At 35.1% G+C, this 72,089-nt stretch overlaps 2 protein-coding genes across 3 annotated transcripts; one reads left to right on the forward strand and one right to left on the reverse strand.

The window, feature by feature from the left end:
* Window positions 1-2,267: 2,267 nt before the first annotated feature.
* On the forward strand, window positions 2,268-8,944 carry LOC132641334 (2-methylene-furan-3-one reductase). The gene is made up of 4 exons (XM_060358279.1): window positions 2,268-2,658; window positions 3,505-3,828; window positions 4,570-4,729; window positions 8,496-8,944. The coding sequence occupies exons 1-4, from the start codon at window positions 2,398-2,400 to the stop codon at window positions 8,759-8,761; spliced, it is 1,011 nt and encodes a 336-aa protein (XP_060214262.1). The 5' UTR covers window positions 2,268-2,397; the 3' UTR covers window positions 8,762-8,944.
* Window positions 8,945-23,271: 14,327 nt separating this feature from the next.
* LOC132641335 (carbonic anhydrase 2-like) lies at window positions 23,272-42,545 on the reverse strand. 2 transcript variants are annotated; one of them, XM_060358281.1, is made up of 10 exons: window positions 42,393-42,545; window positions 41,820-41,902; window positions 30,922-30,980; window positions 30,508-30,648; window positions 28,247-28,295; window positions 27,424-27,540; window positions 26,508-26,561; window positions 25,055-25,140; window positions 24,062-24,167; window positions 23,272-23,580 (listed from the first exon to the last, which is right to left on the reverse strand). In XM_060358281.1, exons 2-10 carry the CDS (start codon window positions 41,877-41,879, stop codon window positions 23,416-23,418), a joined length of 837 nt encoding a protein of 278 aa, XP_060214264.1. In that variant the 5' UTR covers window positions 41,880-41,902; window positions 42,393-42,545; the 3' UTR covers window positions 23,272-23,415. The 2 variants fall into 2 exon arrangements, with proteins under 2 accessions (XP_060214264.1, XP_060214265.1); XM_060358282.1 differs by lacking the exons at window positions 41,820-41,902; window positions 42,393-42,545 and adding an exon at window positions 31,506-31,659.
* Between the last annotated feature and the right edge of the window lie 29,544 nt (window positions 42,546-72,089).

Below are 72,089 nucleotides of genomic sequence, written 5' to 3' on the forward strand. Positions count from 1 at the left end.
TTCCCCTGAATGAGCCTTACGCAGCGCGAATGTGAATTTACTAGGGCTTCAATACGGATACCGAATTCTGAGTGGAAAACAAAAAAAAATAGATAAGGGGACAACTGTTGTTTTTTATGAAAAGGACAGAGGAAGAAATACACAATAGTGATTTTCTTAGTAAATACACGTATTTATTTAAAAGCTAATGGTGATGGTATGAGGTAAGACCAACTGGAAGGTACCATTTACATAGCTCATTGTACAAATCTTCACAGGCTAAGTTGTCTTTTTAAGATAACATCACGGCCTAAGCTTTAGGATATATTAGAAATTTCTCCTAGGAGGCCCCACCAAATATTTGTGAGGACGACAAAAAATATACATGTTTATTTAGAAGCTAATGGTGATGATATGAGGTAAGATCAAGTACAAGGTACCATTTACATACCTCATTGTACAAATCTTGATAGCCTAAGTTTTGGGATATATTAGGAATTTCTCCTAGGAGGCCCCACCAAAGGTTTGTGAGGACGAAAAAAAATACACAAGTTTATTTAGAAGCCAATGGTGATGGTATAAGATGAGACCAAGTACAAGGTATCATTTACATAGCTCATTGTATAAATCTTCATAGCCTAAGTTATCTTTTTAAGATAACATCACAGCCTAAGCTTTGGGATATATTAGGAATTTCTCCTTGGAGGCCCCACCAATGGTTTGTAAGGACGACAAAAAATATACGTGTTTATTTAGAAGATAATGGTGATGGTATAAGATAAGACCAAGTACAAGGTATTACATAGCTCATTGTACAAATCTTCACAGCCTAAGTTGTCTTTTTAAGATAACATCACAGCCTAAGATTTGGGATATATTAGGAATTTCTCCTAGGAGGCCCCACCAAATGTTTGTGAGGACGATAAAAATACACGTGTTTATTTAGAAGCTAATGGTGATGGTATGAGATAAGACCAAGTACAAGGTACCATTTACATAACTCATTGTACAAATCTTCAAAGCCTAAGTTGTCTTTTTAAGATAACATCACAACCTAAGCTTTGAGATATATTAGAAATTTCTCCTAGGAGGCCCTACCAAAGGTTTGTGAGGACGACAAAAAATATACGTGTTTATGTAGAAGCTAATGGTGATGATATGGGATAAGACCAAGTACAAGGTATCATTTACATAGCTCATCGTATAAATCTTCACAGCCTAAGTTGCCTTTTTAAGATAACATCACAGCCTAAGCTTTGGGATATATTAGGAACTTCTCCTAGGAGGCCCCACCAAAGGTTTGTGAGGACGACAAAAAATATACATGTTTATGTAGAAGCTAATGGTGATGATATGGGATAAGACCAAGTACAAGGTACCATTTACATAGCTCATCGTATAAATCTTCACAGCCTAAGTTGTCTTTTTAAGATAACATCACAGCCTAAGCTTTGGGATATATTAGGAACTTCTCCTAGGAGGCCCCACCAAAGGTTTGTGAGGACGACAAAAAATATACGTGTTTATGTAGAAGCTAATGGTGATGATATGGGATAAGACCAAGTGCAAGGTACCATTTACATAGCTCATTGTACAAATATTCACAGCCTAAGTTGTATTTTTAAGATAACATCATAGCCTAAGCTTTGGGATATATTAGGAATTTCTCCTAGGAGGCCCCACCAAAGGTTTGTGAGAACGATAAAAATACACGTGTTTATTTAGAAGCTAATGGTGATGGTATAAGATAACACCAAGTACAAGGTATTACATAGCTCATTGTACAAATCTTCACAGCTTAGGTTGTCTTTTTAAGATAACATCATAGCCTAAGTTTTAGGATATATTAGGAATTTCTCCTAGGAGGCCCCACCGAAGATTTGTGAGGACGACAAAAAAACACGTGTTTATTTTAAAGCTAATGATGGTGGTATGAAATAAGACCAAGTACAAGATATTACATAGCTCATTGTACAAATCTTCACAGCCTTAGTTGTCTTTTTAAGATAACATCACAACCTAAGTTTTAGGATATATTAGGAATTTTTCCTAGGAGGCCCACCGAAGGTTTGTGAGGACGATAAAAAATATACATTTTTATTTAGAAGCTAATAGTGATGGTATAAGATAAAATCAAGTACAAGATATTACATAACTCATTATACAAATCTTCACAACCTAAGTTGCCTTTTTAAGATAACATCACAGCCTAAGCTTTGGCATAGGAATTTCTCCTGGGAGCCCACCAAAGGTTTGTGACGACGAAAAAAAAAGTAAGAATTCACCCTTATATAATCTTCCAGTACTACACTTCAACTCATACCACTTCACCCACCTTCTTCTTTCTCTTCTCTTCACTCTCCATTTTCTTCAATTCTTAGAGCAAAGGGTTGTAAAAAAGCTGAAAATTTTATTCAAATGAGCCAATTTTCCACTGTTTTGCCACTTAGTGTATCTGCTAGTTCTCCAACTGCATCAAGTACTTCTATTCCTTCTGAAATGAAAGCTTGGAGTTATACTGATTATGGAAATGTTGATGTTTTAAAGTTTGAGTCTAATGTTTCAGTTCCAGATATTAAGGAAGATCAAGTGTTGATTAAGGTTGTTGCTGCTGCTCTTAACCCTGTTGATTTTAAACGACGGCTCGGAATAATCAAGGCCACTGATTCTCCACTTCCTGTAAGTTTCAAACATCCTTTTCTTGTTTCTTGAATTTGGTTTGAATTCCATGTTTGAATTGTAAATATTCATTTCTCATCACTTGTTTTATACTGTTAAAGCAATTTTTCTCCTTAGATTTCAGCGCAGAATGTTCAACTATTTGTCGTGCACATTTCACTTCTAACTATAGTGTTCACTTGAACTGCTAATGTTTAGATTCTGTGACAAAATCTTAAAGATTCCACCTTTGAAATCATTGGAGTCCAATATTAAATTAGAGATTATTGGTAATTGTAAATGTGAGACTTATCTGCATAACCTGCTACTGATGAAGATATAATTAATTAAATAAATAATGATATTCATAATAGTTTAAGCGTTTAGATGAAATTGTCACACAATTTAACATGATGTCAGAACAAGCACTAATTTTGGGTCCAAGTCTCTCCGGCATCGATTATAAAAAAGAATTTTAGATGAGATATAAATAATTAAATAAACTGTAACTGTTGAATATATATAAATAATTAAGTAAAAACATGTTTTCTGTAACTATTTAAGCTTTTAAATGAGATAGTCATACGATTTAACATGATAAGCATAAATCATGGGTTCAAGTCTCTCCGCCATCCATTTCAAAAAGAAAAGAATTTCCACGTATTTTGTCCGCAGAAAATAAATCAAGAGTCCCTTGTGAGGGGGCATGTTGACGTTAAAATTAAGTAAATAAAAGTATCTCTTCTGCATCAACTTAAGTATTTAGATGAGATGGCCATAAAATTCAACAGTAATATAGGATAAAACAGCACAAAAGTTCCTTTTGAGGTTTTAATTGTTTTAAAAAAAAAAAAAAATTTTGTGTAGACTGTGCCAGGTTATGATGTTGCTGGAGTGGTAGTCAAAGTTGGTAGTCAAATAAAGGGGCTAAAAGAAGGGGATGAAGTGTATGGAGATATAAATGAGAAAGCATTAGATGGACCAAAGCAATTTGGATCTTTAGCTGAGTACACTGCTGTTGAAGAGAAACTAGTTGCTTTGAAACCCAAGAACCTGAGTTTTGCAGAGGCTGCTGCTCTTCCTCTAGCTATTGAGACTGCTTATGAAGGTCTCGAGAAAGCGGAATTTTCTTCTGGAAAATCCATTCTTGTTTTGGGAGGTGCTGGTGGTGTTGGATCCCTTGTAATCCAGGTATGCACATTTCAATAAGTCTCATTTGAATGTATCATTTCAGTTTTAGAAAAGCATGATTTCTGGAGAAGTGTTTAGTTCACCGAATGATAACTATGAGTAACCGTTCATAAAGCATGGGTGGAGCTACATATGGCAAAGGGTGGTCAACTGAATATCCTTCGCCGGAAAAGTATACTATGTGTACATGTCATATTTTAGTTCTTATATATTTACATATTAAATCTCGAAATCCCTTAGCTAAATTTCTGGTTTCGCCACTGCTATAAAGAGTAGATTAGTAACCTAGAAAGATGTTAGCGTCATACGAAGGTAGCATAGTGACTTGGCTTTGGGAAGGATTCTCTGTGGACAATGCCACATTCAATCGTTTTTTTAGTCTTCATCATTTTCTCCCCTTAAATTGGGCAGTTGCCCGTTGTCTTCATTTGGCCACATTACATCATATGGATTCAATAATCCATTTGGTGTTTCAGAAATGGATAAAATAACTTCTTACCCTTATTTTTTGAGTAAAGGATCTAGTAGGTCGGTTAGCTTTTGCTATCTTTTTTCTGTTTGGCTTTTTTATGCTCCTAATTTTTGGGGCACCACGGCAATTATATACCTGCTGATCCAATGTTCACCCTCATATTGTGCCAGAATGGCATTTCTTGTGGATCCATGTTTCATCCTTTTTTATTTTCATGTGTCTCTGCCGCAATATATAAAGCTGAAGTGTCGCATTTTCCTATTATGCAGCTTGCTAAAAATGTATTTGGTGCTTCAAAAGTAGCAGCTACATCCAGCACAGGGAAGTTGGAATTCCTGAAAAGTTTAGGAGCTGATTTAGCTATTGACTACACCAAGGAGAATTTTGAAGATCTGCCTGACAAGTTTGATGTTGTTTATGATACAGTTGGTAAGAACTTAGATTCAACTTATACAATATCCATTCTGGTATACCCACAGGCAAGGCAAAATGCACATCTAAATCTAACAGACACAGGAAACCAAGACATGCTCGAAACCTCCCCCTTCTCACTCCAAAAGCTACTAATAGGGAGAGCTGGCTAGCCTATATTCAATGAGTTCAACTTAACTCAATATTATCAACATTGAACAACATATATATGTCAAACGCACTAAAGTTTATATTAATATGAAACGGGATAATCGCACTTTTGATCCTCCAATTATTGATAACTAGGGAAATGCCCGCGCGATTAATAGATCTCATTAAACTCGTGAAATAATATTTTCCTAATATTCAAATATTAAACCGCATACATTCAAAGTTTAACTTCTAGTGGTATATGTGCGCGTGTAAGGTTAAAAATTATTGGGCCTAAATTAAAAATTTAAGTTATTCGGCATTATTATGTGGAAATTTCAAGAAATCCCAATGAATGATTAGAGAAGACTATTACTTTCTATTTATTTTGTCTTTTCTATATTCTCCACTCATAACATTTGTTTTCAGATATAATTTCTTTCTCGCTATTAACTAACTTCTTTTTTGATAACCAAACATCGCTCTTCTACTTTTTATCCATTAAAAGTATAAAACCTTCAATTTCATGAATGACATATATCACAGTCATTCTCAAGAATAAAAATTTCAAATATACCAAATAGCACCGGACAGTAAAACAAAGAGAAGTGCAGTTTTCTAATTCTTTTTCTTCAAATAATTAGAAAAGGAACAATCATAATCCTAACAATGAAAAACTGAAAAGAAAAAAGACATCAAAACTATATAAAAAAAATTCAAATATACCAGATAGCACCGGACAGTAAAACAAAGAGAAGTGCAGTTTTCTAATTCTTTTTTCTTCAAATAATTAGAAAAGGAACAATCAGAATCCTAACAATGAAAAACTGAAAAGAAAAAAGACATCAAACTATATAAAAAAAAAATTACGTGTACATGTTTCTAAGTACTAATTATAATAAGTTATCGAGAGTTATTATAAATTGTTAACTTTAGTATAATCGTACAAGCAACTACTAAACGTATAGTGAGAGACTGAGAGTGATACTTAATAGAGGCTCAACTTTGAGACAAATAAATACCACCTCAATCGTTAAAAGAAATGATTTTTGAACTTCTTGAAACAAACCAAAATATAGTAAAAGAAAAAATATGAAAAAAAAAGATAAATGTGTTTTCTAGTCTTAGAAAGTGTCGCATCACCTCTTCTAAGACCTTTTTTTATACATATATAGTGTATATCTCTGAGCTTCGTGCGCTCATAAGAGATTAAAAAATTACACATTTCTGAAATATTTAATCTTGTTTGTAATTAAATTTAGACGAAATAGAAGAAATAAATTATCATGTTTATACATATGAATAAAAATAAGTGTTGTTCTTTGATGTAGTAAAATAACACTCATGATATGCATATACGTACCAACTTAAGACTTGGTTCTGAACCATTTGAGATGCAATTTATAGCACTCGCATATTATTGGCTCTTTCTCATGGTTGAGGAAGGAAAAATAAATAAATAAACCATTTTTGTACAAGACAAAAAAAGATAAACGAGAAGGTCCAAATTTAGAAATTAGATATTATAGTCTTCACCTAAAGGTAATTAATTAAACATATTTAGAAATCTTGGAGTTTTCATAAATACTGAGCGTTGAGTAACTTTTCTATTTTTCGTGAAAATTAATTTTGCAAGTATGTTATCTATTTTTTCTTTTTTGTTTTTATATACTTCCTCCATTACTTGAGCCGATGGTCTATGGGAAGCAGTCTCTCTATCTGTCAAGGTAGGGGTAAGGTCTGCGCAGTGGCGGAACCAGAATTTTAACAAAAGGATTCAAAAATATAAAGAAGCAGACAAACGAAGAAGCCAAGGGGATTCAACGTCTAATATATATAAATAAAAATAATTTTCACTTTGTATATACAGTGCCGAAAGGGGTTCGGAACCCCCTTGGCACTTACTGGTCCGCCCTTGAGTCTGCGTACACGCTATCCTCTCCAGACCCCACTTGTGAGATTACACTGAGTTGTTGTTGATTTGGCTTAGTACATTGTTAAAGAAAGATAGAAAGAAAAGAAGAAAGAAGGTTGATTTTAAAACTTATAGTCTAAAGATATCATTATAGTTGTATGACTATAAAAACTTCAGTTTTTTTTAGAAAAAAATATTATTTTTCGAAATAGATTATTATACTATTTCAATTTCTCATCATTCTCGCCTCTGAAATTCATGTCATCACAGTGGACGAGTATATTATTTTGAAGGCTAGAAGATGACAGATATAACAGCAGTTATAAAATACAAATATCTCTAATGAAAATCTTTGGTCACTGTTTTAAGTTTGATTTGAGTGATCTAGATATTAAACTACACTAAAAAAGAACTGTGTTCAATTTAAATGTCAAATGCCAACTTAAAAACAATTCACAGTAAATAAACTTTCAAAAAGAAAAATAACTAAGCAAAATATTAAAATCCAATACATGAATAAGCTTAGGTTCTTCTACAAGAGGAAATAGAGAAAGATCACTGCACCTTCAAAAGCGTACTGAAATAAGAAACACCGAAAGTCACAAAGCGTCCCCTGGCCTTCACCTCTTTGGGAAATCGAATCCTTTAAATATGTTCAGGAAAAAGTTCAAACAGAAACGGGAAACAGAAATCTAAGATAGGATGTTAGTGGAATAAATTAACATGAGAATATATGTAAATATTAATGATACGCTCTTGGCAGTTGGATATGTCGTTGACAAACAGAGTAGAGACATGAATTGTATATGGGGAAAATGAATCAGATGTAAAAATCACAACTGCTTGCACATGATCCTCTTCAGTGAATAAATGCTTCATGTAGAATATTCTATTGTAACTGCACACTGAATGCCTGAATGCTGTCATAGAAATTAGTAAGTATTATGTAATAGTAATTGAAAGAAAGTTTTATTGTTAAAAATAATGAGGTCTTAGGGACTGTAACAGCGTTTAAGTTCGTTCCTTTATTGGTTGCTTTCGCAATAGTTGTGACTTTTCGGGTTGAAGTAGTAGATATGTTCCTAAACGGTGGCTTTTGGAATTTTTAACATAAATTAAAGCAAAATAAAGGATTTAAAAAGCAAAAATTTGAGGAAAAAGATAAATACAGAATCTGGTTCCAGAGCTTCCACGTCACCGGGCCTTTGTCCTGCAATTATATAGATATATATAGATTATTATTTTGAACCTTGTGATATTTCACTAAGCATATTTAATCTTAAATTTATTAATATGTGTGTTTTTGTCCTCTTACATATGAAATATGTTATCTTTTAAATTATTTTTAAAACTATATTGCCCTAAAGTACGGAGTAACAACACAAATTTAACATAACACATAGAAACTTAAATGGTTTAACAGTTAATAATTCGTTAAATTTGTAAAGATTCACTAGCGTGAGGATCAAAAATGCATTTTTGAATTAGTTGAAGATTAAAGTGCTCAACTTGATATCATAATGTGAAATGAAAAATTGTTGATATTTCAGGGACTAAAAGTGCAAATTTCTATATTAAATTTTGAACTCATCATGTCAAAAGTACAATGTTTCCGGCTCTAAGAATCTTAAAGATTGAATCCATCGAGTTCAAATTCTGAATCCGACCCTATTAATTGTCATTTCTTCACTCGGTACTGACTTTGTTTGAAAACTACAGGTCAGAGCGAAAAGGCGGTGAAGGCAGTGAAAGAAGGTGGGAGTGTGGTACTGATAATAGGGGCAGTAACACCACCAGCTTTTATATTTGTAGTGACATCAAATGGAGAGATGCTGAAGAAACTTAACCCATACTTAGAGAGTGGGAAGGTGAAACCAGTGATAGATCCTAAAGGACCATTCCCATTTGATAAAGTTGTGGAAGCTTTTTCTTATCTTGAAACTGGAAGAGCCACTGGGAAAGTTGTCATTCATCCTATTCCTTGAAAGGTTGCTCTCATTTACTACAATTTCAATTTAGCCTGCCTTGGGAAAAAGAGAAGTTTTTGTTCCTATAAAGCTTGTACTAGCATGTAGTAGATAAAAATAACGTGTATTGTTGATCATGTTGGACATAGAGAATAAAATTCCTGAGGACTTTTATAAAATTCCTGAGGACTTTTGTGTTCACTCTTTCTGGAGCATGGTTTTACCTACCTTTGAATTCTTAACAAAGGCAATAAAAAAGAGTGATACTCATAAATTTATTTTACCAAACTTGGCGGATTGAAGGAATCATTTTTTTATGGACTTATTTTATCACCCCTACCTCTAGGATCGATCATTTGTTCATAATCATGGCATTGTCTACCATTAAATCTAGGAGTGGCAAAATTAGCGAATCAAAATATGACATGTTCATTTATTAACTCAGCCCATTTTAAGTTTGGGTTGATATGTATGAAATAATTGCACAGTTTTTCCTTCAAAAGGGCATATGTTCTTTAAGGGCACGGGACATAACTTACGGGATGTTATGATGCCAAAATATAAACTTATGCTTCACAAAAAAGTTGTTTGCTTTGAGGGATAAAAATTAAAGACCAGCACAAAATAGGCACAAAATTGCAAATTAACTCCAAGTAGTGTTCTTCGGGCAGGTTGAGCCATCATACTTTGTCTGAACAATGTCCGAGCTCTTCCCACAACAATAGAGTTATTTTTATAACGGCGATGTTCATATTAATTTGTACACCTCGACTAATTTATCGGATACATATTATTTTTCATCACATTAAGTATCAAGTAATCCTAACTATCAAATACGCAAATGATAAAAACTCACCTAATATCTCCTTGCTCCCCATATATATGTATCAACTAGTTTCACGAGGGTCGTGCTAAGTCCGGGTCCAATTCCAGATATAAAAAATAATATTTTAATTAAAGAAATATAATTTATGTTGGTAATAATTAAACTTCAAATAAGTATATTTTCAATATATAAAAGCAAAACTTTCATTTCACTCCTTTAATATCTTAACTTTCATTTCGATGAAATTATTTACTTCAAATTAAATGCGGAGCCATAATTTGAAATATATAAGTTTCAAATCCTAATTTTTTAAGTTATTTAGTTCTAAATTAAAAATTTATACATATTTAATGAACTTTTAAGACAAATACAGAATTTGAACCAAAATGCTACCGAATTCGATCAAATCGGTAGCTGACACTCTAATTCCACCTACTTCAAACTCATTTTGAGTTTAAAAGATTAATTTTAGTTAATCAAACAAGAGATTTTAAAGAAAACCCGATTTTGACTGATAATATTGTCTTCATTTTCAACATTATATGATATCATTTAATAATTTTTAAAACTATCTGAAAATTATTTTTGTACTAATCTTGGTAAACACATATGAGCTCATCAAAGTATTATAAGTATAAAGTAAAAGAAAAGCCTACATATGAGTAAAAGAATTTTCAGAAATTCTCAAATTTCATAATATAAATATAAAGTAAAAGAAATGCTTACATGTAAAAATATATAATAAGCAACAAATGAAAAAGAAGAAAACAAAGAGCGAGAAAAAGTAAGAATATCTAGCGAACAAATGTCTATTTTTTAGGTTAATAGATAGATAAGATCAAAAGAAGAAAGCAATAGGAAAATAAAGTGCAGCGGATGGGTTGTTCCTCTCTTAACCAAAGGTCTCGGGTTCGAGCCTAGGTATGAAAAAATCCTTGGTACGGAGCGCTTCCCCCGATTGGGCCCTATGCAATGCAAATCTGGATTAGGCGAGCTCCAATGCAGGTATCGGATACAAGATAGAAAACAGATAAATAAGGCAGAATGTTTGACAATTTTTAAAAAGTAGACCGTAAGAACGAAAAATAAATTTGAATTTTAAAAACAAGATCAAGACCTAGAAGTAATAAATTAAAAAATTTGACATTTTATGAGGACTACAAAAGCCCTTTTTATTGTCCCTTATATAAAGTAGTAGTAATTTTTTCCATATAAACTCATATATATGGTCCAAGCTAAATTAAGTGGATTCTGTCAAATCCGTTACATAAGTCCAGATCCGCCGCCCAGCGAAAGGGCAGGAGAAGTATTAAAGGAAGGTGCATTAGCAAAAAAAAGAGCTAGAAAGTTGAATACGGATTCAGCCGAATCAGGAGCTTTTGCTTAAATAATGTATTTATTTTTAGAAATTATTAAATATTTAAAAATATTACATTTAGAATTTAATTATTATCACTTTAAATCATTATTTTAAAATTTAAAATTTATAAAGTTAAAATTCTAATTCCGCCTCTTATATTAAACTGAACCCACATTTGGTGGGAAAGTGAAACCTGTAGATGTCCATCTCGGACCATTCCCATTGGAGAAGTTTGTGGAAGCTTTATCTCCTATCTTGAAACAGGCAGACCACTGGAAAAGTTGTCATTCATGATTCATCCCATTCTTTAAAGGCTTAATGTATATGCGGCCTCCTAAATTTATCTATTTATTTCTATTTTGATACTTTAATTAAGTGTTATTTCTATTGAATTTCTAAATCCGTCTTCAAGTGTGTCTATCAAACCCCCTAAATCTGATCTTTACTAGAAGCAGAAATTAAATTAAGAAAATGAAGGTGAAGTAATATTTTAGACATGTGGTATGCTATTCTTTAGATCATGGATGTGTCGATTTATGCTGGTTCTGCTCTCCACTGTCAGCTTAGTTTAGAGCTACCTTTTTTCCCTCTCAATTGTTGCTAATCTTAGCGAAAAGATGGCATAATTAAATTAGAATATATATTAGCATATTACTACATTGAAGATGGAAAACTATGTAAGTCAGACTGTATTTGATAGACACACTTTAGGACGAGTTCAGAAGTTTAATAAGAACACTTAGTTGAGGTGTCAAAATGAAAAAAAGGACAAGTTTAGGGGGCCGCGCATTAAGCTTCTTTAAAAGATGGGTCTCATTTTGAACAGTTTTCATCTATAATACCTTAAGGAAAAGGCAGTCTCTGTTCCTCAAAGATTATCTTGGCATATGTGAGGCAGCAATGTAATTTTAATCATATTGGCCATAGAGAGAACAAAATTAGGATTGTCTCTGTGGTCACAATTTATAAACCATGGTTTGCTTCATTTTGTGTTTACTAACATTTGGTTAGTGAGGAAAAGGGAAAGTTCTTTCCTGTATCTATTGTTATTAAACTGTATTGCAAAAACGTTGAAACAGTAAAAAATAATTTCTGAAAACAGAAAATAGAAACTGGACAAATTCTAGAAAAAAACCAGTAGAAAACGGAAAAACAGAAACTGAAAAAGTAAGAACAGTCTTTGAAAAATATTTAAGAATGAAAATCGAGTCCACTGAATGCACAGTGTGGCCTTAAGGAACCCTCAAGTACCTGAGGTTAATGGAATATATCCTCCCAGGATAGAACGATCTTACTCACCAGTGTATCGGTACCTAAAACAACGATGTCAGCGAACCACTCAACGGTAGTAAACTACACTGGAATTTATTTGTGCAGAAGAAGAAGAAGTTTTTAAAGTTCAGAAAATTCGTAAGGAAAATTCTAAGGAATCAAAAGAATTTATAGCCATGGAAGTACTGTTTCTGAAGGTTTGCAACCCTTCAGAACAGTCACTTTAAAAACGGTGAGAAATTTAAATAAAATCTGGGAAAGAACCGGGTCGCTGTTGACACCTAATTTTGTCCCGTCTTCCCCAAAATATTTATTTACGCTTATGATATTTTAGCAACTTCAAGATAATTATTTATATTTTACTATAATTACCAGCCTCTTATTAATACCGGCGTTTCATTATCATGTTGTAGTCACTACTGTTATTATCATTTATTTTATTACCGTTACTACTACCACTATTATCATTGCTATCATTATTACTGTTATCATTGTTGTTACTATTTCGTTATCAGTATTATTATAATTCGCATTTTTTTATCGTTTCAGCATTTTTACCAGCCTATGCACACGCATCGCATTTATTTCCGCACAACTAAATAACAACATTTTATTTACTATTGACTTTCAAAATATTGCACGGCTATTACTATGTCATATAATTTTATTTTTTATCTGATTACTAATAAATACGTACTTTTATATCAGATAATATTTTAACACACGTTAGCATATAATTAATTAAAATAGGTCTTTATTTAGAAGTAGAAGCCCATTGTCACCTAAAATAATAATACCCTACCCGTTAATAACCAGCCCAATATCATTAGCCCATATTTTAAATTCATCAGCCCACTTTTGAGTCATCTACCCAGCCCACACCTGGTTGAAGATCAGCCCATTATCCCTTAAGCCGACCCGGCCCAGTCCATTCTTTTCTTGATCCAGCCCTAATACCTAATCCCTCTCTTCATTCTTCAGCCGCTCCCTCCCCTGTTCTCTCTCTCTCCCTCTCTCTTCTTCAACAAATGGAAAAGCACAGAGAAGCTTTCATCTCTACCAGGCCATGCGTGGCCATTTCGGGGAAAGGCAATTAATGTGCGTCCTTTCCCCGTCCGTTTTTCAACGGTTGAAGGGGGTAAGATTTTTGTTTCTTCTTCCTCCCCCTCTGCTTAAATCTGAAATCCCTTAATGAGTTTCGTCCATTTGTGAGGTAACATTTGTTTTTTTATCAGCTACTTTTCATTTCTCGAGTACAGATTTTTAATGGCTTTTGTCTCTTCATCTTGGTTTTCTGATTGAGGACAGATTCTAACGTTTTGATTTGAAAATACCCCGCCCAATTTTTCAATTGTTCAAACCCTAGATTTTCCCCCTTATAAATATTCGTTTTCTGGGTTCGTAGAAGCAAGTTTTGGGAGCCGCCTCAAACCCCCTGAAAACAGTTCGCTTTAGCCGCAAAATTCCCTACAAAAAATATAAGTTTAGCCATCTTGAATACCCTGAAAATACAAATCTTAACCACTTAAATTACTCTTAAAAAACATTAGTTTTTAATTTGCTTTACATCGCCTCGAGACACTAAGTCCTTTTTCTTTGTTGCCTTTGGTATTTGTTCGGGTTCGGATCTATAAAAACTCGGAGTGTGGTGTTCGAGCGGATATCGAAACCTTCGCCTCACTTCGCTGCACTCGAAGAAGGTAATTCTCTTTTTTTTTTTAATTTTTTTTGTATTCCCTGTTCATTAGTTGTTCTATGTTAGTCTATTTGGTTTTTTTTTTTTTTTTTTTGTAGAACTTGTATGTTGTTTGTTTAAATTATGTAGTTTAATATGTCTATATATGTGGGATTAGCCCAGTTTATCTAGCTATGTGAGTTACATTTCTATTTAGTTTGATTTTAGTTGAAATAAGTGGGATTATGTGTGTTGGGTTTAAGGGTGCTAATCATATGAACAATGATCCTACCTTTAATAACTAAACCTACTTGATATGTTGAGATTAGTTTGGTTTAGTTAAAATATTCCTTGTATGTTAACTTTGGCTTTAACGTGATTAACCCTAATCAAACATATCTCATTTGCTAGTCCGATTCAACCTGCTTGCAGTAAGAGTATGATTCTATAGGTTAGTTCTAATGTAGCAAAAATAATGCTTACATATTGTTTCGATCAAAATTTGGATTAGTCAAGTCATGTAATGTGCTATTATGGCTTACCTCGACTTAGTTAAGCATAAACCCTTTTAATCTGATCTATGTGGTCAAATGTGCCACCCCCTAGGTTTATTTCAGTTTAGGTTTACGTATGTCAAACATGTACTATGTTAGTTAATCATGCGTGTATTGCTATCTTGTTAAGAGTTAAGTGCTTGCCAGATATTGTTGGTTTAAATATGTTTGTAAGATTAAGTGTTGGCTTGTTTCTTTTTCTATCATCTGCCTCGGTAGATTTGGTTCTGTTAGCCTGATGTCTCATGTTTGGTGGGTAACACTACAGAAATGTTAAATCTTATCTGAGCTATGTTGCTGATCCTATTAAGTTGAACCATGACCAAATCTGTCACCCCTACCCTGTGGCAGCCTCTATTTGGCCTAATGCTTTATCATGCTTGTTTCTTATGTAAAGCTAAATCACTGTAAATAATAACCTGATTGATCCTTGCATCTTGTCTGAAATTGGGAGTCTCTTGCTTAGTTAATAGTGATACTTGTCTATTGCTTGCATGGCCCGAAACTGCCTGCACATCATTCCTAATAAACCTTAAAGCTAAACTACATATAAGACTATTTGGGGTTTTCTTTAGACTAAAGCTGCACCTTTTAAGGCTAAAATTACACGTCTAATGGTGGCCAAGCTCTTTTACATGCTCCCCTTGGATAACTATGTTTATGCTATGAGGCTTAAGCCACTAGGTTGATTGATTGATTCCATATTAAAGATCTCCGGATGAGTTTTAATTATTAGAATCTATATTACTATTTTTTAAGACATGCATTCATAATACGTGAGGTATATCATCTGTGGGGTTTCAGAATCATTAGTCGAGTATCACAATTGACTTAAGTTGGGTCTCCTTTCTATTTTTCTCCTCTTTTTTGTTTGCCGCATTGGGCCCGCTTTATCCTCTTTATTGCTGTGGCATGTTTGGACCTGATTTCACCTTTATTACTGTTGCCATTTTTTTAACTGGGCGTGAACAGAAGACAATTTCATGCAGTCAATATACTATAGGAAATTTCATGAATAGCATGTTGATTCTGTGCTTTTTGAATCCTTCTATGATTGCAAACGTACTGTGTGAGTATGTATATCTTGTATATGACCAGTATATCTTATTTAATACGTTTATAGGGAGGTTAGTTGGGTCATTATGGATCAAGCTTGAACCCTCCCCGGTGTTAGCCATGCCTGGGATTCATGAGATCCCTTGGAACTTGCGCAACATCGGGAAGACGGGGGCAAAAGCTTTTCGATATTGACCTTCTATACATCCTTATGAACGTATATATATATGGAGTATACCCAAATATACATTGTATATATATAAGTCACTGATCCTTTTTTTCTTTTATTTTACATGTTTAACCTTATTGATCGCATACTAATCTTTTCCTTTCATTTTTGCATGGACCTCGCATACGAGTCCGAGGGACTCGTTCCTCTTCCGCATTTGGTGTTGGGCTAAAGCCCAACATGATAATCTTCTTGAGTCACCCCATCAATCCTATCCGCAGCAAGAAAAAAATGGAAACAAATTTCTGGGCCAAAGCCCTATAGATTGGATCAGTTTGCAGCAGTCCAAAATGGGCTGAGCCCATTCCCAGTAAGCATACAGCAGCAGTCCGAAAATGGGTTGAGCCCATTTAATTTCATGTGTTCCTCCATTTTATCTTGTGCTTTTAATTTGTATTATGCAACTAACCCTTCGCTTTGTTTTGTTTTTGTTAACTTAGATGAATTCTAGTAAATTAGTGGGTTAGTTTAGTGTAATGGGTAGTTAATTAAAAGGGAAACTGGTAGTTAATTCCATAGGCTTCTAAATTACTTACATTATCTATAATATTTATTTTAAAAAACTATTTACATCATTTATAATACTGCCTTGAACTGGAGAATTACTTTCCATTTCTTTATCGCCTTAGAGATTTAACGTACCATAGACATGAAATATATGAATTTAGGTATTGTAAGTTGATTTAATTACACATCATCTTAATTAAGCATAGTTAACAAAAGATAATAAAAGGGATAAAGAAAACTCATTAGCCATTTTGTATTTCATTTATACTTCTAACATGCAAAGTCAATTAATATCTCATCGTTTAGTTTGTTTCAAATATTTATTAAAACATTGCACAAACTCGCATTTCTTTTATCATATTTTGAATAACATTATTCTACTTTCATTTAAACTATTAGCAACATTTATAAACTTTATTTCAAATAGCATCTTAAAATCTTCCTTCATACAAATTTTTACGTTTTCTGTAGTCTTATTTTTAAATAGCATTACCATTTTCATTCAAAGTTTTAATAGCATTTATGAGTCTCATTTTAAAAACGTTTCTTCATGAAAGTTCCTATATTTTTCTACAAGTTAGTTTAAATGGTATTATTATATTCCCTTTGAAATCTTAGTAATGTGTACAAGTTATTTTCTTAAAATATAAGCATTATATTTACTCTTAATTAATTAATCTAAGTTTGGCCGGTAAACCGCAGTTAACGGATCCTAGAGGATGCCTAACCCATTCTCTTTAGGATAATTAGAACCCTTTTCTAGAATTGAAAATTAAGCCGACCATTAATGGAGGTTTAGCTAGGCTTTATCTTAGTTAATAAATTAGGTGTCCTAATTCACTATTAAATTAATTAGGTGGCGACTCCTTAAAATAAAGCAATTTAGGAATCTCCAATATGTTGTACTCCAATTTGGACCCGGTTTAAATGGGGTATAACAGTCGCGGGTTAGACACGCAGATCCGGGTCACTAACAGGTAGGATTGGATAAGTTAATTAATTAATTAAATAAATAATAATTAATTAAATAATTAAAATTAAAGAAAATTTGGTCTAAAAAGATTATCAATCAATCAGATCATTTGATCAAATCCATGACCAAATCCAAATCCAAATCCAAATCCGAAGCCGAAGCCGAAGCCGAGCGACGATGATGACGACGACGCGAGGGGAGACCCTCTTCTTAACCCTTTAGCAACAAGAAGGAGTACTTCTACTTTTAAGCAGGAGAATTTTTCTTTCCACTACCAATGAGGGACAAATGCTCATTTCATAAAGTAAGAGGAACAACTCATTTTCCCTCAACTTCTTTTCCCTCCATTTCGCATTCAATATATCAATTAAACTCAACAATCCCCCACATGAATGGGGAATGGCTATAAGATAAAGGAATGCACGGACAAGTGTGTAATTTACAAGCAAGGATTAATTGCATCTGGATAAGTAGGTTTCCATTTGAACTTTCCGTAGTGAACATATGTCGGATATACTCGGTCAATCGGTAGATTTGATATCTTTGAACCGTCGAGCTTTGGTGTATACCTAGACAACCACATGTCACACAATCAATCCTTTACCGTCTATGGTTCTTACGGTTGTGTTCGTTTCAGCCATGAACACCTCCTGGTTTCATGAGTGTATAGAGAATGGGCTATTTACAATCATCCTCTTTGAAGCGGCTTACACTTCACATTCGCATAGGAGATTCCTAAACGTGTTATCGCGTAGATACACTATTTGGTTAAACATGCCAAACATAGAAACCATTAAAAAACTTAAGCTTTATTAACTCTTTAAAAAGCCTTAACGTTTTATCCTTGTTCCTGAACATTGTCTTCATCACAAGAATGGATTGAGTTATTTGATAGTGCCGAACCGTCACAACTTTGTTTGATCTCCTTGAACCTAGCTCTTGGGATCTCTAGTGTGCTAGGTAGAGTTACCGCCATGATGACTTGTCCTTAGCCTTAAACTCATTCCCTTAGATGATCTTTCAACCGCCTCTCTTGTTAGGCTTTTTGTAAGTGGATTCGACACATTATCTCTAGACTTTACATAGTCAATAGTGATAATTCCACTAGAGAGTAGTTGTCTCACGGTATTATGTCTCCGTCGTATATGACGAGATTTTCCGTTGTACATAACGCTCCCTGCCCTACCTATTACTGCTTGACTATCACAATGTATGCATATAGGTCCCAGAGGCTTGGGCCAGAATGGAATATCTTTTAAGAAATTCCAGAGCCATTTTACTTCTTCACCGGCCTAGTCTAAAGCTATAAACTCAGATTCCATTGTAGAACGAGCGATGCACGTCAGTTTGGATGATTTCCAAGACACTGCTCCACCCCCAATTGTGAAAACATATCCACTCGTGGATTTAACTTCAGATGGTCCGGTGATCCAATTTGCATCACTATATCCCTCGATCACGGCGGGATATTTGTTATAATGCAAAGCATAGTCTTTGGTATGTTTCAGATACCCCAAAACTCGTTTCATTGTCATCCAGTGAGTTTGATTGGGATTACTTGTAAACCGACTCAATTTACTAATAGCACATGCTATATCTGGTCGCGTACAATTCATGATATACATCAAGCTTCCCAACACTCTTGCATAATCCAATTGTGAGTCACTTTCATCTTCATTCTTCTGAAATGTATAGCTCACGTCAATTGGAGTCTTGGTAACATTGAAATTCAAATACTTAAACTTGTCAAGTACTCTTTCAATATAATGAGACTGCGATAATGCTACACCTTGTGGAGTTTTATGAATTCCGATGCCTAAGATCAAATCAGCAACTCCTAAGTCCTTCATATCAAATTTGCTAGCCAACATGCGCTTAGTAGCATTTATATCGGCAATATCTTTACTCATTATCAACATGTCATCAACATATAAACAAACAATGACTTCATGATTTGGAGTGTTTTTAATGTAAACACATTGTCACACTCGTTGATCTTAAATCCATTTGCCAACATTGTTTGGTCAAATTTAGCATGTCATTGTTTGGGTGCTTGTTTTAGTCCATAAAGCAACTTAACAAGTTTGCACATTTTCCTTCTTTACCAGGAACCACAAATCCCTCAGGTTGTTCCATGTAAATTTCTTCCTCCAACTCTCCATTTAAGAAAGTTGTCTTAACATCCATTTGATGGATTTCAAGACCATGTACGGCCGCCAGTGCCACTAACACCCGAATAGATGTTATCCTTGTTACCGACGAGTATGTGTCAAAGTAATCAAGACCTTCTTTTTGTCTATAACCTTTGACCACAAGTCTTGCCATATACTTGTCAATAGTGCCATCAACTTTCATTTTTCTTTTGAAAATCCATTTTGATCCTAAAGGTTTATTTCCAGTAGGAAGATCAACCAATTCCCATGTATGGTTATTCAAAATTGATTCAACCTCACTATTGACTGCTTCTTTCCAAAATGCTGAATCAGAAGAAGACATCGCTGCTTTAAATGTTTGAGGCTCATTTTCAAGCAAGAATGTCACAAAATTTGGTCCAAAGGAAGTAGATGTCCTTTGACGTTTGTTACGCCTTGGATCCTCTTCATTTGGTATACTTGCCTTTGGTTCTTCCCGCGGTCGTTTAGATCTTTCATTTGACGACTCACATTCAATTTTATACGAATAAATATTTTCAAAGAATTCAGCATTATCTGATTCAATTACCGTATTAACATGAATTTTGGGATTGTCGGATTTGTGAACCAAAAACCAACAAGCTTTGCTGTTCGTAGCATATCCAATAAAAACACAAACCATATTTTTTGGTCTGATTTTTACCCTTTTGGGCAAAGGAACTTGGACCTTTGCTAAACACCCCCACACTTTGAAATATTTCAAGTTGGGTTTTCTTCCTTTCCATAGTTCATATGGAATAGATTGTGTTTTGCTGTGGGGCACCCTGTTGAGTATTTGATTAGCTGTGAGGATAGCTTCCCCCCCACAAGCTCTGCAGTAAACCGGAACTTATTAATAAAGCATTCTTCATTTCCTTTAATGTTCGGTTTTTGCTTTCCGCAATTCCATTTGATTGTGGTGTGTAGGGGACAGTAGTTTGATGAATAATTCCATAATCTAAGCATATCTCTGCAAAAAGGAGATTCGTATTCTCCACCCCTATCACTTCTAATCATTTTTATCTTTTTATTTAATTGATTTTCCACTTCGTTCTTGTATTGCTTAAATGCGTCAATTGCTTCATCCTTACTATTAAGCAAATACATATAACAATATCGAGTGCAATCGTCAATAAAAGTTATAAAATATTTTTTCCCACCGCGAGATGGTATTGACTTCATATCACATATATCTGTGTGGATTAAGTCTAAAGGATCTGAATTCCTATCAATAGACTTAATGGATGTTTAACAAACTTAGATTCAACACATATTTCACATTTTGATTTATTACACTCGAATTAGGCAATACTTCTAAATTAATCAATTTTCGCAAGGTTTTGTAGTTGACATGTCCTAAACGAACATGCCATAAATCATTTGACTCCAATAAGTAAGACGAAGCTGAATTCTTATTAATACTGTCAACAACCATTACATTGAGTTTGAAAAGTCCCTCGGTGAGTTAGCCCTTTCCTATGAACATATCATTCTTACTTATTACAATTTTCTCACTAACCAGCACGCACTTAAACCCGTTTTTGACGAGTAGTCCGGCTGAAACTAAATTCTTCCTAATTGTTGGAACGTACAGAACGTTGTTGAGAGTCAGCACCTTGCCAGAAGTCATCGTCAGAAGTATCTTCCCATATCCTTCAACCCTGGCTATTGCAGTATTTCCCATAAACAGTTCCTTTTCGGGTCTAGCAGGAGCGTAGGTTGCAAATGCTTCTTTTACAGCGCAAACATGTCGAGTGGCACCAGAAACAAGCCACCACTCCTTTGGGTTTCCAACCAAATTGCACTCCGATAGCATTGCACACAAATCATCCATGTCATCATTCTTTTCCACCATATTGGCTTGTCCCTTTCCCTTGTCCTTTTTCGGGAGACAACAATCTGGGGCTTTATGGCCAGCTTTCCCACAATTATAGCAGTTGGCCTTGAACTTTTTCTTGGCTTGCTCCTTCTTTTGTCCGGTGGACTTCTTTCTTTTCTTACTTTTTGGGGCAACCTCTTCAACGATATTCACTCCCATAACCATTGAATTCCCATGCGACTTCTTCTCGGTTGTTTTGTTATCTTCTCAATCTTGAGACAAATCATAAGATCTTCCAACTTCATTTCCTTGCGCTTGTGCTTTAGATAATTTTTGAAATCTCTCCACGAAGGAGGCAACTTTTCAATCATTGCAGCCACTTGAAAATGCTTCGTTAACTACCATGCCTTCAGCAATAAGGTCATGAAAAATAAGTTGAAGCTCTTGAACTTGGGTTCCAACGGTTCTGCTGTCTATCATTTTATAGTCTAGAAACTTGGCAACTACAAATTTTTTCAAGCATGCGTCTTCAGTCTTATACTTCTTCTCAAGTGCATCCCACAATTCTTTAGAAGTTTTCATAGCACTGTAGACATTGTACAAATCATCCTCCAAAGCACTTAGGATGTAGCCCTTGCATAGAAAATCTGCCTGTTTCCACGCCTCAACAATCATAAATTTTTCATTGGCCGGCATATCAGCAACAGGCACAGGAGTGTCTTCGTTGGTGAACTTCTGCATACCAAGAGTGGTAAGTCAAAAGAACACCCTTTGCTGCCATCCTTTGAAGTTGGATCCAGAAAATTTCCCCGGTTTTTCTGTGGGTGGCACAACAGTTCGGCTTGTTGCCGCAACAGTCGCAGAAGTAGTAGCGCTTTCAATTGCCATTTCTTTTCACTGTCAAAATTGACAAACTGTTTTAATAATCATAATAGCAAACTTTTCACAACAACAACGATGAAGTTTTTATATTCTTCAAATCGTTATACAAGTATGAACTTTAATATTCCAACGAAGTTTTTATATCTTCAAGTCAGAATATGAAATTTCATACGGAGTAGAAAACCACACAGGTTTAAATCTCCAAAACAGAATACAGATTAATATATAAAATATAATTCCTTAAGATTGTTATTAAACTGTATTGCAAAAACGTTGAAACAGTAAAAAATAATTTCTGAAAACAGAAAATAGAAACTGGACAGATTCTGGAAAAACCAGTAGAAAACGGAAAAACAGAAACTGGAAAAGTAAGAACAGTCTCTGAAAAATATATAAGAATGAAAATCGAGCCCACTGACGACGCGAGGGGAGACCTCTTCTTAACCCTTTAGCAACAAGAAGGAGTACTTCTACTTTTAAGTAGGAGAACTTTTCTTTCCACTACCAATGAGGGACAAATGCTCATTTCATAAAGCAAGAAGAACAACTCATTTTCCCTCCACTTCTTTTCCCTCCATTTCCCATTCAGTCTATCAATTAAACTCAACATCTATGAACAAAGGGCTAAATCTTGGTGAATTCTGACACTTATAATATCCCGATTAGAAAATGAAGTTAATAATAGAAAAGGTTTTACGTTGCACCCAATTGGGTTCAATTGGTTATCCAAGATCATGAGCTAGGAATTAATTAAAATAGAGCAGTGAAATGATAACTCCAAAATAAAATGGTAAACAATTTACGCCTATCTTGAATAGACAGCAACAGTTGTTTGGTGGCCTGATTCTTTTTTACGGGTCAAGCAAGTTAATTTAAAAAAAAAAAAAAAAACATGAATGGCGGTGTAACTCGATCTCAAGACCTCTACCTATTCTAAATTTTAATACCATGTTGAAGTGTGTGATCATCTCATCTAAAAGCTTAAATAATTACAGAGAGGACACTTCTATTATTTAATTATGTCTTTCATCCCTAAATACAAGAAGTAAAAATGACCTGATATTGTAAAAAAAAATTACACTAACGGTGTATATAACTTAAAACTCTATTGTAAAATATTGTAACTGGTTAGTGAGCCTTTGGCTCATCGAAAAGAAAGGTTGTGAAAAAACAAAAGTAGATAATATTAAGCACAAAGCTCACAAAGCTCAAACAGCCAGCTAACATTATTTCTTTGACACACATTGTTGTTCAGCATTACTTTTACATCAAAGTGCAAAGTAAAGAGAAAAAAAAACTTGAAACACAATTACATTGGTTACATGAAAATTTGTAATTTTGCAATAGTTTAGAGTGAAACAGAAGGGGTAAGTTTGAAGTCTATATTCCATAGCTCAAAGGATCCATTCACAAAATCATAGTGTCCACCTTTTAGTGCAATGCTTTTATTCACCACAGCTTCTCTCACAAATGGATATGTCAATAAGTTGCCTAATGATACATTCACAGCCTCCTGCTCAACGTCATACAAAAATTTAACATTACATTTTTATATAAGTATCTCAAATGTTAAAGTTTTATTAGTGATCTAAAGGAATAACAACACTTTTGGTCCCTCGGTTATTAGTAAATTCTGATTTTAGTTCTCTTGATACTTGACTAGCACATTTAAGTTCAATTAATAGAAATGTGCGTTTTTTGGTCCCTTTATGTAGGAAATATGCTATATTTGAAGTATTTAGAATTATATTAGTGTCAAATATGAAGTTAAAAACTTAAAATACAAGCTCTACATAATATATAGATAACTAAGTGGTGGAACAATTGATAATCGTGGTAAATTTATGAATTTTCACAAGCAAAGAGATCAAAAGTACACGTTTTACGTTTTACTTAGTAAAATATCGTAAGGATTAAAATCATAATTCATAACCAAAACTGTTATTGACCCTTATCTAAAACATATCATAGGTAACAAAAGAGTAATTAATTACCTTCTCCAATTTTGTACATTGTTCAGTGGGATCCATATCGCAACATTCTGCCTTTACCTTTGCCTTAGCTGTTAAACAGATTTTCACCCATTCTTCAATGAAATCGCTGCATTTTGATGTAGTCAAAGTATAAGACCATGGATAATAATATTTTTCCCCCGTTTATACCAATTTACTCAACAAGCTTTGATCACTAATAGACACCCGTTGGGAATAATTATTTCATAGATATTTGACTAAATTGCTCATATATTTTACTTAAATGAGTAAAGAACAGCCTGGTGCACTAAGCTCATGTTATGTGCGGGGTCTTTACTTAAATGAGTAATTAATACTAACTATTTGCCTTCTTCAAATATCAGGATGAAATTGAAAAAAAAATACAATTAATACTTTCTTCATATTTAAATAAGAAATATATTAGAGTAATTATCTTAACTTAAAAAGCCACAGATAAAAAGGACGGAAGAAAGTAAAAGTTATACTCTATCCGTCCTAATCATGTGATACAGTGTGGACTTCGAGAGACAAATTTCTTTATTTTGATTGTGAATTCAGACATACAATCTTGATTTTTTTTAAAAAAAAAATTATATATTTAGAAACTCATAAAAAGTATTATAAATCACAATAATTAACAATTTAAAATATTAAAGGGTATACGAATAAATTGCGGTAAAAATATTTCTTGTTTGACTCTCGGAATATCACATAAATTGGGAAGAGGGAGTAATAATTCTTTGGCCTTTTAATTTTTTTTTTCTTGGACCGATCTGAAGAGTACCCGTGAATTACTCCGTTATAGTAATTATTTGGTTTCCCTAATTACTATTATGTTATCTTGATGAAGTAGACGTGCCTTTTAAAAGTCAATGGACTGATCATATTTTATTTATCAGCTGCTTTATAAGAGTGACTATTCGCTTATTGATAAGCCGAGTGCCATTCTCAATCATGATCTTATCGGGCATCTAATTAAGGGAAGAAAACAACCTGTTGGTGGACCCATCATCAGGAATAGACATTAGCCCTTTAATACCTCCACAACAGCTGTGTCCAATCACCAAAATATTCTCCACCTATAATAGTACAAAAATTTATTGTTAAATTCACAACTCCAAATAAATAGGAGAAAAAGGAAAAGTACAGTCAATTAATTAGTACTAAAAAACTTTAAGTAAGTAGTGATTAAATGATTGTACTAATCCCTACTTTCTTAAGGCTGAAGTTAAGATGTGCGTAATATATGCATAATTTGATTTCCACCTGCTGTACATGCTTTTTAGAAAAATTAATTCACAACTCCAAATAGATAGGAAACAAGACAAGTGTAGGCAATTAAAAATTAGGCTGAACATATATGTAGCGTCCAAAACTTGTCAATATTTTTTATTTAGATATCTGAACTAAATGATTGTATTTATCCCTACTTACTTAAGGCTGAAGTTATGAGCTGATCATGATATAATACAGTATAATGTATATTTTGATTTCTACCACACACATGGGACGTACAGTTTGAGGCAAAGTTAAAAAGAGGTTTAAGACCAAATCAGACAAGTACTCACGGACTTCATATATCAACTCTTAAAAGTCACACAAAACAATGTAGGAGAGTTGAAAATGTTGCTCAATTAGGAGAAATTTAGGCTCCTGAAAGTAGTTCTGGCTCTACTAAAATCAAAAGAACTACTTGCGTTAGAAATAAAGTCAAATATAAATATATATTTTTATGACGAAAAGTCTGTCTGGGGCCAATCTTTGGACTAATCACAACCTTTGAAACTTTGAAATGATGAGCTAACCTAAAAAGCAGCAATTGACGAGTAGTAGCCTGTTTGGATGGGCTTATGCCTTTAAGCTGAAAACAGCTTATAAGTAAAAAAAAAAATAAGTTGGAGTAGTCCAACTTATTTTTTTTTGGCTTATAAGTTGTTTTCAGCTTATAAGCTGCTTTAGATAAGCTAAGTCAAATGGACTCAATTATTTTTTTGAGCTTATTTTAAATACAAAAATACTTTAAGCTGGTCAGTCAAACACTCAAAAAAGCTAAAAACAGCTTATAAGCCAACTTATAAGCCAATCCAAACGGGTTCTAGGTGTCCTTTCTTTAAAAGAAAAACTAAACTAAAACAACTCAACAGTTGAAATTGTTTTCTATTCGTATTGCAAATAATCTTCTTAACCTTCTTAAATCTGAATAATAAAGTCAATGTCACACAAGTTGACATTTTCAATTACATAATATGGGGAGAAAGTAAGAAAGACATCTCTATAATTAGGTAGGCTTTGGACCAATGGACCATAAATGGCAGGCTAAAAGATACTTTGTTCTTGCCCTCATTAATTAAGGATAAATTAAATAACTTTATCCTTTATTAATTAAGCAGAATACGTGTAAAAACAAATTTCAATTGTCATCTAATAGGTGTTAAAAATGACTGACCTTCAAGTGGACAACTGCATATTCGACTGCTGCACCCACTCCAGAATATTTTGTCTGTATAACAAAATTAGAGTTACTTAAGTCTAAATACTGTTCTCAATTAGGATAAAGTGCAAAAAAGTACAGGATAAATTATGAGTTAAGATGCGCCCCACTGTAACATACATGTCTCAGAATCTGCAATTCAACTACGAATAATGTAAAGTTCAAAACTTTATGCCATATCCACATCATTAATTTCTTTAACTTTTGCTTTTCCTTTCCTTTTTTTGTTCTGATTCTTGTTAGTTAAGTCTCTAGCATGGTACTGCATACACTTACATAATATGATGAATTTCTTTTCTTGACTTTTTTCAGAGGCAAATTCAGACAACTACACTTAACTGTTTGTACTTCCTATTGTGGCAAAGATTACAAACCTAAGAGTCAACTTGTGTATCTAAACTTGTCAACCGTAAATTATATAGTTCGAATTGAAAGTAATAAATTGGGTGACACATGCGTTCCCATTTTTCAAGATATTGTCTATTATGATTTAACCTTTCGGGTCCTCACAATTTTGTTCTGTTGGACTTAAATTGAAAAGACGCCTCAAAAGTTGACTTTTTAATCCTAACTTGTATGACCGCTAACTTTTTCCCCATTTTTATTGTGGGATTTGCCTCAAGCAAGATTCACATCAACATAGCAATTTGTTGGCTAGCTGTTACTGTGGGGGGACTTTTACTTCTCCTAGAATCAACTTGACAATTTCTATGAGCAAATGGACTGTCTGTAAGAAATGTCATGTTGGAATAACAATTGAAAGAAATTACACATGACAAATAATACAAGTGCATGTTCCTTTGTTAGTGAGTATAATTTTTACTTTTTCTTTGTAATTTCAATAGAAACATAAATTTAGTATAAAATTTACCTGGTCATAAGGAGGGACCATGTTGGCAATATTACGGACCACAAAAGCTTCCCCTGGTTCGAAATTGAGAATGTGGGATGGACATACTCGAGAATCAGAACAGGCAAATACCAAGAACTGCACGTAATTCAGTGACAAATTAAACAAGGTCTTTGTTGTATATACCGTTAATGTAAAAAGAAATTATACTATCAAGTCATCTTAAGGATATTCTAAGGCAAGCTTCATTAAACTGTGGATTAGTAATCTTAAAAATAAGACATGTTACATGTAACAACATATAAAAATAACTTAATGTTATAAAATTTCTTTATACCGATTGTATATGTAGCTTAAGTTCAATTATATATGGGCATTGGTCAATGCTAATGTGCCTTAAACGCCATGAACATTGTTGTGCAGTCCAAAAAAATTTAAAAAGCACAACATTCAGGAACAATTCACATTGTGGACGGCAAGTATATTGGGATTGATAGAGATTGTTTACCTCAAGATTGGTGAATTGTCATTGGTTCAAAACATAAATAAATATTTTGGAAAAAATGGGGGTCATGATTCTCGTCGAACAGTTTGCGAGAGAGAATAATTTGAGAGCTTAGTACTTACTAACTTCTGTTACCAGTGGGAGTGGGGGTTGGGGGGGGGGGGGGGGTGGCGGTGGCGGAGACTGGTGGTTTAGAATAATTATATTTTTATTTAGAGGGTAGTAATCTTTTCAATAAAATTTGATCATATATGGGAAATAACTACATTAACTATTGAGAACATGATTAATAATTTATAATTATCTGCTGATGCGTGAAGTGACCCTAATATGAATTACCTTAGGGCTTTGACCTTTGGCAAGCTGTCCATACAATTCCGGGTTTTTCCTACAAATAAAGTGCAAAACCCAAGGTTAAGAATTCTGAATTATTTAACATGATTATTTTTTGGCATAAATATATACCAAACTATGAAGAATCTTTCAAATTAGAAAAATTCTTTCACTTCCTGTAGATAAATAATTTAACTCTACAAATAAGAGAAGATGATCTTGAATTCTTAAAACAACTACATACATCTGCCATTTCCTTTCAGTTGCATCAAGTTTTCTTTTAATTTCTTTCACATTGCTATCCAGAAATAGTTAAAGGGCACGTTGATCATTTCAGAGTAGGATTCTTACATTTTTTTAATGAAATTTAAATCTGCTTTACTTTCAATAATTAGTTGGAAATAAACTAAATTTATCTATAAAGACAACTTTTTTCTTATCTTTTTAGCTGAACTTTTGTGTACAAGACGTGCCATACTCTACTCCATTTAATTTGGATGTCTTTTTCTCAATTTAGGACCATGATTTTATACAAGAAGAAATAGTGGGCAGAATGGCTAGACTTCAATGATCAAGATTCCACTCTTTCCCACAAGTTGGACACCTAGCAACCCACTTATCCTTTTTTTAGGGGTATATCAACCCACTTATCCACTCATATGAAGAGTTATTTTCTTTGACTTTCAGTAGCTAATATTATATCCATTTCACCTTATATGATACTTTCTTATTTTGAATTTATTCCCAAAAAAATAAAGTTGTTTGATTTTATTTTACTTTATCTGTAATTACATGTATTTATTGTCATAAAATTGTTATGATGTATCTAAGATTATAAATTCTAACGGTACTTTTGATATGTATTAGAAATCCTTTCTTAAAACTCAGTGTCCAACTGAACACTATCGTATAAAATAAATAGTTCCATATAAAATGAAGCACCGAAAGTACTATTAATTGTCAGGAATTTAACTCTATTCTACTATTTAATGTTTAGACTTTTTTTTGGTGAGGGGGTTTTTTTCTTTGACACACCTATTAAGAAAAGTATTTAATAACATTAGTTATAAGGGAAGTTCGGCTAAATTACTTTTAGTTCTTTCTTAGAATTGAGTAATTAGTAGTTATCTGACTTTGTAAAATAGTAAGAATTGAAATTAGAAAAACTAACTCAACTGACTAGTGCTTCTTAGCATTTTATAATAAAAAGTGACAAATAAAAAAAGATGGAGTAATATTTTCAACCACTAGTAATACGATGGAGTGTCATTTTCACACGATGAGTCTTGAACTTTCAACCTTCAACAGTGGAAAAAGAACAATCAACATAAATTACGTTACTTTACCACTTTTGTATATGCATTAAATAAATAAATTCAGGAAAAAGACAATTAAGATTTTCTGGCAGCACATCCGAGAATCATGCAATTTTTATGCAACAAAGGTTCTGACACCACTACTTTTAATAGCAAAGGACACTATTCTTCTACGGCAAAGTACTTGCTAATTTTACTCCCTCCCACCCTTTTTATTGATCCGTTCTACGTAAAAATGCAGGTTCACTTTTGCTTTTCTCATTCAGCAAATCAGAATAACTTCGTCCGTTCACTTTTACTTATCTAATATTTTAAAAATACAGTTTTATTTTACTTATCATTTTTAACATATAAAAAAAGTATTTTTTTTATTTTACTATAGTATTAATTAGTCACTTCAAATCATTTTTTAAATTCAATAAAAATATGCATCAATTAATATGGATACATTGGTAAATTATCTTCTTCATTTATTATTTTTTAAACAGCGTAAAAAGTTTAAAGTGAACAAGTAAAAGTGAACGGAGGGAGTAGTTCCTAATTCATTTTTATTATTAACTATAATCATTTTTCAGTGCATTTCTCAAATTATTGGTTTATTATATTCCAAGAGTGATAAAATAAACTTATCATTTTATTAATTACTCTTTCCGTTCCAATTTAAGTATTTTATTTTTCTTTTTGATATGTTCCTAAAAGAGTGTCTCTTTTTATATTTAGTAAGTTTTTCAATTCCAACATTTTACATGGCAAGTTTAAGACCACAAAATTTTAAAAACTACACATCTTTAATTTAAGATCACAAAATTCAAAAATACCTCTTTATTTCTTAAATTTCGTGCCGAACCAAACTAAGACACTTAAATTGAGACGGATTTTTCACTGTGAAAACAAAACTTGCTTTTTTCAAATTTCACATTTTATTATAACCAAATAGGCAATTTAACTTACTCATATTTCTCTGCCTTGAAATGTGCAAAACCGGTTCGGATCTTCTCATCCGGGTCAGACTTTTTCCCGCCGGCGCCTTCGAGCTCCGCCGTCAACTGCCGTATCTTCGCCGCAGCTGAGTCTTCCAGCTCATTCTTCTCACTACCAACCACACAAAACCAAATAAAAGGAAATTAATCACCCACTCCGTGTGGGACCCAGTGACCAATGTGGGTCCTATGTGTAATGCAAACAGACAAAACAGTTAGGATAGCTCAAATATGAGATGATGATATCACACGTCTGTCCGTTACAATCGGAAATTGTGAAATGACGGATCAGGACTGAATTCAGTACACTAATTACGTTATAGAACTAACGAAATTCCTCAAGGAAAAGGACAAAAAATGGAAAGGAAATTATATGGTACTTTACCTGAGAAGCTTTTTCAATCCTGAAATGGCATCTTCATATGAATCTGCCATTTTTGTAACCTGAAACTCACAGCAAAAATCACACAAAAAACTTGTGTTAATCACCAAAACATCATATAATGATATAATCCCTCTCCTGTTGTTTGATCTTTACTTAGATAGCGTTTGGCCATAGATTTTGGTTTTGAATATTTATCTTCAAATATGAAATTTGATCTGATTTTAAAAGTTGGAGAAATTTCATTTCCATTCACAAAACTTCAATATTTTTTCCAAATAAAATGCATATCCAAATACAACTTCAACTTACAAAAATTCAAATTTTCAAGTTTCTAAGTTTCAAAATATAATCTAGGGCCAAACGGGAGCTTAATTTCTATAATTCTATAAAACGAGATTCAATTAAATGGATTAAATTACATTTTAAAAATCTTTAAAGCACTTATGTGGAAGATCATGATAATTCAACAGAAATTGGAATTTAAGGCAATTAAATCAGAAAAAAAAAGAGATGAAAGTTGAAAATATGAGAATTATGGAGGAGAAAGATAAAATTATATGAGAAATATGGAGATTTGAATGTACCTCACGTTGACTTGTAGAGAATAAAGTCATTTTTGAAGGTGATGAAGGAGAAAGATGATGGCTTTCTTTTCGAGGAAAAAAATGCTCAACAGTAAACAAACTGACGTTCTTTGTGTCGTAAAGGACGATGTGGTGCAGGGAGTATTTATAGAAAGGGATTTAACCATGGTTAGTTGAGAAGCTGATACGTGGTTAATTTTGATATTGTTTATGGACAGAAATTTTGGATAATTATATTTAATTAGGATTGAAATTTGTGAAATTATATTTATTTAGATTGAAAATGAATATTCAACGCCTTAATGGAAGGAACATGTGTACATACATGTAAAAGCGTCAGCCATTTGCAGTGCGGTTATGGGGGAATGGGCCACTGGATTCACTTTCTCAAATTTCATTGATTAAATATTTTGCATTTCAATTGGAGTATGACTTTTTATAAATTACTAACAAGTTCCTTCAACTAAATTATACTTCCTCTGTCCCAATTTATGTTATATAATTTTCTTTTTAGTCTGTCAAAAAAAATGATATATTTCTATATTTAGAAATAATTCAACTTAAAACTTCCACTTTTAGCTTTATTGAAATGATTTACAGTCATACAAATATTATGGCTTATTTTAGACCACACGTTTCAAAAGTCTTCTTTTATTTCTTAAACTCAGTGTCTAATCAAACTATATCACATAAATTGAGATGAAAGAAGTAACATGTAGTGTTATTGTATCGCTCATTAGTGATTCGCTTTGGACCTAGACACGCATGATTTTAAAACACGTTATTAAAGTTATTTTCATGTACAACCAACATCTTCTCATGTTTTGTCGATGAACCCTCACCCTTTAATTACCCAACATCTTCGGCTAAGGTTTGTCTCACCATCATTTAAAAGATGCGGGTTTATGTGGGATTTTCCTAAACTAAATTGAATGATGAGTTGCCTAAATTTGCAAACGAAGTGGCTTTGACACTACTTGTATCATCACCGCCTACCTGTAATATTATCTGCTTTGAGTCTAGGCTCGCAAAGTTTTAAAATGCGTCACTAGATTTTAAGACTTGTTTTTTGCATATCTAGCATTTCTCCCGTATTTTGTTGATGTGGTATTTGCCGAAGGAGTCACAATTATAATTCGAATTGTGACATACTTTTTTTTTATTAGTGTGTGTACTAAGAGCATTTCACAGCTTCCTTTCTACACATATATATTCTGAGAAGAATTTGTCTATCAAAAAGTTTAAGCTATATGCATTGGTGTAATTTTAATACAGAACTATGTTAAAATAGGTTGCTTATTATTTATTAGATTACCAATAAGTGGTATTAAGTAGAATATTTGAAATTATCTTTTAAGTGATCTGATTACATAAATATTTTTAACCCTATCAATACTTAAATCTTTACTGATCATATCATAACAGTAGGTCTTCATTTCACTATCATTGAAATTTATCTACCCCTTCAACTTGAAACACTGTTGTTTAGTCTCTAACAAGTACGAATTCAACTCAAACACCTAAAAACATACTACTATTTGTTTAGGAAGTACTTCTGTTTTGTTATCTTTATTAAATGAAAGAAATGTGTAGGATTGGTTATTTACTCATAGTAGCATCTTCTTTTGACATATAATTAATAAGAAATAAAAACTCATCTGGATAATATAACAGTTAGTATGTACCTTCGAGTTAAAACTATGCCCTCTGATCACTGAGTTGTAAAAATCAAATCCTTAAAAAGGTGTTAACTGGATCAGGGGCACACAGGCACAATACATTAGTCCGACATAATAGATCCCCTCTGTCTCCTAATTATATGACTAAGTAAAAAAGGATTATGGTTATTAATTGATCAGGATGATGATTATTAATTATTAATTTATACGGTTTCAGGTAAAGGGCTAGTACGTGTAATGTGGCCTTCCTGGCTAGCCGGTGGCTGTTTTATTTCCCATGGGCAAGTCAACCATGGAGTGCCACCACATATACACCTTCTATTTTTGGCTTTTGGAGTTAACATTGATTCATTTCTTCAATATTTTGTCTTCTTTAATAATTTTGGGTTGCTAGCTACAAGCCTACAACCTTGTCTAAAATAATTAATCATATTTTGTGGGAACTATACAGTTAAATTTAACATCAAACGGACTTTTCGTCTTCATATAAGCGGTCTTTTTCGAAGTTCAGATTTTGTAAGAAAAAGTCCATATTTTCTAGATTGATTCACCTTTTGGCTTATTGAAGGTCTTCTTCAACGATAACTAAGGTAGGCTTTATTTGTCTTTTGAATACAGGGAGATGGCACTAATTGGGGACAAATCTATCTTTGTTGTTGAAAAATTGGCTAGAGTTACATAAACTTTTCAACCACTACTTTAAAAATAGAAATTAGCGACGGACAACTTTTGTATTAACGATGGATTATCAAAAAAATCCGTTAACACGAGCAATTTAGCGAGGGATTAACAATGAAGTTAGTAGCTAATTCCAACTTCTTCTTTTTTGTAGCGAACACGTGAGCCTTTTTTGTAAGGAAAAAGTGTTAACTCTACCCTTGAATTACGCAAAATGATCCATATTTGCACCTAAAGTTTGAATAACTAGGTCATTGTTTCGGCAACAACACCATTGTCTTTTTCAACACTCAGAACCTCTGATGGTCAAGTCTCTATTCCTCAAGCTCAAAATTAACCACCATCAGACTCAAATAAGCCCAAATAGAATTCAAACAACGGTCAATTGCACCATCAAGTTGAATTTCCACCTCTGTCCGAACTCCATCGGCACAACTTTATCATCAATTTCTTAGATCGCTATTCACATTGACCTCCTAATGCTAAAACAATCTCAGGTACACATAATTCATCTCCTAAATCATTTTGCAACAGTACTATTGTGGCGATCAAGATGAGGTTATAATGGTTGAAGGTCCATGGTCTGCTGAAGGAAGTAGAATGGTGTATGTCTGGGAAAAGTGGTAAAGATGAAGGTGCATGTGAAGTAGATCGTCTCAATGGGGTAGTTCTTGTGTAGATCTTTGTATAGTTTCCTTTAATATGTTAGTGTCATGTGAGTGAGAAGTTGTGGTTAAGTGACAATGATTTTAAGTAGTGTTTTAGTAGGAGGATTAATTAGTATAGTGGTGATTGATTTAGCCGAGGAGAAATTTCTTCAAAAAGTTGTTTTAAAATCTAAATTATTTCACAAAGTTTAGATCTAATTTTGGACCATTCACATAAGCTAAGGACAAATTTGGACATTTATTTCTAAATGAGGAAAAAGGACGGAAATTTCAGTTACTGAATATCTGTTTGTACCAAAACATGAAAGGACTTTGAAATAGAAAGACTAAAACTTGTACGTAATCCTTATCCTATCAATCTGTATATGTCCAAACTCAACCGCAAAAATAAAAGCAATACCCAAAATATGAGAAAGTCTGCCTTAATGAGGTTGTTTGTAACTTTGTATGTGAAACTTTGTATGTTCGCTTTGCAAGTGTCGTTAGAGTGAAAAGTGATGATAAAGTATGGTGGTCTTAAAATGCTGTTTTTTTAATTTTATGGTGGTAATCAATTTAGAGGATGAATGATGTTGTTTGAGAAAAATAATGGTTTAATTTAAATATCTGTTTGAACATTTTTCCATCTGTTCGTAATCCCCCGTCCTATATTACTTGTCTACTTTCTCCTTTACACGTCTTTTAAGAAATCATAAATAAAAGTGTATTTTTAATATATTATCCTTATCTCTCTCATATAAATTGCACTCTAATCAATATTGATTACTTTAAAAAACAATTAATGTTAAGGATAAAATAGAAAAAAATTACTAATTAATTCTATCTTGATTTTTTAAATGGACAAATATTTTGAAATGAATTTTTATAATAATGTGGACAACTAATATGAGAATGAGGGAATAGCAAAAAATGAATTGATTTGGAAAGAGAAAGACTAATACTTTTACGTAATGCGTATCCTATCAATCTATGTCCAAACTAAATTTCGAAAACAAAAGCAATACCCAAAATATTCTTTTGGAGTTGGAAAGGGTATGTGGAGTTCATGAACCACAAAAGGTTAAGAGGATTATTAGTCACATTAATGTTAAATGAAGGAGGAGGAAAATGCACTTCTTCGCAAAATACAGAAGTAGAAGAAATAATAATGGGTCATTTGCACTTTACCTCTATTTTGTGTTGGTATTTAATTTTTGCCCCTTGAGACCAAATAACTTTTTCGCGGTGCATAAATTTATATTTTCACATCATAATATTTCACAAGTTATGCCCTGCACCCTTAAAGAACTTATCACTAGCTAATCATAAGTTCGATTATGAAGGGGGCAATTCGTAGGAATGCCCTTATTTTGGGGTGGTCTTTAATTTTTGCCCATTAAATTGGTGGTTTTTGATTTTTTCCCTTCGTTAAAACCCCTTGGTTTCGGGACCCCCGCTCAGTCAAAATATAAAAAACAATTCGCAAGACAGAGTTTGGATTCGCAAAAACTCTGCCTTAAGGCAGAATTTTGCATGATTCAGGCATAATTTCAAACTCTACCTTAAAATTCTGGCTTAAGACAGTGTTTTGAAGGCAAAATTCTGCCTTGCGACTCCAAACCTCTGCCTTGTAAAATTTCCTTTTTTTTTTTACTGAGCCGGGGTTCGAACTTTCAGGCAAAACTTTACCTTAAAGTTCTGCCTTGTGAATCCAAACCTCTGCCTTACTAAATTCTTTTTTTTTTTTTTACTGAGCTGGGGTTCGAACCCAGAACCTCAAAGTATTAGGCGAAGGGCAAAAATTAAAGACCACCAATTTGAGGGGCAAACTTAAAGACCAAAAATATGAAAATTAAAGTCCAGCCCATTTGAAGGGAAAACCGTGCAATTTTTTAAAGGGCAATTCGCAGGATTGCCCTTCTTTTGGGGTGGTCTTTAATTGTTTCCCCTCAAATTGTTGGTCTTTAATTTTTACCTTTCACGTAGAAATTCTGAGGTTCTGGGTTCGAACTCCCGCTTTGGCATAAAAATAAAAAATTATTTCGCAAGGCAAGACTTGGGGAAAGTTATGCCAGAGCCGGCATACGAGCGCTTAAGGCATAACTAAAGTCTGTCGGAGGGGGCAGACTTTTCCTTAAGGCATATATTTTATTTTTTTACTTTGCAAGGCAAAGTTTTAGTTATGCCTTAAGGAAAAGTTCCGTCTTATAGGGTATACTTTTAGTTATGCCTTACCTAAGAGTCTGCCCCATAAGGCATAACTAAACTATGCTTTAAGGAAAAGTCATAAGGCAGAACTTTTCCTTAAGACAAAGTCTATGCCTTAAGGAAAGATTCCGTCTTATGGGGCATACTTTTAGTTATATCTTAACTAAAATTCTGTCTCATAAGGCACAACTAAACTATGCAAAAAGTTCTGCCGGATCCGGCATGACTTTAGTCATGCCTTAAGCGCGCGTATGCTGGCTTCGACATAACTTTCCCAATTCTTGTCTTGCGAAATTATTTTTTATTTTTATGCCTGAGCGGAAGTTCGAACTTAGAACCTCAGGATTTCTACGCGAAGGACAAAACTTAGAGCCCGTTTGGATTGGCTTATAAGTTGTTTTCAGCTTTTTTGAGTGTTTGGCTGACCAGCTTAAAGTCATTTTGTGCTTAAAATAAGCTCAAAAAAATAATTGGGCCCATTTGACTTAGCTTATCTAAAGCAGCTTATAAGCTGTTACAACTTATAAGCAAAAAAAAAAAAATTAGACTACCTTAACTTATTTTTTTTTAGTTTATAAGCTGCAAACAGCTTATAGGCATAAGCCCATCCAAACAGGCTCTTAAAGATCACAAATATGAGGGGCAAAATCTCAAGACGACCTAAAAGAAAGGCAATCCACGCAAAAAAATGCTTTTTAAATGATAAGTGTTCTTAAGGAAGTCCAAAAGGCGGTTTCCCAATTTCAACCTTCCACTATATAAATTTGATCAGCAAAATGGCCCGTGATGGCGTGATGACGTGACACCCTCCTTTATTCTTATTTCAACCTTCCACTATATAAATTTGACCAGCAAAATGTCCCGTGAAGGCGTGACTTGACACCCTCTTTTATTCTTTCTTTTTTCAGTGAGCTGCTCTCAGCATACTTTTTTTAATAGCAGAATTTTGTGGAAGTTTTTATATAGTTCAATAATTACCAGCTTCATGTAGCAAACAAATGTTTTAAAAGAATTATATAGTTCAATAATTACCAGCTTCATGTAGCAAACAAATGTTTTAAAAGAAAATTCAATGATCCATAATTCTACTTTCCTTAACCCGTTTTAAGTGATACACTTTCTTTGTTAGTCCGTTTCAAATAAATGACATGTTTGTATTGTTTAAATCACAAATTTCAAAAATCTCTATTTCTTTCGTAAATTCTATTTTCAATTAAATACGTTCACGTAGATTTTAAACGGAGGGAGTATTTCTCAAATTGAAGTATTACGAGCTTTAGTCTCTGTAATCACTTCAACAACTGTTATCCAGTTTAACAGTCCTAAAGTCCTGTAAGAAAGAGGGAAAATTATAGCCATCTAAAAAAAATTTGGACTTCTTGGTCTAAATCCTTCTGTATAATGGAGCAGGCCTTTGGACCTATAATAGTTCATATGATTAAAACGAGGTCGAGTCAACAAACATACTGAAATTTGCACGAGTAATTTTGAACCTCATTGATTAAAGTTGTATAAATATATACTTTCTCCAGAATTCTAGTCCTCATTTTCCTTCTTCAACTCCATTTTTTTCATACGCACGTTGTTTATTTGTCAGTATTTTGGTTGAAGAAATTTGAAGAACAAGATAGTTGAATTTTATTGAGTTTGTTTATTGGAGAAAATAAAGTGCGTCTATTTGATTTTTGAGGATTTGGATGAATCTAACAATTAAAAATTATGGGGATATATTGGCATTACAAGCAAGCCGGCTAGAGGGCCAAGCCACTAAAGCGGGGGCTTTAGGCCTCAAAAATTTGGGGAGTCCATTTTTTTTATTCGGTGTTCGGTACCTGTATTGAATTTTTCCATTAATTCGATTTCGAGTCGCGCAAGATCGATTAAAGAGGGAAGCACTCCTTAGCAAGATTTTTTGATTCTGAGGATCGAACCCAAGACCTCTAGTTAAGGGAGAATGAGGCCTAATTTTTACCTACAATAGATTTATAGGTTAATTTTTTTTATAAAAATATTGAGCAGAAAAAATAAGGCCTCCCATTCCGGTTAAAGTTGGCTTTAAGCCACCGATCTTATTGAGCTGCCCCTATACAAGGTTGGATATCAAATTTAGTTACGTTGATATTGATCAATTTCGAAGCAAAAGTATGTTGTGAATTTCCACACAACACATTATGGTGATTGACAAAATTTAAGATCAAAATTCTCACAATCAACATAACTATCTTGTTGAGGCAAGTCTTATGATTGAAATCCTGGCCATTCATCAGGATTTGTGACCAAAGTCCTAATGATCACCATTTTTTTCAACACAAATTACACATGATAGCATGATATTTTCTCCACACTAATGATCACCATTATATTCCGTTAAAAAGTCTTGCCCAATTTCAAACAAAAAGTTCATGGCGCCCTGCCAGAATTTTTCTCCTGCTTCTGGAGAAACTATTATTTTTACTCTGTTTTTTCTTAATGAGATTAAATTTTAAATAGTGACATCAACATATCTTATTTGTGCAAATTACCTCTAAACATTTGAGTTTAAGATGTTTGGGTTTGTCGGTCTGATTGAAGTAGAACTTAGAAGTAATTGCACGGTTTGGACTTCAAATGAACTGGTCTTTAATTTTTGTCCTTCAAAATCAAATTTATGCCTAATGGGGCATAAATTCTTTCAAGGAACTAGCATGAATTGTGGATATTATAATGCGTAATTTATGCCCCTCTAGGCATAAGTTCGATTTTAAAGGGCAAAAATTAAAGACCAGCCCATTTGAAGGGTAAAACTTAAAGACCAGCACAAAATAGGGACAGAAGTGCAAATGACCCTAGAAATTAAAGATATGTTGAATACATTGATAGTCCCTTGAATTTGTTAGTAAATTTCATTTATGCACTCAAATTTTGGTCTTTTCTAATTGAGAACCTCAATACATGATAAAATGTTAATATGAGACACTTTCGGCTCATATTTTGAAAAACAATTATGCGCGTGTTCACAAGCGATCATTATGTATCTATGTTAATCACATTAAATATGTCTCCTCCTTTAATTAAACACGTTAGCAGTAACGAAACATGTATGAGGTTTTATGACTTAGTAGGGTTAATGCGTAATAACTAAAGGAGGTGACATATATTAAGTGGTTAACTTATTTACGTAATGACTCTGGAGAACACGCACAAAAGCTCTCTTAAAATTTTGAGCTAGAAGTGTCTAATATGAATACTTTACCATATGTTCAGGTATTTAATAAAAAGATAGCATAGTTCAAGTATGTAAATGAAATATAGAGATAATGATAAAAAACACACTTCAAGTATCATCTTTTTTTGAGTTTCCTACCTAAATTATCAGGTGTGAGAGTTTCTTATCTAAACTATCACCAATTAGTTTGCAAAACACACCTCAACTATCAGTTGTTCACTTTTCCTACATGAACTATAACCAACTAGTTTGCAAAACACACCTCAACTATCAGTTGTTCACTTTTAATGAGGTGTGTTTTGCAAACTAATTGATGATAGTTTAGATAAGAAACTCTCACACCTGATAGTTTAAGTAGAAAATAAATAAAAAAAATCATACTTGATGTGTGTTTTTGACCTAACCCTGAAATATACTTACAATTTTAAGGGGCTGTCAAATACTCTGCCTACCTTTCCCCTGGATTTTTCTTAATTAAATTTAGTGCTTTATGGGGTAACTCAACAGAACCAAGAATTAAAACGAGAATGTCCTCAAGGTATTGATGCAACTTTTTGTCTGCATATCCTTATTTGGGAAAAAAATGAACAGTAGAAAAAGTAAAACTTTATTCATCAACACCCCTTTTCATGTCATTGTGTGTATATTTCTATTTGTTTTGTGCTATATAAGGGATTTAACCACTCGCTGTTACTGCATTTTCTCCTTAAGTGAAGACAGTGATATGGAAAAGGAAAGAAACCAGTTGAACCCTTTATAGCTTGTTTGGTCAAACTTTTAAAATCAGGTTATTTTGAAGAGTGTTTTTTCACATAAGTGCTTTTCAGAAAAGTACTTTAGGTGAGAAGCAGTTTGTGTATGACTAATTTATTTAAAAAACACTTTTAAGCAGCAATTAGTTTTTGATCAAGCTTTTAAAAAGTGCTTCAAAATGTTTTATCTCAAAAGTGTTTTTGGAGAAAAACTATTTTTTTAGCTTCTGAAAAACAGTTTCTGCTATTCCTTAGAAGCATTTATTTTCTCACAAAAGATTGGTCAAACACCTCACCTTTTAAAAATAAGCATTTTTGAAAGAAAAAAAAACACTTTTTGCCGTTCAAAAACTTGGCCAAACAAGCTATTAATAAGTGCAAAGACGAGGGGGTATTACCAAAGACTTCATAACCATAAGTAGCTCCAAAGGTTTGGGCCTGTTGGTCTAATTGGAGTATATTTAATTAGTAGGCTTTTTGACCCATAATACTTCAAAAATCATCAAAAGTTTTGTGTAAAATTCACAAATAACCACTTTTCAACTTTCTAAAAATAGTCATTAAATTTCAAATTAAACAGGTGAAATTCAGGACATTGTCATGAAATTCACTTGTGGAATTTGAAACTCCATAACAATATCTACATTTCAATTACAGGGCCAAAAATGGTTGGTGGACGCTATTTCTACAAAAGCTTTCGTGGGCCAATTTAACTTCAATTCTTTGTCATTTGACTTTTGTTGTATGGTTATTAAACAGAATCGAAAAGAAATTGCAATGTGGGTATCCAAACAATAGAGGGCCCAAAAGATTTTGTGTGGAGAGAGATCCTTTTTCTTGTACGATAAAAGAAATTTAGGGTACACTTTAATCTGTTTGATAATTTTCACTTATTCTAGAGTTAATTTGGCAAGTTTTTCGATTTTAAGTTAGACTAAACTTATTCAGTGTAAGTAGTATGCTTCCTATTGAAATAGAGAATGATGCGTTTTAAAATGTTAGTTAAAGTTTACATAGGTTGGACCTAGAGATAGCGAAAGTATACTTTGGTCATAAGGATGTTATATTAGAGTATCACATTACCATCATTCGACTACAAAAATAAAGGCTATCAAATATAAAAAGGGCAGAGGTCTAGAGTTAACCTGATTGAGAGACTTTCTTGAACAACATAGTAGCATGCATTTCCTAAATTTTCCAGCCATAATGAGAATCCTCAAAATATATCCTGTAATTCAGCCAGTTGTCATACGTTAGTTAACCAAAACTCCTAATTCTATTCAATTATTATATACCTTTCACCTAAGAATATGCAAATTGCTATCCAAGTGCGAGAAAGCTAAGAGAGAACAAACGACACAACATATTACTGTTAGTTTTGCAGGTTATTAATTACCAAATCATGTCTTCTGATAATATAATATAATTAGTAAATACATGCTCTATGTCACAGTTTAAGGTTTTAGATTAGATGGTCCACAATTCAACAATATATATCTGCTATAAATGTTGAAAGTGACCTAATTGTGTGATTTCGACATACTTTCAGCGTATGTTAGTTTAACTTAACATGAAATTTTTTTTTGCCCCCTAGTTCATTGCATTTATGTGTGTGCGTGAGTGAGAGAGAGAGAGAGAGAGAGAGAGAGAGAGAGAGAGAGAGAGAGAGAGAGAGAGAGAGAGAGAGAGAGAGAGAGAGAGAGAGAGAGAGAGAGTACCTAAGTAGAATTCAAGAATTGAGAACTAGCATCAAAAGAGAAGTGGGGGATGTTTGCCGTAATAGCATGCAATATTTGTCATTGAAAAGCTCTCTATAAATCAAAGGGAAAAGGGACCTAAAGATCATAGTGTGGGATAAGAGTAAACCACAAAATAAAAAAGAGTTCTCCTCACGGAAATTGCATCAATGAAAACCACAAAAAGGGATAAGATCAACAGAGACAAAAACAAAGAATGAAGAGAGTTGGGCTTTGGATAACTTCTACGTTTGGCACACCTTTAAAATTATAGATAGCAAACTTACATAACATTTTTGGGCCACATTTTCATTCTTAGTCAGCATCTGTCAATCCTACTTATCAAATTCTGACCAGGGGTTGTGGCTTGACCACACTCTAACAAGAATAAAATAAACAACACAAGTTATTTATTTTCTTTTAATAAAGTTGTTACTGTTGTTTGAGATTGAGGTGTGATTATTATTACATTCAAAAATCTTTATAACAAGTTCATTTGTGTAGATATTTTTTAACTCTTCTAGCGAAATAAATTCTTATGGAGAATATATATATATATATATAGATGGTTCTGAAAAACTTTAGTCATTATCGTGAATTATGTTATAAAGGATGATTGTTATTGTATGACCTTATAAGCATTTCCTCTTATTAGAGTTGTAATTGAATGGTTGCAATTCACCTTACATCACTTAGATTAAGTATATGCTTCAAATTCATGACCAGACGTCCTCTTTGCTTTTATTTGCCGGTGGTGGAACTAAGGTTTTCAAGAAGCGTGTTGAATATTTAATGAAATGAACATCCGAAGAAGTCAAGGGCTTCAACATCGATCTACTATTATATATATACATAAAAAATAATTTTTAACCTTATATATACAGTATAATTTTTCGGCGATAAGGATTTGGAAGAACTCCTACCCTCTTCTATTCACGAACTCGACTCTCAACTCCAACAAAAATGAAAAAGAAAAAGAAGTGTACCGTTTATCTTTTAGGACTTCAGATAAACTGTGACAACTCTTAGCCAGGTGGAGGATTGGTCTTTTAAAGTATTCCCAAAAATTGGGAAATAGTTTGAGATAAGACTCGTTGACAAAGATAGACGATGACCGTAAAGATGCTATTCTTAATTTCTTATATTATGAAACATGAAATTGATAATTCACGTAGATTGTTGCAAATATTACAATTTACTATATAAGTAGTGATTTAGCTTGCTTAGTTGTAGTCCTAAAAATCATTTTATCAGTTCAAATAATGATCAGTTCCCAACTTGTAATATAGACAATATTAATCATTTACTATAATCATATCGTACTAATTAAAACTGAACTTACACATGCCTTGCTTAATTCATTGAATTTGGTTAATCCTTGTCTTGTATCTTTAGGCTAGCTATCTATTAATTTTATATGTATCTTTGACTTCTATTATTGTACTTTGAATTATTGACTTTTATATTCTACTACTTGCTATTTTCCCAACTCTAATACCCCCCTCAGACTTATATATGCAAGTGTAGTACTCTTTGGGTGTGTTTAGTATGAGGAAAAATATTTTCTGAAAGATATTTTTCAATTTGGATGATTAATTGGTCTTGAAATAATCCCCAAAAAATGAAAAATTATTTGAGATAAGACTCGTGGAAAATAAATGATGGACTATAAATATGCCACTACTCCATCATTTTATAACGAAAAGCACATGCAATTGACAATTCCACGTTGATTATTGCAAGAGTGATTATACTTATTTAGCTTGCATAGCTTTACTTGTAAAAATTATAGGAGGAGTATTTATTTATCTAAATAGTGATGAATTCATAACTTTGTAATATAAACAATATTATGATGAAAATACTACAAAAACAAAATTCTAATCATTTATCGCGAAACATATATTATAGTTAATGAAACTGTTCGAAAGTAGGGATAACAATGCGACCTACTCCCACCAAAATATGCTAATTAAAAACGTGAAATCACCCCCACAAGACTTGCTTTCTTTGAATTTGGTTTTCTTTAGGTCCCATGTGTTAGTAATTAATTGCGTACATATCTATATACCTTATATCCTTAACTTTTATAATTATATACTTTGAAGATAGAGATTTGCAGCGTTTACATGTCATACGACTTTGTTTTCCGCAGGCAGAGGCAGATTTTGAATTTTTGTGATCTTAAACTAAAGATATGTAAAATTTACCAAAATGTTGTTTGATCTTGTAGTCTTGAGCATGTTATGTGAAAAGTTACTATTAAAAGAGTTGCCAAAAAGGGGAAAAACATTCTTTTTTGAACGGACTAATGAAAGTAAGACAAACAAATTGAAACGAAGGGAGAATATAATACTCATTTTGTAGGGGTAGATTCAGAATTTTTAAAAATGGGTGCACTGCTATGTACTATTAGGTAAAATGTTTAAATTAGGACAATATATTACTCCACTTGTCCCAATTTATGTGACACCTTTCTTTTTTAGTCTGTCCCAAATGAATGTCAGAAACAATACTTTAAAATTCTTCTTCTACTCTTAATGAAATGATTTATAGCACATAATGTCTAAGGTTTATTTTAGATCACAAATTTTAAAAGCCTTATTTTCTTTCTTAAACTTTGGTTCAAATCCAATGGTGCCACATAAATTGAGATGAGAATCTTTCCCTTCATAGCTAGCTAAATGGAAAATTACTTCTTTTCTCATTCGTCACTCAATCATCAAATTATGGTACATGATTACTTAGTGTAACACTAATTATACACTGAATTTCATGTATAAATGGCGTAACATTGATTATACACTAAACTTACAGTGTATATCCAAGGTAAAACTCAATTGTATATTTTGAATAGTCAATGTATAAACAGTGCATAAATATTATACACCGATATATATTAATTATACATTAAGTATAATAGTGATTATATACTGACACTGAGTAATTAATGTCTGCCCATATTGCTATCACTAGCTCATAAGATATCACCAAAATCCACAAATTCTCACAAAATTTAAAGAATATTAAACTATCTAAACAAAACTCACACAAACCTACACAAATCTGAGATATTTTTGTATTACTGCATCAACGGACTACATAGTTCAAATGTCCCCTTAGCATCACATACAATCCTGTGAAAGCGTTCTCCCAAGACATCTCCTTTAACAAAGAAATGGAAAATCTAGCTAAACTATGAGCTACTTTGTTCAAACATATAGGAATATATATAAAATCGACATGATCAAACATGTTTCAGAGCTTCCAAATGTCTTCGCACGTCACTTCTATCTCCCATGAAGTAGCCACTCGTTTCTGGATCACATCAACAATATTTTTAGCGACAGATAAAATCTTCACATTCTTGCATCCATTACTGATCATAGCACGTTCAAGAGTCTCCCTAGTAACAATTGCTTCATCACTCATGGTTTTCCCAATATACTGGATCAGAGGCGGAGCCAGGATTCGAAGCTTGTGGGTTCGGGGTTCTAATTCTTTAAAGTTACTGGGTTCTTAATTAATAATTTGTACATATTTGACAAAATTTTTAATACAAATATATGGTTCGGACAAAAGCTACTGGGTTCGGCCGAACCCCCACCCGAAGGGCTGGCTCCGCCCCTGTACTGGATTGGGGATCCATGGGCATGAAGCAGTTTCCCAAGGTTATTTAATGCCGCAAAATCAATATTTGCACTCTGATCATTAGTCTGCAATCCTGCTTATGTAAATAATAAAAACTATCTTGTAGATTTGTTAGTTTAAGCACATAATAATTTCCAGCTGATGAACAAAAAGATAGGCGTTTAGTAAATAAATCTTTATATTCTTCATAATTTGAGATGTATTTGCATAAATCTAAAAGGAATACAAACAGATCTCCACAAATTTTAGTGATTAATATGGATAGAAGATGATGTTGCTGATAGTCATGATGGTAGCTAGAGTTGTCAAAATGGGTTGGCCTAACCTAACCCAGTCCAGCCCAACGGGCCATAGAGTTAAAAGGGTTGGGAAGGGCTAGCCTTTTTATTGAAGGGCCTTTAGAATGGCAGCCTAACCCAGCCCTAAGCGGGCCACGGGTTAGGACGGGTTGGCCCTTCAATATATTTTGGAAGCAAATTGAAACGGAAAAAAATCGTGACAATGGTCTATCATTCGCAGCCACAACACGAATTGCACAACAAATGCATCAATTCAAAAACTTTCAGTAATCTCACTGATGTGCCGTGAATTTCGGCACAATTGATGTCTTTTTACTAGAAGTTTACTTGTTTTTGAGTGTTTTTATATTGTTTCTTATGTTATTTTGATGTTTTGTAGGGTTGGTTAATGAAGGAACGAAAATGACGAAAATTGCTAAAAAAGGACAAGTTGGAGCTAAAGGACGGTCCATAACTCGGGTTACGGATCGTAACGTGATCCGTAACCTGAGAAGAAATTCCAGAAACATGCTGATTGATTATCAACGTGACGGCTCAAAAGGACGATCCGTTACTCATGTTACGGGCCGTAACATGGATCGTAATCTGAAGAGAAATTCCAGTGATATGCCTAAGTATTGTCAATTTTACGACCAAAAGGACGGCCCGTAACCCAAATTACGAGGCGTATCGTGGGGCGTAATGCACTGTCCACTGAAGACTGAAGCAGAGATCCGCTGGAAGATATAGATCGTAACCTGTGTTACGGTCTGTCGAAAGATGCCGTAACGGCTGACCTACACAGCAAGCTGACAAGGGACGGAACAAAAGGACGGACCGTAACACATGTTACGGTTCGTAACGATGCTGCGAAGGGTGTGTTTGTCCAAAACATTGGCGCGATTTTTGGTCCTATAAATAGTTAAGTTTAGGTTTTTCAGCCATTATTCATTAACTTTAGAGCATTAACTCTTAGCCTTGGATATTTGTGAAGTTGTTGGAGCATTTAAGGCCTCATCTTCCTCCTTAGTCCACATTGTATTACCATTGTAAGTACATTATGTCAACTTTTAAGCTTTCTTTGTTGAACAAAAGCATGAGTAGCTAACTTTAATTCTAAGGTTGTGGACCCCATGATGGGTATTATGTGAATGGGTTTCTACAATTGATATATGCATAATGGTTGTTGGTATTTATTCAATCTTTGTGTTTTAGTGTTGGGTAATGGTTGCAAGCATTAGCTTAAGCCATTATTCTAACTTTTCTTGGGAAAGTGAGTTAGCATTGGTAAGATTGAATAACAATGACCCGGAGCGTTAACCCTCGTTTAATAGACTAACTTAGGAATAAGAACAAGTCTAGTTGGAATTATTAATCGTCCTTCAATATCAACTCTTTTGTATTTGGGAAAATCATAAAGAGGAAATATGGCCTAACTGTTGGGAAACATTAGGAAGTCTTTAAGAGATCAAGTGCAATTCCTTAGAACAACCATTAGAAGTATATCACATTGAAACCTGAAGCATAGTATCTAATCAAAACAGGGAACACAACCTTAGTCTCTCTCTCGCATTAATTACAATTCAAGTCAAAGTATTAGTTTATATTACAAAACAAATATTCCAAACTATTCGGAATAGGATTAAATTCTTTAAAGACCAGTGCCACATACAATTAGTACCCTTTTCTATCCATATTCCCCGTGGAATTCGACCCCAACCTTATTTGGGTTATTATATTTGACACCGTCCGTTTTACGCCACTAATAGGTGTAATTTGAGCGTATCAAATTTTGGCGCCGTTGCCGGGGAATACGATTTTGAAATTACTGATTGCTGTGTACTTTTCTTTAAAACCTTTTCTATTCCATCACACCTTGTTAGATGTTTTTAGTGAACTAGGTGAAAATGGCAGGAAGACACAATCGAAATTAAGGAAACCAATATAGGCTCCAAGTGAACCCACCGGTACCAGAAGAGGAGGACGATGAGAATATATTTGCGGAATTCATTAATGAAGCTGATTATGCTTCTGCTATGGTCCCTCCTAGGACTGGAAATGCTACTTTCAAAATTGATAGCTCTATCTATCAACTGTTGAAACTTGAAGGTTATTTCCGAAATTCTTCGAAAAATTGTCCACTCTGAAATTTGAAAAACTTCCTGCACGTATGTGCTCAACAATCCCAAGGTGTTGTTTTTGCTGATGCACTTCGGTTACGGGTCTTCAAATATTCTTTGGCTGGCCAAGCAAGGGAATGGTATGAAAAGCTTCCCAGCAATTCTATTCACACTTGGAGCGAGCTAGTCAATACATTTTTGAAAAAGTGGTTTCCACCGAGCAAGAAGGATGAAGTTCGAGATAAGATCTTTGAGTTCAAACAGCTCCCTGGGGAACAATTATATTCTGCATGGTAGAGGTTCAAGTACTATCTAGCTCTATCTCCAACTCACGGGTTTCCGGATGCTATTCTCACCGAGAAGTTCTACAAGGGGTTAGATATAATGAATCAGATTATTGTCAATACTGTCGGTGGTAGATGCTTCATAGACAAGTCATTTGTTAACATCACCCGTTTGCTCGATAAGCTCACCACCCACAATCAAGCTTGGCATTCAAATGATAACGAGAGCTTATCTTATGGTAGTCCATCACTAGCCGCTGTTGCAAAGGAGAACCATGAGAGGGATCATGCCTTTGCTCAATTGCAAACTACGGTGGATCTATTATCAAAGAAATTGGCAGAGAAGGATGCACAGGGGGTAAATGCTGTTGAGGAGTTACCACCTCCTCCACCAGGGATGTATTAAGTCCCTGAGGGGATGTACCAAGAGGGGCAACACCATTATGGAGATGCTAATTATGTCAAACTCTTAAGGGGGTTATCAAAGACAGAATTATCAAGGTCCTAGACATCACCCATGGCAGAAGACTCAAAACCAATTTCAAGGGAACAATTACAACAGAAATGATCAGGGAAATCCTAATCAAGGGAATTACAATAACAACAATTCTGGCAACAAGAGCTCTAACCCCTATATTCCACTAAGGGGGCAATTATCAAATTCTCAGCAGTAGAGAGACACTTCAGCTAGCAACTCTGCTAGGAATGCCGCTAATGATTGTGCGGAGCTGAAGAGCATGATACAGAAAATGCTAATGAACCAGGACAGAACTGAAAGTACAATAATGGGAATGTCTCAGGTTCAACTGCCATTCAAAAGGTTGAATCACAATTCAGAGACCTTTCCAGAGAAGTGCATACTCCTCAACGTGGGCACCTCCCAAGTGATACAATTCCAAATTTGAAAGGTAGTGGGGTAAACTCTGTGGAGCATGTAGCTGCTATTATCACTCGAAGTGGAAAAATACTTCTAGGTGCTGATAAAAAGGTGATTGATCTTGAGCCGATTGTTGAAGAAGAGGCATAACCTAATGTGTATGATGTTATTGTGGAGGAAGAACAGAGGAGGAAGTCCCTATTATAGCTGAAGAGGAGCAGAATCTTGAGAATCCTAAGGTATAAGGAAAAAAAAATGAAAAGGGGAAGGCAAAATTTTCTGGTGCTTTTCGCCCTTTGACTCAATTGTTCAAATCTTCATCGACTTTTCCTCAAAGGCTAGTGAGAAAAACAGAAGATGACAAGTGCTTGCGATTTTATGATCAACTCAAGCAATTGACGATGAACATTCCTTTCATGGACGCTTTCCAAGAGATACCTAGGTTTGCTAAATATTTGAAAGATCTCTTAACAAAGAAGAAGAAGCCATTGAAACACGACACTGTGAGTATCACTCATCGTGTCAATGCTATTATTTCCAAGACCACGGTGCAAAAAAGGGAAGATCCTGGAGCATTCACCATTCCATGCACTATAGGGCAGCAAGATTTTACCAAGGCGTTGTGTGATAACAGGGCTAGCATAAATCTTATGCCCCTTGAAATTTTCAAAAGATTAGGTTTGGGGATGCCAAGGCCCACTACCATGAGATTGGAAATGGCTAGCAGATCGATCAAAAGGCTATTTGGGGTAGTTAATGATGTTCTTGTTCGAATTGGGGAATTCCTTCTCCCGACAGATTTCGTGATTCTTGACTGTGCTGTTGATAAAAATATTCCTATTATTCTAGGGAGACCTTTCCTTGCCACAGGAAGGGCTCTTATGGATTCAGAAAAGAATGAAATCAAGTTCCAGGTTAATGATGAGGAGGTGACTCTTCAAGTTAGCAAGGGTATGAAATTGCCCAGTCTTTATCAAAGTATTTCAGTTATAAATTCTTTTGATGTGGTGGATGAAGCGGTGGAGTTCAAGATGGAAGAAGAATGCTTGGATGAAGCATTATCGGCCATCTTGGTAAATTTTGACGCAGAAGAGATGGAGGGATATATTGAGACAGTAAACTCACTCACCGGTTTGGGTTCTTACTCTTATGAGCCCAAGAAATTATCTCTTGATCTAGAGAAGCGAATAACTCCTTCGGCAAAACCTTCAATTATTGAGCCGCCAAAGTTGAAACTCAAGAAACTTCCATCCCATCTTAGATATGAGTTTCTCAGAGCAAATAGTACTCTCCCAGGTTTTTTGTCATCACTTCTGAATGAGGGCCAGAATTAAAGACTCCTCGCAGTCTTGAGGAAACATTTGAGGGCCTTGGATTGGACTATTGTAGACATATGAGGGATTCCCTCCGGAATTTGTGAGCACTGAATTCAGTTGGAAGAGGAAAGTTCACCAAGTATTGAGCATCAGAGAAGATTGAATCCATCGATGCAAATGGTGGTAAAGAAAGAGATTATTAAGTGGCTAGATGCTGGGGTGGTTTACCCCATTGCCAATATTCCATGGTGAGTCCAGTCCAATGTGTACCAAAGAAAGGGGGCATCACTGTTGTCTCTAATTCAAAAAATGAGTTGATACCTACAAGAACTGTCACCGGTTGGAGAGTTTGCATGGACTACAGGAAGATGAACACGACATCTTGCAAGGACCATTTCCTCATGCCTTTTATTGATCAAATTCTTGATCAGCTAGCCGGAAGGTCTTATTATTATTTCTTGGATGGGTACTCTGGGTACAATCAAATCAACATTGCATTGGAAGACCAAGAAAAGACTACTTTCACTTGTCCCTATGGGACATTCGCTTTTAGTCGAATGCCATTTGGTCTTTGCAATGTCCTAGCTACCTTCCAGCGATGTATGATGTCCATATTCTCTGATATGGTTGAAAACTTTCTTGAAGTCCTCACGGATGATTTCTCTGTTGTGGGAGATTCATTCGATGAATGTTTAGACCATCTTGATCGGTTGCTACAAAGGTGTGAGGAGACAAACCTAGTTCTTAACTGGGAAAAGTGTCATTTTATGGTAAATGAGGGAATTGTCCTTGACCATAAGATTTCCGAGAAAGGGATTGAAGTTGACCAAGCCAAGATCGATGTGATTTCAAAACTCCCTCCACCCATCTCAGTTAAAGGGGTTCAGAGTTTCTTGGGGCACGCTGGATTTTATAAAAGGTTTATCAAAGACTTTTCCAAGATTGCAAATCTAATGTGCAAACTTTTGGAAAAGGAGTCAAAATGCAATTTTGATGAAAAGTGCATCAAGGCATTTGAAGAGTTGAAGTTGAAATTGACTTCAGCCCCTATTGTTGTGTCTCCGGATTGGTCTTTACCTTTCGAATTGATGTGTGATGCCAGTGGTATTGTTATTGGCGTTGTGCTTGGTCATCGGCTCAACAAAATCTTGCACCCAATATATTATGCAAGCAAAACACTAAATGGAGCTTAAATGAATTATACAGTGACAGGGCAAGAGCTACTTGCTATTGTTTATGCTTTCAAAAAGTTCCGGGCCTATTTGTCGGGTGCCAAGGTAGTGGTTCACACTGACCATGCTGCCTTGCGGTATTTGATGGCTAAAAAGGATGCTAAGCCATGGTTGATTAGATGGGTGTTGTTGCTACAAGAATTTAACTTTGAAGTCAAAGACAGAAAAGGGTCAGAGAATCAAGTGGCTGACCATCTTTCCAGACTTGAAGAAGCAGGGAGACTGATTGATGTGCTAGATATTAATGACACTTTTTCGGATGAAAGAGTATTGGCGGTTTCTAGCGATGTGGCACCATGATATGCCGATATTGCCAATTATTTGGTAACCGGCATTGTTCCTGAAGATTTGAAGTCATATCAAAAGAAGAAATTCTTGAGAGATTGCAGACAATATTATTGGGATGAGCCTTATTTATTCCGGACTTGCGCAGACAATATGATCAGAAGATGTGTGGTTGAGTCTGAGGTGATGGAAATCTTGAAGGCTTGTCATGATTCTCCAGTTGGGGGGCATCACAGTGGAAATAGAACTGCAGCCAAGGTGCTCGAGTGTGGCTATTATTGGCCCGCTGTCGATCGTGATGCGAATATGCTGGCACGTTCTTGTGATAAATGCCAGCGCCAAGGCACCATAGGTAGGAAGCACGAAACACCGATGAATTTTGTGCTTGAGGTGGAGCTCTTTGATGTGTGGGGCATTGATTTTATGGCATCATTTGTGAGCTCATATGGCCTGAAATATATTCTTGTTGCTGTGGATTATGTCTCCAAGTGGGTGGAAGCAGTGGCCTTGCCCAACAATGATGGGAGGAGTCATTGCTTTCCTAAAGAATAACATCTTTACCAGATTTGGCACTCCTAGAGCCATTGTTAGTGCTGGTAGTTCGCTGATCTTCTTGAAATATATGGCGTGCATCACAGGGTTTCCACTCCATATCATCCTCAGACGAGTGGTTAGGATGAAGTCTCCAATAGAGAGATAAAGAGCATCTTGGCAAAGACAGTCAATGTGAATCGAACTGACTGGTCCAAAAAGTTGGATGATGCTCTATGGGCATATCGCACAGCTTTCAAAACACCTATTGGGACTTCACCGTATAAGCTGGTATTTGGGAAGGCATGTCATTTTCCTATTGAGCTTGAGTATAAGGCCCTTTAAACATTGAAAAAGTTGAACATGGATTGGCATGAAGCAACAAAACTGAGGTTGTTTCAAATCAACGAGATGGATTAATTTAGGTACAATGCCTATGAAAGTGCAACATTGTACAAAGAAAAAAATGAAATACTATCATGACTTGAAGATCCTCAAAAGGGATTTTTAGCCAAAGGATTTGGTCTTGTTGTACAATTGGCGCCTAAAGTTCTTTCCGGGCAAGCTCAAGTCTCGATGGTCAGGGCCGTTTGAAATTGTCAGTGTTTCCCCCAATGGAAGCGTCATTGAAGTGAAAACCGAGGATGGCACTCGGATTTTTAAAGTAAAGGCGCAAAGGGTGAAGCACTTTCATTGGTGCATTGATGATGGAAAAGTAGTTGATAGGTATCGTTTGAAACACGGTTCCTGAGCTGACAATTGAGGTATCATGTCGAGCTGCGACGTTAAATCAAGCGCTGTGTGGGAGGCAACCCACATTCACTGCTTTATGTTATTTTAAATATCGTACTTCCTTTGTTTTCTTTTGTGTTTTTGATGTTTGCTGATGTGTTAGGATTCTCATGAAAGAGGAGGCACAAAGAATTAAGTGTTGGGGTTTGTACCACAATGACGCTCCACGTTACGCTGCCGTAATACATGTTACAGCTCATAATATGGAGCGTAACAAGCAGGGAGAAATACTGAAATCATTGAAGGCTGAAGATTAGTGTTACGTTCTGTAACATGAACCGTCGAATTGCGTTACGGACCGTAACATATGACCATCACTTGGAAGAACACCTGAGCAGCTACTGCAAATTCCACATATGTTACGCCAGGTAGTGCGTTCCGTAACACGGGTTACAGACTGTCGTTTGAATAATTGCTATGTCATTAATGAAGCATGAAACGGGGTCGTCTGGATCGACCATAACTCGAGTTACGGCTCGTACCTTGTGTTACGATCTGTAATTGGAAGCGTAACGATCGGGAAAGGTTTAAATACCTCACTCGGCGGTTACTTCTCATTTTTAAACGGCACTACTGATGTGCCACAGATTTGTGGCACATTTGACGCTTTTTTACTATGAATTTTGGTTGTTTTCAAGTAAGTCTGGTTCTCGTTAATATGTTTTGTTGTGGTTTAGGAAAACAATGGCCCAAAAGCACAAAGCAAAGAACAACAGAAAAATTGGCCAGAAATGAAGAATCGAGATCCGTCGATCAGCCAACGAACCATCCTTTGAAGCGTCAATAAGCTCGATTTTCCAGTGATGACAAAGTTGAAGACGATAAAGGACGGAGGCATCGACGTAGCGTCGAACTGATCGACGGTTCGTCGTTTGTGTCGTCAAACAGGATCTCTCACCAACAGGAGAAAATGACGGAATACTAGACGGAGCGTCGAATTGGTCGACGACCCGTCAAATTGGTCGACGACACCGTCGAATGTAACACAGTGCTGAAGGTACAAAGGACGGAACACTCGACGGATCATCGAACGATTGACGGTCCATCGATCTTGCTATCGGGGGCACTTTTGTCAGTTTTCTGCTATGCGTTTTTGGAGCTTATTTAAAGAACATTTTAGGTTTTTCTTTCCATTTAGATTTTATTGTACTCAACTAAAAAGTCGCATTGGTGGGTGAGCATTGAATACTCCCCTTTTGGAGCCTAGTGAAGACACAAGATTCTATATTCCATCATCTTTATTGCATTTGTAAGCTTTATGTCTCATTTATTGCTTACTACTTTTGAGACCATAATGTGTGAGTAGTCTCTTTAATCAAAGTTGTGGACCCAAATGATGGGTGCTATGTAATGGGTATCTAACATTGTATATATATATATATATATATATATAATGGGTTGTGATGTATTTTATTATTTCTCATATTCATTGTTCTATAAGTGGTTGCAAACACTTGTTCATGCACAAACCCTAGTTTATTTGGAAAGATGAACTAGGGTGTGAGTTGAAATAATATAACAAGGACTCGGGGCGCTAACCCTCGTTTAATGAACTCGCTTAGGAATAAGATGAGTTCTACTTGACATATTTAATCAACCTTATTTATAACTTTTCTGCATATGGGAAAATCATGAAAAGAAATACTTTCTAACTATTGGAAAATATTAGAAAGTGTGTTAGAGATTAAGTGCATACATAACCGCGACCCATTAGAAATATATCATATTGACCCATAGCATAACGTCTAATCATTGCGGGGACACAACTTTGGTTCTCCAAATCCAAACAAATTTCAAACAGTTTAAAATAGCAAATACAAACCAAATCTCTGTCCACAATCACGTGTGTTAATGCTTTGACTCTCTCTACTCGTCCATCTATCGCTAGGATTGATATGTTCTTCCATGATTAAATTCGTATACCATGAAGGGTACTTAGAGAAGTCTCATTGATTTTTGAACATGGAATGACTAAGGTGGGGGTTGGGTTTGGTATGATTGCTATTTTATTGGACTCGTGGTCACAAGGACACTGTTTCCCACTGAGTCGGAGGGCATCCCGATTGAAAGTCTCACTTGTGAAACTAGTAAATTGGTTTGCCCGCCAACTGTTCGATGAAATGTTTCAAAGAAAAATTTGAGAATACTGGGCAAAGTCTGAGTAAACCGAGGCACGTGAGGGTGTCAACTAGTGTTTTACGCCATAACCCAAGGATCGTAAGGCTGAAAATCTTAGCTACGGGCTTAAACGAAAGTTTTTGGCTAAGTGTTGAATTCTGTGAGATTTTGCGAGACGCTCAGCGATACGGATCGTAACGTGTGTTATGGACCGTCACACTACGCCGTAACACCTATGATTTACATAAAAACTTTCTTGAAATTTGGGTCACGTTACGGTGAGGTGTTACGGACCGTAGCATGTTTGACGGGCCGTAATATCATACCGTAACATCGGGTTTTTTTCACTTAACTTTCTAGAAAATGGGTCGACATTGCGGTAAGATGTTACGGACCGTAACATGTTCGACGGTCCATCGAACGTGTTACGGTCCTTGTGATACAAATGAACAAAGTGAGTTACGGTTGGAGTTACGACCCGTAATAATGTTCGGCGGTCCGTCGAACGTGTTACGGTGCCTGTTCTAATTTGAGTCATGAGCATCAGCAAATAAGTTATGTATATACCATGTTTTAATTTCCTTCATGAAAAAAATGAGCTTATTATGTATCGTAGCTAACTTTACCCGTAAACAGGTATGGGTAATCCAAGGCAAGAAAAGATGGTTGCACCCAAAGTTTCAGACAAGGGCAAGGGTCGCGGTGCCAGCAAAGTAACCTCAAGGTTGCGCGATAAAGATCGGCCTAAAGAAACAAGGGCTACAAAGAAACCCGCTACCCCTAGCCGGCCGGTCTCACCATCCGAAAGATCCTCCTCGTTTACGGAGGAGGGTTCTTCTAGTTCATCGAGCCACAGTCGACCCAGAGAGGCTGTCACACCACCACACCGGCCACAACCGTCCATTCGATAGACTATTGTGGAGGAGCATAAACACGAGCGCGAACAAGAAAAAAGGGCGACTGACCTCCAGATGAAGGCTATGTATGAGCAGGACCTCCGATTTTTTGTCGAGGGTTCTGAAGATTTGTATAACAAAGGGTGTGAGTTAGTGAAGGATAGCGGGCAAGACCCGAAGAGAAGTATTTTCGAGGAACGGAACATCAGTTTCGAAGGCCTCGATAGGTACCCAAGCATCATGGATACTATCTGCTTCGATAAGTTGGAGATTTTGAAAAACCCTGTGGGGTCTTACATCCCGGTTCTTGTTCGGGAATTCTACGATTCTTATGGGGCTGCTGTATTCAAGGCACAGAAAAAGGGGCTGAGAACAACTCAAGTACCGGCTATGAATGAGGTAATAGTTCGCAAGAAGAAGATTGATATCTCTTCGACAGCCATCAATAAAGTACTATTTGGTGATGAGTATATTGCGCCTGCAGCAGCAGAGGTAGGGGAGTTTATCTACAAAGTTTCACAAAAAGAGACATCCCCGGTCAGAAAATGGGTAGCCTCAATGATTGCAAGGTCTGCCGATCCAGAATAGGCAATAGTGCTAAAGTTGACGGCCAACACAAGGATTTGGAAACGCACCCTCACACCTGAGGCAAAGTTTTGGTGGCATGTTATTCAGCTCTGGATCCGCCCTACACATGCAGATAATTACTTGACTCCGGACCGAGCAGTGCTTGTGGTTGTTCTTATGTCAAAGTATAAGGTCAACATCGAGAGAGTAATAAATGCAGATATTCAAGAGCGAGCCCCACATCCAGCCCCTTTATTGATCACAGCTTGCTTTCTAAGAGCGTTTTTGACATCACATAGAGCTGAAATGAAATGTTGGGCCAGAGTACGATGCCGTCTGCCTCGTCTTCCGATTTACCTGAGGGGCTAACGGGATCAGATGTTCTGCCATTGGCTATTATGGATACTGAGGCTACTAATGCAGGTCAGCCCACATATTCTGATGCTCTACCTATTGACTCTGCTCCACGGCCCATGCCAGCTTCAGTTCCACCTACTTCGGGTGGTCCCACCTCTTTTACTGGAGCTAGTCCATCACCGGTTCAGCCCATACCTGGAGTTCCACCAAAGCTTGCGAGGAAAATACTTTTCAACCGAGAAAATTTTGGGCCAGTAGTCTTGCAAGCGGATAGAATAGACAGGCAGATCATGACAAAGCTGAAATTGTAAACCAAAAAGGCTATTGATGTAGCTTTGAAGCCGATCAAAGAGAAGATTGTTGATGACCATCTACTGATCCACTCCCAGATTAATGGTATTGAAAACGGAATGACAGAGCTGAGTAAGACACACCCCGCTGTGGAGTTGGGCACTGTTCGGAATGAGTTGCGAAAACTAAAGTAGGGGTGTTCATTGTTCGGTTTGGGTCGGTTATTGATTAAAACCATAACCAAATCAATTTAGTCGGTTTTTAAATGTCTAAAACCATAACCAAACCAAATAAAATAATAACCACCGGTTTGGTTATTGTCGGTTTGGTTCGGTTTGGTTGGATTTTTCGGTTTATGACTAGCAGTCATGAGACTTATCAGTAAAACGTTAAAAAGTTGAAAAAGACATGTCTTTTTTTTGGTTCAAACGATAACTTTTATTTATCGTTTAAGGTGGAACATACATCATAGAAACATTTTCACTATTAGTGATAGTGTCGTACTCAAGTTACCCAAAGTTACTAAACTATTACATATAGAGCTAAAAACTAAGTAAGTAGTGGCTGCACCGTTTTTGTCATCTTAATACACATACCTAGAAATAAAGTAGAGCATAGGAGCTTTTAGTTGTTGTTACAAACATACATATTAATTAAACATAAAGACTACCTAAAATTAAAATGAAAATATATGAAATAAAGTAACTTTGTGTAATGATCCCAAACTTTGGGGCAGTACTTGCATTTTGCCCTCAATTCTCCCATTTTGTTAAAAAAACTTTGTGTAATGATCCAAAACTTCAGATGTTTTTCTATCATTATCCCAAAGGCTAGGGTCTCGACTACAAGGAGTTGTTCTTTTATGTGTTTTAGGAGGATTACCCACGGAAGAAGTATTAGGGCATTACCATGTGCTTGAGTTGCAGCAAATGCTGATGTTACTGAAGTATCTTCTATAGGAACCTTCAAATCTACAACCTCTGCCCTTTTCATATGAAAAATATTAGAAGTTTAGGACCCATTCAGACAAGAAAAAAGAAAGGTATAAATTCGAAAAAGAAGAAGAAGAAACAACCTAAAATCAAATGGCTGACAAAGAAAGGCTAAAAATTTAAGTTAAAGATATTAGACTCTAACGCGAGCTTCTGTTAGTAGGTTTACACTTAACACTTAAAGAGTTAAAAGACCTAAAGACGTGGGCTTGGACATATTCTTAAAAACATGGGCCTTTAACAATCATGTGAAATAAGTAGACCAAAAATCAAATTAATGATTAAAAGGTATAAAATATTTATAATTATTTATGAAAAAACTAATATTATACATATAAATAATTATAAAATTTATATATATAATTTATCGGTTTGGTTCGGTTATTTATTCGGTTATTTTTTAATATAACCATAACCAAACCAAGTATTATCGGTTTTTAAAATTTAAAACCAAATCAAACCTAACCAAACCAAATGTCGATTTTTTTATTCGGTTTGGTTAAATTTTCGGTTTGGTTTTGGTGAACAGCTGTCACACCCTCATCTTGATAGGGCATGATGGGCACCCGACTCCCTTCAGAGTCGAGCGAACCCATAAACATTCGCTTTACGAAAACCTGTCATTTCAAAAACTTTTAAACACATGAAACTTTTCCAAATAGAGGTCATTATCTTTATACAAATTATAAAAAAAACTTTCAATCAATTACGTAATTTTTACCAACTGAAATCATCTAAAAATACATACTCTTTTAACATCTATAAATGATTCGCACTTCTCGACGCCTTACCCACAGGACACTGTCTGCAAAGTCTCTAACACATACAAAACACCATAACAAAGGTACTCGACTCGGCAATACTCCGAACTGAGATGAAGCTCGCCAATCCCGCTGGAATACCTTCTACTCACCTGGGTGTACCTGCGTGGCATGAAACGCAGCCCCCGAAGAAAGGGGGTCAGTACGGAATATGTACTGAATATGTAAAGCGGGAATAAATGATAACCATCGCATAATTTAGGAAAGAAGAAATCATAACCAGCCCAATACCTGCAGCCTTCGCTGGAAGAAACGTAAATATGTACGCAAATCTCAAGCAGGCTTCAAGTAAATAATTGCAATCTAACTAACATTTTCAAAATAAGTAATGTAATCTAACACACCTCCTTTAAGTGAATAATGCAATGCAACACACGTGTCGCTTCCGGCAAATTAATGATGGCCCCTTCGGGCAGCCGCTTCCGGCTCTATATCAATAATGGCCCCTTCGGGCAGCCGCTTCCGGCTCAACATCAATAGTGGCCCCTTCGGGCATGAATGTAAATATGCAAATGTATGGAAATCTCTTTTAAAGAAAATCCATAACATAAACTAAGGCCACGTGTCACATAGCACACTCAGACATAAACTGAGGCCATAGCGCACCCAGGCGTAAGCTGAGGCCATAGCTCACTCAGGCACGAGCTGAGGCCATATATCATATAGCACACTTAGCTACGTCATGAAATCATTTAGTGACTTAGGCTTGAAAATCTCGCACCCCCTTCGGAGTGGTTTTTGGAAAGTCTAAATAATAAAATCTCGCACTCCCTTCGGAGTGGTTTTGAAAATCGACTTTATGTTTCCTTTAGTACAAAACTAGTTTTCTTGAAATCATTAGTAAACCACAAACACGTTTCAAGTAAATCCGAGTTAGTCCACGAAAGTTACGAGCTTTTGAAGTACGGAACCTTCTAAAAACATTTCATAAGCCATATTTCGAAATTCAAGTATTATTCATATTAGGAAACTTCTGAATAATGTTTTGGACCAAATCAAATAGGGACCTTAAGATCATATTTAAGTATCAAAATATTCATCAAAGACTTTAGTCATATCGATTTTCTTTCGAACAACATTCGGAAATATACCCACTAAAATCTTTGAACGTCATGTATATACATCTCAAACCATATGGAGTACTTATGGAAATCAAAGACATCAGCCATCCTAGTGGTGCTAAGAATAGAATTTTCCTTAGAATCATACATATACGTTATTTGTTCATTTCATAAAGGTCATGCCAAAAGAAAGAAAGGTAGGCTCTACATACCTGTCAGTGACTTAGTCGTGGATCCTTTTCGCCTCGTCGCCCTTTTAGCCTATTTATATAAAAGTAACGTTATCGTTAGTAACTATATTTTCTAGTCCACAATTCTATAACCCATTTCTTATTGAACCTATATCTTAGTTTATATATCCCCATTTAGGGTTTTTTTATTATCTAAAAATCTAGCGAAAATCCGGCAGCACTTCCCCTATACATTCGCCTATCCAAAATTTTCAATCGCCCTCCTGTTGACACAGAAATACCAACAACAACATATGGATACAATCATATCTTCAATTCCTTCAATTCAACGAAAACAACATCATATTCACATCAACAAAATTCCAACTTTAACTTTCTAATCTTTTCGCCATATAATCCATGATAATAACAACCACACTGCTAATTAAATTCATTTACCATAGCTAGTTTAAATTGGCCCCATACGGCTCAAACTCCACTTCCATATCAACATACACAACTCTTGCAATTTCTTCCACATCCACCAATTCATACAAAGACTAATCATCTTCTAAAATATGTAGGAAAATATTAAACCTTACCTTAATAGTAGCGCCGTGAATAGTGACGCCGTGAACAGTACCCCGTCGTGAATAGTAGCCCGTGAACAGTTGCCGTCGTGAACAGTTCGCCGTGAACAGTGCCCCCCCTGAACAGTGCCCGAACCTCTCTCTCAATTCTCTATCCACAAGATAAAAAAATGATCTTTTGTTGCTGAATTTTTCTGGAAATATTGGGAACTTTTGTGCTGAAAAAAATGAGATTTTTGTCCCTTAAAAAGGAATGCTGAAGTCGGTTTCACTGTAGCTACAGTACTGTGGCAGTACTGTAGCGGTACCGCGGGAATGCTGTTTCTGCATCGACAGTTCAGTTTGTAACGTCTATAATTTCCTATTCCGATGTCCTATCAATGAACGGTTTGTTGCATTACAAACTAGACTCAACGAACTTCATTTTACGATTTTGAAATACCTTAAAACTCCACATATACTATGAGGTATGCGCCTCCAAAGTTGACTAAAACCCGTCTCGCGTTTCTCAAATTTTCGTCGAACTTATTTTCTTCAATTTGCTCGATCTCGAAATATTCTGAAATTATCCATACATGGTATTTATCACTTATTACACTAATAATGACCATGTTCTCATGTTTCAAAGTACTTTTTCCCGATTACGACTTACGAGATCGTAATTCACCCGTTTTCTTCGTTGTTACGTACTTTCCATGGCTTGTGCCTTTCAAAGCATCCTGGGATGTCTCCGATACCCCATTACTACGATGAGGTACATGCCATACTCATGCACTGGAAATGCGAGGTATAACAACATCCCTACACTAAAGGATGATGTGAAAAAATTGAAGGCACGAGAAGTGGCTGTTGTGACGGACCAGATTTTGGAAGTGCAAACGGAGCTGGTGCAGAGCTTGTTCCAGCCGGTTGAGAATTTACTTGGAGATGATGATATTGAGGAAGCGGTTGATGAGGAGCGGGAGGAAGAGTTGGAGGAGGATACCCACTCCTCGGCAAAGAGGAAGCGCAAGAGAGTCATGAATGATGATGAAAATCTTGATGACATTCTCAAGACTATTGATCCTTTTGATGCCATGCGCCCTCAGAATGAGGAAGAGGAGCGACAAACACTGAATAAGATCAGACGTGAGTCCCAGTTGAGTTTTGACAGCACCGGAGCTACTTCTAGCTCAGGCCATCCCATTTAGCCGGCTCACCATACTTTTGCTCCACAGACTGAGCCAGGGACTGCTATTGTGGGCGAGCCTGATACGACGACCACTACTGAGCACACCACCATTGCTGCAGCAGATCCAAACACCTAGTGTGCTTCAGGGAGGCCCTACATTATGTTGTTGATTATATAGATGTATTGGGGACAATGCATGTTTCTAAGTTGGGGGTGTAGGGTATTTGTTTTGGGTTGAATATTATTTTTGGTTTTCGTTGTATTAGTATTAAACAATTGTGTTTAGGACCTGTTTTGGACCTGTTTTGGTCTGAAGATTGAAGATTGTTTTGTTTTTAAATTGTGATATTAAGTATGTGTTTAGGATCCTCCTCGGCTGTTCTTTGCCATGTGTTCTTTTCCCGAGGGGTTTTAGTTATGTTGAACCTGGTATGTTTAGGCTATTTAGTTAAAGTAAAGTAAGGATGACTTAAGTGGTGGTGTTTCATAGTTTCTAGCACATATAAAAGTGTTTTACAAGTCAATGATGTCCCTCCGAAAATTTTATGATGTACATCAAGATTGGGTTGTTGATATTGTCATGTATGGTTCTTTTAATGACATTGCAAATAAAGGGTGTCCATTTGTGTGCAATTTTCAAGCGGAAGTCAAGTCATAGTAGTGGAACTATCCTTATGCCAGTGTGTTATGAGTTCTTAGTATCCATTTATGTATAATGCTTGTAATCTAGAACTTTCCCGGTTGGTCGTACATGAATTCTAAGGAAAGTTTGGTTGTGAAGTGATCTTAGGCTTTCTTTGTATTGACTCCAGAGCCTGTTTATCCTAAATGAGCATAACCTGTACAGAAAATGATCTCTAGTCTCCTATTTTGAGCCTATAGACTTTTTCCTTGATTAGCCGTTAACTAACCTCCATCCCTTCTGTGAACAAACCCATTTGGAACCAGGTCCCTCCTTGACACTGAAGAATGATAAAAGAGGCTAAAAGCCTAAGTAAAAGATGCGAAAAATGAGGCCAAAAGCCTAAGTTGGGTGTGATCGTGAGTAATGCGGTGCATGATTCGGTGTGGTTAGAATAGATATATATATAAAATTCAATGTTTTGAAAATGTTTCTCAAAAAGTGTTAATAAATCTACGCCGGAGCTGTAGGGTCAACAATAAAAGGAAGAAAGGTGAATGAAGTCAAGCGTATTGTCAAGGAGGGTGAGTCAGCATGATCCAAATATTTATCCTATTCGTCCCTAAGCCTACATTACCAGCCACAAAAGTCCTAGTGTGATCACAATCGAACTGTTCAAAGTTGAAGGCATTGGATATAAAGGCAAGCCTATGGTATATGCAAGTATGATATGCAAATCTCTTTATGAGTATGAGTGTCTTTCTATTCTCTCTAGTCTCTTGTCCCCATTATCTTATAAATATGTGTGATGTGATATTCTTTGGTCTATGTGAGGGTGTAAGGGGTGTAGATTGCGAATTGACTGACCTTTCGGAAATTGAGGTTCATGTGTGTAGAGATTCCCATATTATGATTATGTCATTAATTGAGGCTGCATAGTGAATTACAATTGTACTGAAATATGCGTCTTGTGTCACAAATAGGACATTGATAAGAGCCCAATACTTTGGATTGGGGAGTATGTGCTAGAAGTACGTGCCAAAACCACCGTAGGCATTCTTAGTTGCTAGATGTCGCGTGTTAGTACTGAGTTTTGTTGTAGTTGCTTGAGGACAAGCAAAGGCTTAAGTTAGGGGTGTTGATGTGCCGTTAATTTCGGCACAATTGATGTCTTTTTACCAGATGTTTTACTTGTTTTTAAGTGTTTTTATATTGTTTCTTATGTTATTTTGATGTTTTGTAGGGTTGGTTAATGAAGGAACGAAAATGACGAAAATTGCTAAAAAAGGACAACTTGGAGCTAAAGGACGGTCCGTAACTCGGGTTACGGATAGTAACGTGATCCGTAACCTGAGAGGAAATTCCAGAAACATGCTGATTGATTATCAACGTGACGGCTCAAAAGGACGGTCCGTAACTCATGTTACGGGCCGTAACATGGACCGTAATCTGAAGAGAAATTCCAGTGATATGCCTAAGTATTGTCAATGTTACGACCAGAAGGACGGCCTGTAACCCAAATTACGGGGCGTATCGTGGGGCGTAATGCATTGTCCACTGAAGACTGAAGCAGAGATCCGCTGGATAATACGGACCGTAACCTGTGTTACGGTCCGTCGAAAGATGCTGTAACGGCTGACCTACACAACAAGCTGACAACAGCAAGCTGACAAGGGACGGAACAAAAGGACGGACCGTAACACATGTGACGGTCCGTAACGATGCCGCGAAGGGTGTTTTTGTCCAAAAATTTGGCACGATTTTTGGTCCTATAAATAGTTAAGTTTTGGTTTTTCAGCCATTATTCAATAACTTTAGAGCATTAACTCTTAGCCTTGGATATTTGTGAAGTCGTTGGAGCATTTAAGGCCTCAACTTCCTCCTTAATCCACATTGTATTACCATTGTAAGTACATTATGTCAACTTTTAAGCTTTCTTTGTTGAACAAAAGCATGAGTAGCTAACTTTAATTCTAAGGTTGTGGACCCATGATGGGTATTATGTGAATGAGTTTCTACTATTGATATATGCATAATGGTTGTTGGTATTTATTCAATCTTTGTGTTTTAGTGTTAGGTAATGATTACAAGCATTAGCATAAGCCATTATTCTCACTTTTCTTGGGAAAGTGAGTTAGCATTGGTAAGATTGAATAACAATGACTCGGAGCGTTAACCCTCGTTTAATAGACTAACTTAGGAATAAGAACAAGTCTAATTGGCATTGTTGATCATTCTTCAATATCAACTCTTTTGTATTTGGGAAAGTCATAAAGGGGAAATACAACCTAACTGTTGGGAAACATTAGGAAGTTTTTAAGAGATCAAGTGCAATTCCTTAGAACAACCATTAGAAGTATATCACATTGAAACCTGAAGCATAATATCGAATCAAAACAGGGAACACAACCTTAGTCTCTCTCTCGCATTAATTACAATTCAAGTCAAAGTATTAGTTTATATTACAAAACAAATATTCCAAACTATTCGGAATAGGATTAAAGCCTTTAAAGACCAGTATCGCATACAATTAGTACCCTTTTCTATCCATATTCCCTATGGGATTCGACCACAACTTTGTTTGGGTTATTATATTTGACAACGTCCGCTTTACGCCACTAACAGGTGTAATTTGAGCGTATCACTCACGCTGGCCAGCAAACTTCTACACTGCAATAATTAATATCAACCAAAATTCGCAGCCACAACACGAATTACACAACAAATACATCAATTAAAAAACTTTCAGTAATCTCACATTGGCCAGCAAACATTTGCACTGCAATAATTAATATCAACCAAAAGATGAACAAAAATATAACTAACTAGCGGTTAATAGTTGACCAGCAAACTTTTACACTTTGATAATCCAAAAATATAAATAAGTAGCGGTTAATAGTTGACCAGCAAACATTTACACTTTGATAATTCAAAAATAAACAATTTTAGTTGCACTAAAATTCTACCCAGTTGCAAAAGTAAAATCCTAAAGAGTTAGATAACCCATCATTCATCAAAAAAGTCTTAACAACTTCACTTCAACTTGTAGTTGTAGTTGTAACACATCCAGCAGGACCAAGAGCATCAATCACATTTGAATCAACATGTGATATAGTTTCTTTGACAGCTTCATCTTCATCTACAATTTACATCACATAGAAAAAAAATTAATTAGTTAACCATTAATAAATAGTTTAACAAAAATCATGAGTAGTAAACTAGACAGAAAAAATATTACTAGTATTAAGTGGGGTAAATCCATGCAACCAGTTTCTTGTGGTAACAAGAGTTTGGACATTTTCATCATGGATGCAACTTCTATACTTGGTAACAAAACGACCACCAATACTAAATGTTGATTTCTGATGCTACAGTTGTAATTGGAACACTGAGTACATCACGTGCCATCACTGAAAAGTCGGGATATTTCCTTTCATTTCCTTCCAATACTTAATAACATCCAAATGATGAAACTTATCATAATCAAGCTTTAGTTCCTCCAAATAAAGGTCCAATTCTGCCTTTCCAACAATGCATACAGATTGACTCTCAAACATTTTAAATTCCTATTAATTGGAAATGCAAATAATAATAATAATAATAATAGAGCCTGATTAAAAAGTAACAATCTACGACAAAATGAATATAGGAGGAGGGGGAGGAAGAAGAAGAAGAAGAAGAAGAAGAAGAAGAAGAAGAAGAAGAAGAAGAAGAGGAAGAGGAAGAAAAAGAAGAAAAAAAAGAAGAGGAAGAAGAGGAGGAGGAGGAGGAGGAGGAGGAGGAAGAAGAGGAAGAAGAAGGAGAAGAAGAAGAAGAAGAAGAGCCTGATTAAAAAGTTTAAGAAGAAGAAGAAGAAGAAGAAGAAGAAGAAGTAACAATCTACAACAAAATGAATATAGTTTTTATCTAGAATTTCCAATACTTAATAACATCCAAATCATGAAACTTATCGTAATAAAGCTTTAGTTCCTCCAAATAAAGGTCCAATTCTGACTTTCCAACATTGCACACAAATTGACTCTCAAACATTTTAAATTCCTATTAATTTGAAATACAACAAAATGAATACAGTTTTCATCCCGAATAAAGTAGAGATTACTTACATCGAATTACCTTCAATCCTTTCGTTTTGATAGACTCATTTCTTTAGTTGGTTTACACAAAACAGTAGAAGTATTTGCTCCAATTTGATTATTTGCATAATGATCATAGAGGTTGTACACTTTGTTCTTCATAGTTTCAACCTTGTCTTGTGCAGAAGAAGCATCCACCTTAGAACAACAACACCTTAAAAGTTGCAACTTGAAGCGAGGATCAAGGATTGCTCTAAATGAAAGCACTACCTTGTATATACTCCAGTATTTATCAAACTTCTTGGACATTCTTAAAGCCATTTCCTTAATAACTTCATCTGGATTATGTGACTTCTCCTTCAACATGCATTCAATTTTCCAAACTTGCATAAAGTACAAGTTGGAGGTTGGATAACTTGAACCAAAAATCAAGTTAGTTATTTCATAAAAAAGTTCCAAGAATTCACATATTTTTCTGCCCTTCTCCAATGATTAGATGTAGGACAATGAGAGTAATCTCTATCAATCAACTGTAGACTAGAAAAAGCTTTTGTATATTGTAGTGCACTCTCAAGCATCAAGTAAGTTGAGTTTCATCGAGTGGCCATATCTAAACCTAAACCCAAATTTTTACTAATTCTCACTTGGTTAACACATTGCTCAAATTTTCCCATTCTACTATCTGATCCCTTGACATACTTCACACTTTCTCTAATTCTAAGCAAGGCATCGTTATCTGCTTTCAAACCCTCTTGAACAATCAAATTCAGAATATGGGCAGAGCAACACACATGAAAGAACTCACCATCACATAATAAACTTTGTTGCAAACTAAGACGCCCTTTTAAAATATTTTGCATGTTATCATTATTAGTGGAATTATCCAAAGTGATAGAGAACACCTTCTTATCAATGCCCCACTCTTTCAAACAATCATATATCGTTGTAGCCAATTCAACACCAATGTGAGGAGGAATCATACGACAAAAGTTCAAAATTGTACTAACTAACTTACAATTATCATCAACAAATTGAGCAGTTAAACATAGATAGCCCTCAGAATTACCTGCTGTCTAGCAATCAGAAGTTAAACAAACTCGATTAGGAATTTTAGCTAAGAATTGTCTTAACTTTTCCTTCTCTTTGAAATACACTTTCTAGACATCTACAACACAAGTGTTCCTAGATGGCATTATTACTTCTGGACTTACATGATTTGTCCAAGCTCTAATTCCATCATATTCAACAAAAGAATATGAAAAATCATGCTTAATGATAGCTTCAACAAGATTTTCATGATAAATCAATTGGTATATAATTTTACCTTGTTTATCCATAAAACATTTGATCCAAACTGCGGTATTTAACCTTTTTACATGTAAATAAATGACGTTTTAAATGTGATGTTCCATAGTTCTAACCTAAGGGTCCTGGAGTAGAACCAACCTTATATGGATCTTTACAACCTCTACATATTTCCCTTTTCCACACCATCTTCAGCTCTACCTATCTTTTTGAAATAAGGCCAAACAGTCAATTTTAACTTTCTCGGTTTCTTCTATTCAAGTTCTTTAGGTTCATTCACCTCTAAATTGGTTTTATGTGTACTATGTTCATCATCCAGATCCTCCATCAGTTTTCCTGTAACAAGATAAACAAGCATATTATTAAATTTCATTATTCATTATACATATCCGAAAACCGGAAAGCTAAATGAAAGATACTTGAATAATAAGTTGCTAGAAATTAACATAGATGACTTTTTCATTTGACTTTTTGAAATTCAAAATTTCAAGCAAAAGGTTAATATTAGTTTTTACATCTTAAGTTATGGCAAAATCCCAATGACTTACTGATACGCTCAAATTACACCTATTAATGGTATAACGCGGACGATATCAATTATAGTAACCCAACTAGCTTGGGGTCGAATCCCACAGGGAATATGGTGTGAAAATGTTACTAAACTTGTAGAATGCTTAATTTAGGTCTAATGTCTTAATCCGATGATTATTGTAAAAGTTGGGTTTTTATGACTAATTGCTAACTAATTGCTTCGGGTTGTAATTTATGGTAAAAGAAACCAAGGTTGTGTCTCCTTTAGATAAGGTGTATGATCATGGGTATTGATCTTGATATACTTCTAATGAATCATTATATGAATGCACTTAACCTCTATATGAATCTCTACTATTTTCCAATAACTAAAGATTATCTCTTCCTATGATTTTTCCAAATATAAGAAAGTAACTATGAAGAACGATTAATTATGCCAAGTAAATTCTTCTTATTCCTAAGTGAATTTATTAAACAAAGTTTAAAGCTTTGAGTCCTTGTTATTTATTCTTACCAACCCTAATTATTTTCCCAAATAAATCAAGGTTGATGGCCTTAATCAATGTTTGCAACCATTAATTATGAATGAAGAATAAATAAAACCTAAGAATGCATTATGTGTGTTATACCCTATTTTAACCGGAGTCAAAATAGTTTACAACATCCCGGTAAATCATAAACCATGGCTTCCAACAGGTCAAATAAGCCTTACTACTATGTATTTCGGGAACTAAAATGCAATGGTCTTAGATATTACCTTCTGTTGGTGCAGCGAACGAGGGCGTCGAGGTCTTCGAATCTACTCTCGTTGGAACAGATTAGAACTCGACACAAATGAGCTCCAAAATCGCTGTCGCGGCTAAAGTTCACCCAGACAGAACGGAACGTTTAAACGATCTTAGAGTTTATAGTGGTAATCCAAAAATGGGAAATTGTAAAAATGTGCTAAGGATTTCTGATAAAAAATGTTCGAGACCAGATTTTTAAAAGGGAAAAAAAACTCAAGACTTTTATCAAAGAGAATATTCGTGTATCACCCGATCCGTCTCGCTCTTTCGGCTGATGACTTAAGATGATATTTATAGGTATAAACTTTTCCTAGGGTTTCGATTTGGGCGGGGTTTTGAGCTTGAATTCGAAAGCCAAATCCGAACGTTAGGGTTATTGTTGTGACACTGATCAGACCCAAAGGGAAATGGACAAACACCCCTTTAAAACTTGTACTCGAAAAGATCTGAAAGGCTGATAAAGCAAGATTCTACCCTACACACGGACAAGAAACTCATTAAAACTCGGATCGAAACAAAACACAAGAAAACAAAAAGAGGATGAAACGCTCTTTCAATGTCGAACCCGTGACAGCCTATTAATTAGCAAGCCCGATTTAAGCCATGCAAGGTCTGTAAGAACACAAAGGGACTTCTGAGATTTTCCATTTTCGTTGAAGGTGAGAGAGGGAGGAGAGAGAGGGACTGTGTATTGCACGAAAATGGTATTGTTTGACTCTGCCATGGTTGAAAGGGGGCGGAGCAGTGGTCGAAAAATGGAAGGGAGAGGAGAGAAGGTAAAGGGAGAGAGAAAGGGGAGGAAGAGAGGCGTCTGATTTTTGGATTAGGCTTATTTTGTTAGGGTTGATGATGAATAAGTGAAGGGAGATGGGTTGGGCCGGTCGGGTCACGGGTCATGGGGAATTAATTGGGCTGGATCGGGTAAGTGTAGGTAATGGGCTAGTGAGTGGTTAGAAATAGTGGGCTGGTCGAATTTTGTTTAAAATGGACAATGGTCTTAAAGGTAATGGATTAGAATGTGGGCTGGTGGGGAATCCTAATTTGGCCCTTTTCCTCCTTTATTATTTTTTGGGCTTCTAATTTAATAACTAGTACATTATATATTATGTGACGACAAATAGTAATTAGTATGTATAAAGTAAAATTAATTTAACGCGTACAAATCCTAAAATGAAACGATGACGAGCCATTTAAAATTTGTGATAAAGTAATACTATTAATGTTGATAGTAGAATAGTGAAAATGAAAGTAATGATATTAATAGTAGTAGAAATAGTGGTGAAAATAAAATACTTAGCTCGTCAATAAATTTAAAAGCCCGAAGAAATAAATTAGAATAAAGGAGCGATAAAATTGGGTGTCAACAGATGCCCCTCTTCGACCGGAGACAATGTAAGAGTTTTCGGGCAAAGAAGTTGACGTTGTAGCCAATTTTGTTCCGACCAACGAATACGAACTTAGAAGAACTTGAGGAAGAATGAGTTAGGAGAATCGGTGGAAAATATTATGGGGTGAAAAGGATTATGGCCGACCCAATCTCGAGTTGCCTACATGTCTCGGGTTTCGTGAGAATCAAGTTGTACGTAGTTCGATAGAAGTGGATCAATACCGACGCTACGCTTTGCCCCACTGTTAAATTATGGTTAGACTGGATATAGAAAAGGCTTACATGATTGTGAGAGGAGTTGATTGAGTAGAGTTTTAGCGGTGGATATGAAAGAGAAATTAACCTACGTATCACGTGTTTGTGGAAGTAGGCGGAATTGAATTCGAGAGTAGATCCGTGACCTTTGCTTGCGAGTTTGATATTCCTCTTCAACAAATTTTCCCCAGTTCACTGCGTAAGATAAAGTTCCACGTTGCGTTGTGTCTCTGTAAATTGTACTTTCTGTCAAAACTGAAATTCATGTCAAAATTATTAATAAGGTCTGGGGTAAAGTTGAAAATATAAAACTTATAA

The sequence above is a fragment of the Lycium barbarum genome, chromosome 5 (assembly GCF_019175385.1).
Source record: "Lycium barbarum isolate Lr01 chromosome 5, ASM1917538v2, whole genome shotgun sequence".
Classification (NCBI taxonomy): domain Eukaryota; kingdom Viridiplantae; phylum Streptophyta; class Magnoliopsida; order Solanales; family Solanaceae; genus Lycium; species Lycium barbarum.

What these genes read in the sequence shown, in the direction of transcription:
- LOC132641334 (XM_060358279.1), top strand. Translation starts at nt 2,398, where the DNA reads ATGAGCCAATTTTCCACTGTTTTGCCACTTAGTGTATCTGCTAGTTCT. An exon ending in TTGGATCCCTTGTAATCCAG is followed by an intron (nt 3,829 to 4,569) that starts GTATGCACATTT and finishes CCTATTATGCAG; the next exon opens with CTTGCTAAAAATGTATTTGG. An exon ending in TGTTGTTTATGATACAGTTG is followed by an intron (nt 4,730 to 8,495) that starts GTAAGAACTTAG and finishes TGAAAACTACAG; the next exon opens with GTCAGAGCGAAAAGGCGGTG.
- LOC132641335 (XM_060358281.1), bottom strand. Translation starts at nt 41,879, where the DNA reads ATGGCTGGAAAATTTAGGAAATGCATGCTACTATGTTGTTCAAGAAAG. An exon ending in CAAGAAAGTCTCTCAATCAG is followed by an intron (nt 30,981 to 41,819) that starts GTTAACTCTAGA and finishes TGTGAGTTTCAG; the next exon opens with GTTACAAAAATGGCAGATTC. An exon ending in TGGTCCCTCCTTATGACCAG is followed by an intron (nt 26,562 to 27,423) that starts GTAAATTTTATA and finishes TTTGTTATACAG; the next exon opens with ACAAAATATTCTGGAGTGGG.